Source organism: Rutidosis leptorrhynchoides, chromosome 7, assembly GCF_046630445.1.
Source record: "Rutidosis leptorrhynchoides isolate AG116_Rl617_1_P2 chromosome 7, CSIRO_AGI_Rlap_v1, whole genome shotgun sequence".
Taxonomy (NCBI): domain Eukaryota; kingdom Viridiplantae; phylum Streptophyta; class Magnoliopsida; order Asterales; family Asteraceae; genus Rutidosis; species Rutidosis leptorrhynchoides.
In genome coordinates, this window is record NC_092339.1 from 302,792,867 (window position 1) to 302,864,955 (window position 72,089).

A 72,089-nucleotide genomic window follows, 5' to 3' on the forward strand; every position below is an offset into this window, starting at 1 on the left:
ATTATTATTATTATTATTATTATTATTAACAAAAGTAATATTATTAAGAATATCATTAGTAATAAGATTGTTATAATAATTATTATTATTAAGTATTATGTAATATTATCAAAATTATTATTTTCATTATTGTTAATATTAAACTTTTCATTTTATTAAAACTACTATTATTATCATTATTATAAGAATTATCATTAAAACTATCATTAATATTATTAGTAATAAAATCATTAATATTATTATCGTTATTACTAACACTAGTATTATCATCTTTATCGTTACTAATATTATTTTAATATTAATATAATTACTATTTTAACAAACAAAAGAAATATATACGTATAAAATATTTGATACATATAACATAACAAAAGTTATATTTTATATAGTAATAATGAGATACATAAAATACTAATATAAAAATTATATCATTAATAATAATAATATATGTATATATATATATATATACATATATATATATATATATATATATATATATATATATATATATATATATATATATATATATATATATATATATATATATATATATATATATATATATATATATATATATATATAATTGTTCGATTACAAGAATATGCATTAATGAAAGTACAAATGATATAGGTTCGTGAATCCGAGGCCAACCCTGCGTTGTTCAGTTGTTTAATATCGTCATATGTATTTTTACTACAAAATACATTAGGTGAGTTTCATTTGCCCTTTTTACTCTTTACGTTTTTGGGCTGAGAATACATGCAAATGATTTATTAACTGTTTTACAATATTTACATGCGTGAGTTTCATTTGCCCTTTTTACTCTTTATGTTTTTGGGCTGAGAATACATGTAAATGCTTTATTAACTGTTTTACAATATTTACATGTGTGAGTTTCATTTGCTCCCTTTTTAATGCTTTTGCAATATATATTTTTGGGACTGAGAATACATGCGCTGCTTTTATAAATGTTTTACGAAATAGACACAAGTACGTGAAACTAAATTCTATGATTGAATTATTAAACCGAATATGCCCCTTATTAGTCTGGTAATCTAAGAATTAGGGAACAGACACCCTAATTGACGCGAATCCTAAAGATAGATCTATCGGGCCCAACAAGCCCCATCCAAAGTACCGGATGCTTTAGTACTTCGAAATTTATATCATGTCCGAAGGAGGATCCCGGAATGATGGGGATATTCTTATATGTATATTGTGAATGTCGGTTACCAGGTGTTCAATCCATACGAATGATATTTTGTCTCTATGCATGGGACGTATGTTTATGAGAAATGGAAATATGAAATCTTGTGGTCTATTAAAATTATGAAATGATTATTTATGTTAAATTAATGAACTCACCAACCTTTTGGTTGACACTTTAAAGCATGTTTATTCTCAGGTATGAAAGAAATCTTCCGCTGTGCATTTTCTCATCTTAGAGATATTACTTGGAGTCATTCATGACATATTTCAAAAGACGTTGCATTCGAGTCGTTGAGTTCATCAAGATTATTATTAAGTCAATGATAGTTAGTTATATTATGAAATGGTATGCATGCCGTCAACTTTCGATGTATTGAAGGATTGTCTTTTCAAAAACGAATGCAATGTTTGTAAAATGTATCATATAGAGGTCAAGTACCTTGTGATGTAATCAACTGTTGTGAATCGTTTATAATCGATATGGACTTCGTCCGGATGGATTAGGATGGGTTTTGACAAGTTATGTGTATCATGTTTTGTACACGGGTTACGTGTGCGGTTAAATATTTAAAATCTTGTGGTCTATTAAAATTATGGAAATGATTGATTATGATAAACTAATGAGCTCACCAACCTTTTGGTTGACACTTTTAAGCATGTTTATTCTTAGGTATTAAAGAAATCTTCCGCTGGGCATTTGCTCAATTTAAAGATATTACTTGGAGTCATTCATGACATATTTCAAAAGATGTTGCATTCAATTCGTTTGAGTTCAAAAAGACGTTTATTAAGTTAATGACAGATTAGTCACTCATATTATGGATATCGTATATCATTTGTATCAATAGGTTATATTTTGAAATGAGTTTGTCTTTTAAAAGAATGCAATGTTTGTAAAACATATCATATAGAGGTCAGTACCTCGCGATGGAACCAAATGTTGAAGACTTCGTCCAGGTGGATTAGGACAGGTCACTACATTGTCCACCTATATGAAATTAGCTACTTCATAGGATTAAGCCCCCTGGTTATACTGTATCTGAAGATTCTATGAACTCGGTATGGCCGGAGTTCCCGAGAGGCATTTAATGCGCTTTTAGGACACGGAACTTAGGAATTGAGATATGAATGACCTAGTATGCCTATTGAATGTTCCGAAGAGACTTTTTAGGAGCTGTTAAGATCTAGTTAGTGCCTTCACTGTGTGACCCAAGCCTATTGCATGTTCTTGTTTGATTGTTGCCTTAGGACTAAGTCATATCAACTGTTTAGGTATTTATTAGGTTTCTATCTACTTTACTTTCAGTATATCAACTGTAATGCTGTATAATGCTCGAGCTAAAATGATTTCATTAGTATGATGAAATGGTTAGTAGTTTCCACTTAAGGTTTTGCCAACTTAAATCGACAGAATCCTTCCGTTTGTGATCAGTGTTCAATCAACACGACACGTTGTTATTCAGTTAACCAAACTGATAACGAGGGTTAGGATTAGAGCTCAACTCACTAATAAACCTAGTACTTTACTAAGGATAACCTCCGAGGTATAGCTACCTTTCAATTATACAACCAAGTGACATACTTCTCACTGCTCAAAGAGAACTCCGAGAGTTCAGAGACAAGTAGGTCTGTGTAGTTGGCTCATCCAACCAGATCTACATCATTCCAAGCATAGTCTTAACATAAGCATAATTACCTTTCCCTAACCCAACGCTGATATCTTGGTCAACATTTCCTGATCTGCATACTCTGGATATCCTTCCACTTATTTACTTTTCCGCACTTAGGACTTTTAGCTCAAACCAACTACTATCCTTTATCTAGGTAATTTAAATAAAAGACAATTATCCACTTGATCTTCAATTCATTAATCCTTTCAAAAACAGGACACTAGGTTAACTTACAGCTTAGAAAGTAAAAGTAAATTTAGGCCCCCGCATAATATAAATAAACAAAATCACTGTATTTCTACCTTGATCAACTGAATCAGACGTCCTGCAGCCTAACGACACCGCGCGAATAAAACCGTCCATTTCAACCATACATTTGTAGTCACATCATTAACCTACACCCTGTGTAGGTTTTTTCCTTCGCCGAAGATCAGCCATAACCACCCTTTCGTAGATCATCATCTCAATAAGGGTTATCCACGGTAACCGATGATTGTCGGACACAAATGGCACCATCTGTGGGACGCAAACAACTTCTTTCGTGTTTTTACCGATAAAAGGCTGTAAGTTTTCTCTTATTTTATTACATTATGTTTCGATTAATCGTAATACACGTAGATATCATACAAGAATTAAATACTTCGTATAATACGATGATCTTGTTATGAGTTTTTTGTTGGAAATTGTAAACATACGAATCTCGTAAACGTGTTCACTAAGAGCGCTTCCAACGGCTCACCTTGGAGCTCACCCACAGCCACGCCCAGCTGGGCGCCGATGGAACGAAGGTCGCCCAGGTCCCGCCCAGGTGGTCGCCCAGGTGGTCCGTCTCTCTCTTCGTGCTTTTCAATCAGATTTGTGGACAGAGGATTGCTTGATTTTTGACCTTTTTCGATTTTTTTTAATTCTTTTTTTTTTTTCAAAGTTTGAGATGGAGATGGTGATGGTGATAAAAGAAATGAAGACATCTGGTTTATGTAGATGAGGAAGATAATAGAGATATTTGTAATTTAATATTATTTATTGTGGGTCCCAGAAATGTATGGCTAAAATTATTTACAAAGTTTGATTGAATGTAATTTAATAATTAATAATTCGAATAATAATTTTTTTACGGCATTCTTTTAATATTATTAATAAGGAAAGTTTTTTTTTTAATTTAATTAAGATAATTAAATGTAATTTACTCTTTTAGAATGTTATTTTTTAAAAATTTGTATGAAAAAATACCCGCGATTGCGCAGGTTATAAACTAGTTATATTTAATAATAAAGTATTTTTAATATAATAAGTTTTATGTATAGTTTTAATTATTTGATTTTTAGAAAAAAATAAAAAGTAATAAAAAATATGGAAGAAAGGTGTAAGTGTTGGTAGTGTTTAGTTCTGGGTTTAGTCCTGAAAAGGAAGTGCTGAAGTGGCGCTGAGGTGACGTCTAGTCCTCGAGGACTAAGGCGAAACCATTGGGAACACTCTAATATGATTCAAAATTTGAAAAGTGGTTTGTGACAGTTATATGTTTCTTCGTGAACTTTGCAAATCTCATCTTTCAAAATTTATATGAACATGCTTAATAATTTCAAGCCATGGTGTTTGACTTTAATAACTTGTGATTGAATTTCAGTCCAATTATACATCAACATTTTTCAATCAAAAGCTTGATTATAATCTTGTAGTACTAAAGGTTGCTTATAACCACGTAGATGTGATTCGTACCTATTTTTTGTAAATCGCATGTTAACTGTTTGTACAATAACCGGCGGTTAGTATGAATATGGGGACATACAAGTCACAGAGATTAGAATTGGGTGATTATGGTTTTGATTATGTTCGCTGGCGATTCCCCGAAGGTAACAGTCAGGAGACTGTTTTATGCCACCGAAGCAAATGGTATAACATGATTGTGTTATTATGTGTGTATGAATTGAATGTGGAATGTTTCCTGCATTCTATACCATTTATAAGTGAAATGGAACAGCTTTCCATACCAGTTCGCTAGTTCCCAATAATTTTGGATCACTAGTTGACTTTCTCTTTTGGTAAACCTGCAAAGGAAAGTGAGCTTGTCCCCTTTCCTTTGTGGTATAGGCGTGCACCGAGCTAGGAATAGTTTTACTAGTCTTTACATTGTAATTGACCGAGGTTTTATGGGCTCTAAGCTCACTGTTGTTGCTCTGATTTCATGACCTCGTTCACTGTAGCTGGAGTTTCCTTCGTTCCATATATTGTAGTCATATCCTCCGAAGCAAACTTTGAAGCTGATAATCGTGCCGGAGGTGGGGTACACTATCAAGCCCCCAGTTTAATTTTACGAAGCGTAATTATCAACATATGAGCTTCGTGAAGTTAAACTTAGTAATAATTACTTTTGTTGCATTGATTTGACAATTAACTGCGTCCTTTAATACCTTTGTCCCCGAAATTACCTTTTTACCCTTAATGAGAGAATCTTATCTGTTTTTGAGTTGAGGGAACGATCGTCCAATTACTCGCGGTTACCGAGGGTGTCCTGCAGTTTGATTTGACAACTGACTTTCTCTTTCCCTTTAGGATTTAACCCTTCCTCTTCTCCCTCTTATCTGTGTTTATCTTTCATTCAAATTTTTGCTTTTCTGGAAACCTTTCTTCTTCGCATACTTAGGTATTCTCCATTTCCTCTTACGCTTTTCTGCCGTTTTTTGTTTATTTTTACCATGTCTAAGCGTGGTATTAAAGCCTCTTTTAGCGATGTTAATCCCTCCTTGCTGTCGTTTCTGATTGAGATGCTCAGTTTGAAATCTGGTGATATTGTTATTCCTGCTAGCGATAGGCACATCTTGAATCCTCCTAAGGGTTACATTGGCGTGTATACCCAATTATTTACTGAGTGTAACGTTAGGGTTCCTGTTTCTCCTTTTCTTTTCAGTGTTTTGAATCACTTTAAAGTGAATATTTCTGTTTTTCATCCCTTGTCTGTGAAAAAGGTTATGGCTTTTGAGGTATTATGTAGGGCCTATGGTGGTGAACCTTCTATTGATCTTTTTCGCCGTTTCTTTCGCACTGGTGATACCGGTGATTGGGTTACCGTTCAAAAACGATAAAGTAGGAGAGGTGATCCTCCTCCTGTTTATTGCTTTGCTTCCCAATTTCCTGATATTCGTAATTAAAAATGTTCCTTTGTTTTTCTGAAAAAGTCATTTATGTGTCCGAAAGATTATCCTTTCGTTTCTGATCCTGAGAGGGCATTTGTTCCTAAGGAATACAAGGATCCTATCCCTTTTGTTCCTGAAGATGATGTTTTGTTTAGGAGGATTTGTAACCATCCCATCATACCTTCCACTTACCCCGATGCTATACTTTTTAAGTTGGAGATGGCACCTGATTGGGAGGAGGGTACTGCTACTCCTGTGTTCTTTTATAGGGAGCAGGGTATGTTTTGTTTTTGCTTTTGTGTATCATTGGTTGCCTCTCTAACTGCTTACATTTTTTTGTTGTTGTGATTTTGATAGAGATGTCTTTGAGGAACGTTGTTAAGGCTCAGGGTTTGAAGGAGTATACTGTTGCTGTCCAAGCTAGGTCGACTGTTGCCAAAGATGTTGGATCTCCTACATGTTCTGGCTTTATGGAGTTATCTAGTAAGCCAAAGGCTGACCATGTCGAATTGAGTTCATCAAAGTTTAGTACGAAGGAAAATTTGAAGCGAGTGGAGGCTCCTATTGATGTAGATACTTAGGATGACCAACCTCTTGCATCCCTTGCACCAGGAGTTGGAGCTAGGGTGGCACAGCGTCACAAAGCTAAAGGTGTGATGAAGCGAAAAGCTCATCCTGATGCTACTTCTGTGAAAAAGCAAAAGTTCAGCCAGCTTCAAGACGAAGCAAGTGATGACATTGTTGCTGCTAACCCTTTGTTCGGTATGTTTTACTTCAACCTTTGCTTCGTTGGTTATTGTTTGTTTTTATTTATTCTTTTTGTTCAACCTGTGTATTCTGAAGTTCCTGCTCCAAGCAACTGCTTTGATCTTATTGATAGTCTTGTTCCCAATAACTGGGGGAATTTTTTTGCTGATGATATGAGGAGCTTTCATGATGCTTACTCTGTTATCAACTATCAAGCTGCTTCCATGGGTCATATTGCTTCTTCTCTCCTACAGAAGCGTACTGCTGAGCTTGAAACTTTGAGGGAGAGTCGTGCTTCTATGGGTGAAAGGATGAAAAAGCTTGAGCAGCAGATATTGATGGCTCCTAGTTATGAAGAGGATTTGAAGGTTGCGCGTGATGAAATAGCAGGTTTACAGAGGCAGGTTAAGGTAGGCGAGGTTCAGAAAGTTGCCATTGCTGACGAGTTAAAAGACTACAAGAAGCGTTGTGAGGTGTTGAAGTCTGATTATTCTCAAGTTGTTTCTCAGGTTATTCCTCATGCTTATCAGCAATTACTGAAAAGTGCAGATTTTGGGCGACTTTTTGGTAATGTGGTGTTAGCTTCTAAAGTTCAGGCCAGGTCTGATCTGATAATGGATTTGGCATCTAAGGGGATCGTGCAGCTTGCCGACTTTGCGGATTATACTGATCAAGGACAGGCGATGGTTGACTCTGCTTTTGATGAGCTTGAGCAAAAAAGACCATTTCAGCCAAGATTGATGCCCAGCCTGGTGAGCTTTTGAAGACTGTCGCTACCGTTGTGCCTGTTGTTCAAGAAGATGATGAAGAAACTCTCCTTGATGCTCCTGAGGCTATGGGGAAATCTGGGAAAGTTGATGCCCCTGTTAATTAGTTGGTGTTTGTAATCGTTTGAAACAATTATCTTTTGTGTTTGGCCTAGGTGCTTGGGTTTTATTGCCCTTTCGAACAATGGTCATGTATGACATAACTCTTAGTTCGTTTAATTTTAGCATGCTTTTTATTATGTGTTACCATGGATTTTTATCCTGCTTGGATGGGTAAAAACTCTCTACCTTGCAGGATGGTGGTGCAGTGATCACTTTTAAGGAAAACTTGTTTCCTTACATCGAGTGTGTTGAAGTATAGTCTGCTTCGTTGCTCGGTATATTGTGGATTATGACAGGGTTATCTTTCCTGCTGTCATTTTTCTCACATAATGCTCCGTATGGAGTTTTAATTTCGTCAAGACATTAATTTTTCAAAAATAGTTGAGAAATTCATTAAGTCTCGTGTAGGAAGTTTATAGACTTCAACTACCAATAGTGCATCTTTCAACTACATGTTACAAAATAAAAAGTACAAGACTTCTAATGATAAAATTTTTTGAGGTTGGTTGCATTCCATGCCCTTGGTATTGGTTTACCACCCGTTGTTTCCAGCTTGTAGGAGCCTTTTCCCAACACTTGTGCAATCACATAGGGGCCTTCCCAATTTGGTCCCAATTTTCCTTCGTATTCTACCTTGCTTGCACTATTTAACCTTAGGACATATTCTCCTATTTTAAAGGTCGAGGGCTTTACTCTCTTGTTGTAGTAGCCTTCAATCATTCGTTTGTATGAGGCCTCCCGAATCACAGCTGCTTCTCTTCTTTCTTCAAGCAGATCCAAATTAACTCGAAGGTTTACTTCGTTATTTTCATTGTTTGCTGTTCTTTCTGTTAACACCTGTATTTCTGCGGGAAGGACGGCTTCTGTTCCATATGCAAGGCTGTATGGGGTTTCACCGTTGCTTCGTTTTGGAGTTGTTCTATGTGCCCACAGCACCAAGGGAAGTTCATCGACCCACCCCTTTCTGCATTTACCCAAGCGCTTCTCTATTCCTTTGAATATGTCTCGGTTTGTCACCTCTACCTGTCCATTACCTTAGGGATGATATACCGAGGTGAAGCTTTGCTGGATTTTCAATTGTTCGCAGAATTTTAGGAATATTCCTTCTGCGAATTGTTTTCCATTGTCCGAGACTATTTCCTGGGGGACTCCGAACCTACATACAATGTGTTCCCAGACAAATTTCTCTATCTACTTACCAGTGATTGTTGCTAACGGTTTTGCTTCGGCTCATTTGGTGAAGTAATTGATTGCTACCAGTAGGAATCTGGGGCTTCCTGGTGTATCACTGATGGGTCCGACTATGTCTATTCCCCATTTTACAAACGGCCACGCAGATGTGACAGAGATTAGCTCTTGCTTGGGTAGCCTTGGGACATTTGAGTGGATTTGACAAGACTCACAAGTTTGCAGTATCATCGTGGTGTCATGGTGCATCGTAGGCCAATACTATCCTAGTCTCATGATTTTAGCGACCACTGACCTTGGACCCGCGTGTAAACCACATATCCCTTCGTGCATCTCTTGGATGATGATAGTTGCCTGCTTTGGCTCCACACATCGAAGCCATGGGGTAAGAAAGGATCTTTGATATAATGCTCCGTTCATTATTTTGTACGAAGGTGCCTTTATCCTTATCTTCCTTGCTTCGTTTCTATCCTCTGGTAGTTTCCCTGATTCGAGATATTCCTGTAGCGGAGTCATCCATGTCACCTCATCTTCTTGTATGAGGTCATTAACTTCTTCCTCTAAGATTGATTTCTTTTCTAGCACCTCCACCAAGACTTCTTTTTCCAGGTGTTCAAATGCCAACGAAGCAAGTTTGCTCAGTGCGTCTGCCTTTTTGTTTTGACTTCTTCGAACATGCTCTATATCAAAACTTTTGAAGCTTTCGACCAGTTCTTTTGCTTTTGACAAGTATTGTTGAATGGTGGGTTGTTTTTCTTCAAAGGTGCCCTTGATCTAGTTGCACACTAGCTGTGAGTCGACGAAGGCTCGGAGGTGAAGAATTTTTAATTCGTTTTCCATTCTCAGCCCTGCTAGTAGAGCTTCGTACTCTGCTTCATTGTTGGTTGTGTCAAATTCGAAACGAAGTGCATAAGTGAACTCTTTTCCTTCCGGATTTACTAGAATTAAACCCGCACCTGATCCATCGGAACTTTATGCACCGTCGGTGTACAACTTTCATTCTTCATTTTCGATCTTTGGGTTGATGACTTGGGTTGAGTTCTTCGTGTCTTCTTCATTCACACTATCTGTTTCGGCGATGAAATCTGCTAGGACTTGTCCTTTGATTGCATGCCTGACTCGGAACTCGATGTCATGTTCTCCTAACTCAATGGCCCATTTGGCCATTCTCCCTGATTTTTTTGATTTCGAGAGCACTTGCCTGATTGGTTTGTTGGTAAGCACCACTATCTGATGTGCTTGGAAGTACCTTCGGAGTTTTCTAGCTGTGTGGACGAGTGCTAGGGTGAGATTTTCTAGCTCTGGATAGTTTAGTTCAGCTCCTTGAAGTACTCGGCTAACGAAGTATATTGGTACTTGTGTTCTTTCTCGGTCGGTAACCAATACTGTGCTGATGCACTCTTTCGAAGCTGCCAGGTATATGAAGAGTGTTTCACCTACTTCGGGTGAGGTTAAGGTAGGGAGTTTGGCGATGTATTCCTTCATTTCAACGAATGCCTTCTCCGTTTCTTCGTTCCAGACGATTTTCTTATTTCCTAAGCATTCCTTTAGAATTTTGAAAAAGGGGAGTTGTTGTAGTGACCCGAAATTTTCCATGTTTATATATATTAATTGAGATTGATATTTACATGATTAAATGTTTCCAACATGCTAAGCAATCAAACTTGTTAAGACTTGATTAATTGAAATATGTTTCATATAGACAATTGACCACCCAAGTTGACCGGCAATTCACGAACGTTAAAACTTGTAAAAACGACATGATGATATATATATATGGATATACATATGGTTAACATGAGATTATGATAAGTAAGTATCTCCATAAGTATATTAACAATGAGTTATATACATATAAACAAGACTACTAACTTAAGGATTTCAAAACGAGACATATATGTAACGATTATAGTTGTAACGACATTTAAATGTATATATATCATATTAAGATATATTAATATATCATAATATCATGATAATATAATAATTTAACATCTCATTAGATATAATAAACAATGGGTTAACAACATTAATTGAGATCGTTAACTTAAAGGTTTCAAAACAACACTTACATGTAACAACTAACGATGACTTAACGACTCAGTTAAAATGTATATACATGTAGTGTATTTAGATGTATTAAAATACTTTTGGAAGACTTTAAGACATATATCAAAACACTCATACTTAACGAAAATGGTTACAGTTACTTTCCCATTCTTTTCTTTCATCAAGAATTCTAGTCGTATTCTTACCCGTATTATACACAGCTTCAAAACGTACTTACTATGGGTATATACCAATAGGAACTAGCATGGGATTCCACTCTTGATTATGTCATGTATGACTAATCAATTTTAACTTCTACCATGAGCTAGTCAACTAACTAGAACTCCTTTTAACCCCACTCACCACTCACCAATTACCACTCATCATTCACTCCATTTCACTTACAATTCTCTTTCTAATTCTCTCTCAACACACAAACACTATTATGAACGTATTTTTCCAGTAGTTAATCATCATCTTCATCAAAAATCACTTCAAGAATCAAGCTATAATCATCATAGGAAGAACACTTCAAGAACACTTCAAAAATCCCTTCAAGTTTACTAATTTACTTCCAAGCTTTCTAATCCATTCCAAGTAATCATCTAAGATCAAGAAACCTTTGTTATATATAGTAGGTTATCTTTCTTATTCAAGGTAATATTCATATTCAAACTTTGATTCAATTTCTATAACTATAAACTATCTTAATTCGAGTAAAAATCTTACTTGAACTTGTTTTTGTGTCATGATCCTACTTCAAGAACTTTCAAGCCATCCAAGATCCTTTGAAGCTAGATCATTTCTTGTCACTTCCAGTAGGTTTACCTACTAAACTTGAGGTAGTAATGATGTTCGTAACATCATTCGATTCATATATATAAAACTATCTTATTCGAAGGTTTAAACTCGTAATCACTAGAACATAGTTTAGTTAATTCTAAACTTGTTCGCAAACAAAAGTTAATCCTTCTAACGTGACTTTTAAAATTAACTAAACACATGTTCTATATCTATATGATATGCTAACTTAATGATTTAAAACCTGGAAACACGAAAAACACCGTAAAACCGGATTTACGCCGTCGTAGTAACACCGCGGGCTATTTTGGGTTAGTTAATTAAAAACTATGATAAACTTTGATTTAAAAGTTGTTATTCTGAGAAAATGATTTTTATTATGAACATGAAACTATATCCAAAAATTATGGTTAAACTCAAAGTGGAAGTATGTTTTCTAAAATGGTCATCTAGACGTCGTTCTTTCGACTGAAATGACTACCTTTACAAAAACGACCTGTAACTTATTTTTCCGACTATAAACCTATACTTTTTCTGTTTAGATTCATAAAATAGAGTTCAATATGAAACCATAGCAATTTGATTCACTCAAAACGGATTTAAAATGAAGAAGTTATGGGTAAAACAATATTAGATAATTTTTCTCATTTTAGCTACGTGAAAATTGGCAACAAATCTATTCCAACCATAACTTAATCAACTTGTATTGTATATTATGTAATCTTGAGATACCATAGACACGTATACAATGTTTCGACCTATCATGTCGACACATCTATATATATTTCGGAACAACCATAGACACTCTATATGTGAATGTTGGAGTTAGCTATACAGGGTTGAGGTTGATTCCAAAAATATATATAGTTTGAGTTGTGATCAATACTGAGATACGTATACACTGGGTCGTGGATTGATTCAAGATAATATTTATCGATTTATTTCTGTACATCTAACTGTGGACAACTAGTCGTAGGTTACTAACGAGGACAACTGACTTAATAAACTTAAAACATCAAAATATATTAAAAGTGTTGTAAATATATTTTGAACATACTTTGATATATATGTATATATTGTTATAGGTTCGTGAATCAACCAGTGGCCAAGTCTTACTTCCCGACGAAGTAAAAATCTGTGAAAGTGAGTTATAGTCCCACTTTTAAAATCTAATATTTTGGGATGAGAATACATGCAGGTTTTATAAATGATTTACAAAATAGACACAGGTACGTGAAACTACATTCTATGGTTGAATTATCGAAATCGAATATGCCCCTTTTTATTAAGTCTGGTAATCTAAGAATTAGGGAACAGACACCCTAATTGACGCGAATCCTAAAGATAGATCTATTGGGCCTAACAAACCCCATCCAAAGTACCGGATGCTTTAGTACTTCGAAATTTATATCATATCCGAAGGGTGTCCCGGAATGATGGGGATATTCTTATATATGCATCTTGTTAATGTCGGTTACCAGGTGTTCACCATATGAATGATTTTTATCTCTATGTATGGGATGTGTATTGAAATATGAAATCTTGTGGTCTATTATTATGATTTGATATATATAGGTTAAACCTATAACTCACCAACATTTTTGTTGACGTTTTAAGCATGTTTATTCTCAGGTGATTATTAAGAGCTTCCGCTGTCGCATACTTAAATAAGGACGAGATTTGGAGTCCATGCTTGTATGATATTGTGTAAAAACTGCATTCAAGAAACTTATTTTGTTGTAACATAATTGTATTGTAAACCATTATGTAATGGTCGTGTGTAAACAGGATATTTTAGATTATCATTATTTGATAATCTACGTAAAGCTTTTTAAACCTTTATTGATGAAATAAAGGTTATGGTTTGTTTTAAAATGAATGCAGTCTTTGAAAAACGTCTCATATAGAGGTCAAAACCTCGCAACGAAATCAATTAATATGGAACGTTTTTAATCAATAAGAACGGGACCTTTCAGTTGGTATCCGAGCGTTGGTCTTAGAGAACCAGAATTTTGCATTAGTGTGTCTTATCGAGTTTGTTAGGATGCATTAGTGAGTCTGGACTTCGACCGTGGTTACTTGAAAAATGATTGCTTAACAAATTTTGTTGGAAACTATATATTTTTAACATGTGAATATTATGTAATATATTAATCTCTTAACGCGTTTGATATTATGTGATAGATGTCTACCTCTAAAACAAGTCCCATTGACTCACCTAATAATAATGAAGAGTCAAATGTAAATTAGAATGATTCATGGACTGATTCACAAGTTCCCGAAGAGGAACCGGAAGAAGAGTCGGAACCAGAAGAAGAATCGGAACCGGAAGAAGAATCGGAACCGGATGAAGAAATAGAACCGGTGGGGGAAATAATAAAACGGTTAAGTAAAAGAAAATCCTCAACCAACCGACCAAGGTTAATTATGGTCAATGGTGTTTCCGCTAAGGAAGCAAAATATTGGGAGGATTACCAATTCTCCGATGAATCGGATTCTGACGAGAATTCCGATGATGTTATAGAAATTATCCCAACTGAATTTAAAAAGGCAAAAGAAAATAATAAGGGAAATGGCATAAAAATAGAGAAATCTAATTCCAACCCCGATGAACTTTATATGTATCGTCAACCCCCGAAGTCCTTAAGTTGTAACAATGACCCGGGAACCTCTAAACCACCAGGTTTTTCTAAACCAATGTGGAAAACGACGGCTCGTATTAGGGGAACATCATATATCCCTAGAAACTTGGCAAAACGAACCAAAACCGAAGAAGAAGAAACAAGCGAGTCGGAATAAGACAGTTGTATTCGTGTGCTGTAATATATGTAATATAGTATGCTTATGCTTTATGATATATGTAAAAATTGCTTGTATTAATAAGTATTTTTTTTTTAATCTAACTCTTGTCTATTTTACAGTATAAAAACACAAAATGGATAGACAACCCAATATTTTAAGAGACCTACCCGGAGACATGATTGATGAAATCTTGTCTAGAGTCGGTCAGAATTCTTCGGCACAACTATTTAAGGCGAGATCAGTTTGTAAGACATTCGAAGAACGTTCCAAGAATGCCTTGGTTTATAAAAGGCTTTCGTTCGAAAGATGGGGGATATCACATTGGGAAATCCATAAGTTACGATGTGTTTACTTTGACGCATATATTGCGGGGAACCCAAATGCTATTTTACGCAATGGGTTAAGAAATTATTTTGACTCAATATATCCGAATATTGGACTTCGTGATTTAGAAAAAGCGGCTAACATGCAACATAAAGAAGCATGTTATGCTTACGGATTAGTAATGTTCGCTTCTCACCAAAGTGAGAACAAGAACATCGGCCTACAACTATTAAACAAAACGTTCCCACAAGTGACGGAGTCGGTAATTGGGGTAAGAAATGAGGTTTTTAGATTGTTACGGGACTGTTGGACATTACGTAACCCTCGTCCCTTTGACGACGTTACAACACGCTGTCTTATCAACGGCCATAACGGTTATGTTCCACAAGACCAAGGATGGGAAGTAGACCTAGTAAAACCAGAATGCATGACTTGTTTATGGACGTATGAATTACGTGTCTTTATTGCCTTTGCTGAACGACTTGTGTACTAGCTAGAATTATCTTCACAACTATCTTGTATCAAAGTTATTGTGTGCTATATTTCATGCTTTATGTAAAATAAGCGGTATTGTAAGTTTGTCAAATATTGTATAAAAGTTTGAACGTGAAATATTATTATAATCAGTTTTTCATATAGAATTGTAGTAGTTGAATTGTATATTAGCTACTAAGTATGAACTTAACGGGTAGGTACTACCCGAATTTAAACTTATAAAACGCTAATATGAAGAAAAAGCTTTTATAAATGAGTTCATATTATGCTACGAAATACTATTAACTACTCTTAATATTCTGTATGATTAACTTGTTCCATTTGACTATTTTGAAGGAAATGGCACCGACTACTCGACACACCGTGAATATGAATGAAGAGGAATTCCTTACTTTTCTAGCTTCAAACATAGCCGCAGTACAGGCTGCGCTACATACCAACAATAACCTTGGATCTAGCAGTACAGGAAATCGTGTAGGATGCACCTACAAAGAATTCACTGCCTGCAAACCATTGGAATTTGATGGAACCGAAGGACCGATCGGATTGAAACGGTGGACCGAGAAGGTCGAATCAGTGTTTGCCATAAGTAAGTGTACTGAAGAGGACAAAGTAAAGTACGCTACGCATACCTTCACAGGTTCTGCGTTAACATGGTGGAATACCTATCTAGAGCAAGTGGGACAAGACGATGCGTACGCACTACCATGGTCAGCATTCAAGCACTTGATGAACGAGAAGTACCGTCACATTACCGAGGTCAATAAGCTCAAGACAGAACTTAGAGGGTTACGAACCCAAGGATTTGATATTACCACGTACGAAAGACGATTCGCAGAATTGTGCCTATTGTGTCCGGGAGCATTCGAAGATGAGGAAGAGAAGATCGACGCATTTGTGAAAGGATTACCGGAAAGAATCCAAGAAGATATAAGTTCACACGAGCCAGCCTCCATACAACAGGCATGTAGAATGGCTCACAAACTAGTGAACCAGATTGAAGAAAGAATTAAAGAACAGACTGCTGAAGAGGCTAATGTGAAGCAAGTCAAAAGAAAGTGGGAGGAAAACGGTGATAAGAATCACCAATACAATAACAACAGCAATTACAACAATAATCGCAACAATTATCCCAACAATCGCAACTACAACAAACGGCCCAACAATAACAACAACAACAACAACAACAACAGCAACTACAACAATCATCCCAACAACAATAATAACCGCAACAACAACAACAATCAGAAGCAGCTATGCCAAAGGTGTGAAAAGTATCACTCGGGGTTCTGCACCAAATTTTGCAACAAGTGTAAAAGAAATGGTCATAGCGCGGCGAAGTGTGAGGTCTACGGACCAGGGGTTAATAGAACGAAAGGAACAAATGGTGTCGGAACGAGTAATGGCGGTGCAAGTAGTGTCGGAGCAAGTTATGCCAATGTAGTTTGTTATAAATGTGGAAAACCGGGCCACATTATTAGAAATTGCCCGAACCAGGAGAACACGAATTGACAAAGCCGCGGAAGAGTTTTCAATATTAATGCGGCAGAGGCACAGGAAGACCCGGAGCTTGTTACGGGTACGTTTCTTATTGACAATAAATCTGCTTACGTTTTATTTGATTCGGGTGCGGATAGAAGCTATATGAGTAGAGATTTTTGTGCTAAATTAAGTTGTCCATTGACGCCTTTGGATAGTAAATTTTTACTCGAATTAGCAAATGGTAAATTAATTTCAGCAGATAATATATGTCGGAATCGAGAAATTAAACTGGTTAGCGAAACATTTAAGATTGATTTGATACCAGTAGAGTTAGGGAGTTTTGATGTGATAATCGGTATGGACTGGTTGAAAGAAGTGAAAGCAGAGATCGTTTGTTACAAAAATGCAATTCGCATTATACGAGAAAAAGGAAAACCCTTAATGGTGTACGGAGAAAAGGGCAACACGAAGCTACATCTTATTAGTAATTTGAAGGCACAAAAACTAATAAGAAAAGTTGCTATGCTGTTCTAGCACACGTCGAGAAAGTACAAACTGAAGAAAAGAGCATCAATGATGTTCCCGTCGCAAAAGAATTTCCCGATGTATTTCCGAAAGAATTACCGGGATTACCCCCACATCGATCCGTTGAATTTCAAATAGATCTTGTACCAGGAGCTGCACCAATAGCTCGTGCTCCTTACAGACTCGCACCCAGCGAGATGAAAGAACTGCAAAGCCAATTATAAGAACTTTTAGAGCATGGTTTCATTCGACCAAGCACATCACCGTGGGGAGCTCCTGTTTTGTTTGTCAAGAAGAAAGATGGTACATTCAGGTTGTGTATCGACCACCGAGAGTTGAACAAACTTACCATCAAGAACCGCTACCCACTACCGAGAATCGACGACTTATTTGATCAACTACAAGGCTCGTCTGTTTATTCAAAGATTGACTTACGTTCCGGGTATCATCAAATGCGGGTGAAAGAAGATGATATTCCAAAGACTGCTTTCAGAACACGTTACGGTCATTACGAGTTTATGGTCATGCCATTTGGTTTAACTAATGCACCAGCTGTGTTCATGGACCTTATGAACCGAGTGTGTGGACCATACCTTGACAAGTTTGTCATTGTTTTCATTGATGACATACTTATTTACTCAAAGAATGACCAAGAACACGGTGAACATTTGAGAAAGGTGTTAGAAGTATTGAGGAAGGAAGAATTGTACGCTAAATTTTCAAAGTGTGCATTTTGGTTGGAAGAAGTTCAATTCCTAGGTCACATAGTGAACAAAAAAGGTATTAAGGTGGATCCGGCAAAGATAGAAACTGTTGAAAAGTGGGAAACCCTGAAAACTCCGAAACACATACGCCAGTTTTTAGGACTAGCTGGTTACTACAGAAGGTTCATCCAAGACTTTTCCAGAATAGCAAAACCCTTGACTGCATTAACGCATAAAGGGAAGAAATTTGAATGGAAGGATGAATAAAAGAAAGCGTTTCAGTTATTGAAGAAAAAGCTAACTACGGCACCTATATTGTCATTGCCTGAAGGGAATGATGATTTTGTGATTTATTGTGACGCATCAAAGCAAGGTCTCGGTTGTGTATTAATGCAACGAACGAAGGTGATTGCTTATGCGTCTAGACAATTGAAGATTCACGAGCAAAATTATACGACGCATGATTTGGAATTAGGCGCGGTTGTTTTTGCATTAAAGACTTGGAGGCACTACTTATATGGGGTCAAAAGTATTATATATACTGACCACAAAAGTCTTCAACACATATTTAATCAGAAACAACTGAATATGAGGCAGCGTAGGTGGATTGAATTGTTGAATGATTACGACTTTGAGATTCGTTACCACCCAGGAAAGGCAAATGTGGTAGCCGATGCCTTGAGCAGGAAGGACAGAGAACCCATTCGAGTAAAATCTATGAATATAATGATTCATAATAACCTTACAACTCAAATAAAGGAGGCGCAACAAGGAGTTTTAAAAGAAGGAAATTTAAAGGATGAAATACCCAAAGGATCGGAGCAGCATCTTAATATTCGGGAAGACGGAACCCGGTATAGGGCTGAAAGGATTTGGGTACCAAAATTTGGAGATATGAGAGAAATGGTACTTAGAGAAGCTCATAAAACCAGATACTCAATACATCCTGGAACGGGGAAGATGTACAAGGATCTCAAGAAACATTTTTGGTGGCCGGGTATGAAAGCCGATGTTGCTAAATACGTAGGAGAATGTTTGACGTGTTCTAAGGTCAAAGCTGAGCATCAGAAACCATCAGGTCTACTTCAACAACCCGAAATCCCAGAATGGAAATGGGAAAACATTACTATGGATTTCATCACTAAATTGCCAAGGACTGCAAGTGGTTTTGATACTATTTGGGTAATAGTTGATCGTCTCACCAAATCAGCACACTTCCTGCCAATAAGAGAAGATGACAAGATGGAGAAGTTAGCACGACTGTATTTGAAGGAAGTCATCTCCAGACATGGAATACCAATCTCTATTATCTCTGATAGGGATGGCAGATTTATTTCAAGATTCTGGTAGACATTACAGCAAGCATTAGGAACTCGTCTAGACATGAGTACTGCCTATCATCCACAAACTGATGGGCAGAGCGAAAGGACGATACAAACGCTTGAAGACATGCTACGAGCATGTGTTATTGATTTCGGAAACAGTTGGGATCGACATCTACCGTTAGCAGAATTTTCCTACAACAACAGCTACCATTCAAGCATTGAGATGGTGCCATTTGAAGCACTTTATGGTAGAAAGTGCAGGTCTCCGATTTGTTGGAGTGAAGTGGGGGATAGACAGATTACGGGTCCAGAGATTATACAAGAAACTACCGAGAAGATCATCCAAATTCAACAACGGTTGAAAACCGCCCAAAGTCGACAAAAGAGCTACGCTGACATTAAAAGAAAAGATATAGAATTTGAAATTGGAGAGATGGTCATGCTTAAAGTTGCACCTTGGAAAGGCGTTGTTCGATTTGGTAAACGAGGGAAATTAAATCCAAGGTATATTGGACCATTCAAGATTATTGATCGTGTCGGACCAGTAGCTTACCGACTTGAGTTACCTCAACAACTCGCGGCTGTACATAACACTTTCCACGTCTCAAATTTGAAGAAATGTTTTGCTAAAGAAGATCTCACTATTCCGTTAGATGAAATCCAAATCAACGAAAAACTCCAATTCATCGAAGAACCCGTCGAAATAATGGATCGTGAGGTTAAAAGACTTAAGCAAAACAAGATACCAATTGTTAAGGTTCGATGGAATGCTCGTAGAGGACCCGAGTTCACCTGGGAGCGTGAAGATCAGATGAAGAAGAAATACCCGCATCTATTTCCAGAAGATTCGTCAACACCTTCAACAGCTTAAAATTTCGGGACGAAATTTATTTAACGGGTAGGTACTGTAGTGACCCGAACTTTTCCATGTTTATATATATTAATTGAGATTGATATTTACATGATTAAATGTTTCCAACATGCTAAGCAATCAAACTTGTTAAGACTTGATTAATTGAAATATGTTTCATATAGACAATTGACCACCCAAGTTGACCGGCGATTCACGAACGTTAAAACTTGTAAAAACGACATGACGATATATATATGGATATACATATGGTTAACATGAGATTATGATAAGTAAGTATCTCCATAAGTATATTAACAATGAGTTATATACATATAAACAAGACTACTAACTTAAGGATTTCGAAACGAGACATATATGTAACGATTATAGTTGTAACGACATTTAAATGTATATTTATCATATTAAGATATATTAATATATCATAATATCATGATAATATAATAATTTAACATCTCATTAGATATAATAAACAATGGGTTAACAACATTAATTGAGATCGTTAACTTAAAGGTTTCAAAACAACACTTACATGTAACGACTAACGATGACTTAATGACTCAGTTAAAATGTATATACATGTAGTGTATTTAGATGTATTAAAATACTTTTGGAAGACTTCAAGACATATATCAAAACACTCATACTTAACGAAAATGGTTACAGTTACTTTCCCATTCTTTTCTTTCATCAAGAATTCTAGTCGTATTCTTACCCGTATTATACACAGCTTCAAAACGTACTTACTATGGGTATATACCAATAGGAACTAGCATGGGATTCCACTCTTGATTATGTCATGTATGACTAATCAATTTTAACTTCTACCATGAGCTAGTCAACTAACTAGAACTCCTTTTAACCCCACTCACCACTCACCAATTACCACTCATCATTCACTCCATTTCACTTCCAATTCTCTTTCAATTCTCTCTCAACACACACACACTATTATGAACGTATTTTTCCAGTAGTTAATCATCATCTTCATCAAAAATCACTTCAAGAATCAAGCTATAATCATCATAGGAAGAACACTTCAAGAACACTTCAAAAATCCCTTCAAGTTTACTAATTTACTTCCAAGCTTTCTAATCCATTCCAAGTAATCATCTAAGATCAAGAAACCTTTGTTATATATAGTAGGTTATATTTCTTATTCAAGGTAATATTCATATTCAAACTTTGATTCAATTTCTATAACTATAAACTATCTTAATTCGAGTAAAAATCTTACTTGAACTTGTTTTTGTGTCATGATCCTACTTCAAGAACTTTCAAGCCATCCAAGATCCTTTGAAGCTAGATCATTTCTTGTTACTTCCAGTAGGTTTACCTACTAAACTTGAGGTAGTAATGATGTTCGTAACATCATTCGATTCATATATATAAATATAAAACTATCTTATTCGAAGGTTTAAACTCGTAATTACTAGAACATAGTTTAGTTAATTCTAAACTTTTTCGCAAACAAAAGTTAATCCTTCTAACTTGACTCTTAAAATTAACTAAACACATGTTCTATATCTATATGATATGCTAACTTAATGATTTAAAACCCGGAAACACGAAAAACACCGTAAAACCGGATTTACGCCGTCGTAGTAACACCGCGAGCTATTTTGGGTTAGTTAATTAAAAACTATGATAAACTTTGATTTAAAAGTTGTTATTTTGAGAAAATGATTTTTATTATGAACATGAAACTATATCCAAAAATTATGGTTAAACTCAAAGTGGAAGTATGTTTTCAAAAATGGTCATCTAGACGTCGTTCTTTCGACTGAAATGACTACCTTTACAAAAACGACTTGTAACTTATTTTTCCGTCTATAAACCTATACTTTTTCTGTTTAGATTCATAAAATAGAGTTCAATATGAAACCATAGCAATTTGATTCACTCAAAACGGATTTAAAATGAAGAAGTTATGGGTAAAACAAGATTGGATAATTTTTCTCATTTTAGCTACGTGAAAATTGGTAACAAATCTATTCCAACCATAACTTAATCAACTTGTATTGTATATTATGTAATCTTGAGATACCATAGACACGTATACAATGTTTCGACCTATCATGTCGACACATCTATATATATTTCGGAACAACCATAGACACTCTATATGTGAATGTTGGAGTTAGCTATACAGGGTTGAGGTTGATTCCAAAATATATATAGTTTGAGTTGTGATCAATACTGAGATACGTATACACTGGGTCGTGGATTGATTCAAGATAATATTTATCGATTTATTTCTGTACATCTAACTGTAGACAACTAGTCGTAGGTTACTAACGAGGACAGCTGACTTAATAAACTTAAAACATCAAAATATATTAAAAGTGTTGTAAATATATTTTGAACATACTTTGATATATATGTATATATTGTTATAGGTTCCCGACGAAGTAAAAATCTGTGAAAGTGAGTTATAGTCCCACTTTTAAAATCTAATATTTTGGGATGAGAATACATGCAGGTTTTATAAATGATTTACAAAATAGACACAAGTACGTGAAACTACATTCTATGGTTGAATTATCGAAATCGAATATGCCCCTTTTTATTAAGTCTGGTAATCTAAGAATTAGGGAACAGACACCCTAATTGACGCGAATCCTAAAGATAGATCTATTGGGCCTAACAAACCCCATCCAAAGTACCGGATGCTTTAGTACTTCGAAATTTATATCAAATCCGAAGGGTGTCCCGGAATGATGGGGATATTCTTATATATGCATCTTGTTAATGTCGGTTACCAGGTGTTCACCATATGAATGATTTTTATCTCTATGTATGGGATGTGTATTGAAATATGAAATCTTGTGGTCTATTATTATGATTTGATATATATAGGTTAAACCTATAACTCACCAACATTTTTGTTGACGTTTTAAGCATGTTTATTCTCAGGTGATTATTAAGAGCTTCCGCTGTCGCATACTTAAATAAGGACGAGATTTGGAGTCCATGCTTGTATGATATTGTGTAAAAACTGCATTCAAGAAACTTATTTTGTTGTAACATAATTGTATTGTAAACCATTATGTAATGGTCGTGTGTAAACAGGATATTTTAGATTATCATTATTTGATAATCTACGTAAAGCTTTTTAAATCGTTATTGATGAAATAAAGGTTATGGTTTGTTTTAAAATAAATGCAGTCTTTGAAAAACGTCTCATATAGAGGTCAAAACCTCGCAACGAAATCAATGAATATGGAACGTTTTTAATCAATAAGAACGGGACATTTCAGTTGTTTCTCTGCTCCTCTTGATACGAATCTGCTGAGCGACGCTAGCTTCCCATTTAGGCTCTGCATGTCTTTGATGGTTGCTGGAGTCTGAAGCTGCTTTAATTTGTCCACCTTTTCTGGATTCGCCTGGATCCCCTTTCTGGTGATATAATACCCGAGGAATTTTCCTTCTTCTACGCCGAAGGAACATTTCTTCGGGTTAAGCTTCATGTTTATGGCTCGGAGCTTATCAAAAGTTTCTTGGATATCCTCTATTAAATTTTTCTCCTTCCGACTTTTGATTACCATGTCATCTACATAGGCCTCCAGATTTCTTCCCAGCTGATTATGAAAGGCTTTGTCAACCAACCTTTGATAAGTTGCCCCTGCGTTTTTTAGACCAAAGGGCATCTTTTGATAACAATAGATTCCCTTGCTTGTGAAGAAAGATGTTTTTTCTTCGTACTCTTTAGCCATTTTGATTTGATGGTATCCTTTGTAAGCGTCCAGGAAGCTTTTGTACCGGTATCCGGTGAGGGATTCGATTTTCCAGTCGATTTCGGGCAGAGGGTAGCAATCCTTGGGACAGGCTTTGTTGATGTTGGTGAAATCAATGCACATTCTCCATCCTCCATCTGATTTTTTCACCATCACAGGATTAGCAACCCATGAAGGGTATTTTGCTTCGCGAATTATTCCTGCTCTTAACAAACCTTCTACTTCTTCACAAGCTACTTCGTCCCTCTCTGGTGCTAAATTTCGCTTTTTCTGATGCACTGGTCCGAGGTGTTTATATTCATTGAGTCGATGCTCCGTTACGAAGGGCGACCCTTGTACGTTGATGGTTCGTGGTATCCTAGTCATGTCACTATTCTCCCAAGCAAATACATCCACATTGGCTTGAAGTAACTTCCGGAGCTTTTGCTTGGTGGAGGCTGGCAAGTTTTTCCATATGCTGATCTGTTGATCTTGAAACATCGGGTTTACTGATATTTTTTCTACTTGGGGATCTTCCTTCGAGTCTTCCAGGATACACTCGGTTGGCTCCTTCATTGTTTCCTTTATGGCTAAGATTACCTTGTTTCTGTCATATGTTGATGTGAGGGTTTCGATTCCTTCGTGGGTATGGAATTTGACCATTTGATGGATCGTGGATACAATTACGCCCATCTTTTTCATAGCTACCCTCCCAAGCAGGATGTTGTGTGGGGAGTTTGCTCGAACTACCACGAAATCAAGGGTTTCTGTTCTTGTCAGTGGTGGTTCCCCTATTGTGAAGTCAAGATCAATTTCTCCGATGGGCCAACATCTTTCTCCGGAGAACCCAACCAAGGGTACTCTTGGGGAACCTAACAGTGTTCTGATAGCGGGACTTAACCTTTCGAAGCAATGTTCGTACATTACGTCACAAGCACTTCCACTGTCGAGGTATATCCTTCGTACCTCTCTGTTAAAGATCCTTCCGTTTATGGTGACCGGTAGGTCCGAAGGACATATGGTATCGAGGGATGGGAATGACACTTCGCTCCATTCTCTGGTGATACGACATCTCTTTCTTTTCTTGTAGGGCTGGTATGAATCTATGTCTAGGATTGCATTTTCTGCTTCTTGCCTCGTATCCTCCATTTTCTTTTCCTGTATCCTCTCTTTCTTAGGTTCCTGAATTCCCTTTATGAGATGGGACAGTTTGCCCGACCTTACAGCCTCCTCGATGGCTGTTTTGAGATTGAAACATTCGTCTGTATCATGCCCAAAATTGTTGTGGAAGTTACAAAATTTGGTCATGTCTCTATTTCTTCCTCTGTTGGACATTTTTCCCGGGGCTTTGAACTTGTTGGCAGCTTTTTCTGTTGCTAGGATTTCCTTAGGAGTTTTCATTAACGCTCCCAAGATCTCAGCTCCGTTTTCCCTTCGATAAGGGTGGAACCTCCCCTATCCTCTTTCCTACCGTGTCTGTCTTCCCTTTTTTCCGACTTCTCCTTTCGTTTACTCATGGAGGTGTCATTTAGGACGAAGTTACCGGCTATCTCCTTAGCATCCAACCATACATATGCCTTTTCTAACAAAGCTTCATAAGTGTTCGGTAGGTCCCGACTAAGATGTTCAATGAGAGGCCTGACCCTAGATCCGTAGAGTAACCCCGAAATTCTTTGGGATTCTGGTAGGTTGGGAATTTGCTGTGTTTCATTGGTATACCTAGCGAGAAAGGCCCTAGATCCTTCGCTATCCTTTTGCTTTATCCCAAGGGCAGGCACATGATTCTTCTTGTGTCATTTTTGCTGACTAAACTTAGACCTAAATTGTCGTTTTAGGTCGTCGAAGCTAGCTACAGAGTCTTTTGGTAGGGAGTCAAACCAAACCCTAGCATCTCCCTTTAACATGTAAGAGAATGCATGGCATGCTACGGGTATGTCCCATTTGGCCATTCGTGCTGCCCCCTCGAATATATTAAGGAAATCATCCAGATCATCTTTTCCTTCGTAATAAGTTAGATGCGAAGGTATCTTCATCCCATCGAGGAATGCACAGTTTTGGATGTAGGGTACGAACGGAGTTTTTTGGTTTATCCAGAAGTTGCTGTTGGATGTGTCGGAGGGTGGTACTTGGTGGCCTTGGGTGTAACATATTCCCCCTGGGTTAGAAGGATATATCCAGGTGGTGGTCAGCTGTTGCGGTGGTTGGATCCAACTTTGGAAATAGGCGTGGTTGGTCACTGGTGGTACTGAAGCATTTGATTGGCTGCCTGCAGGGGTTATCTCTACACATGGTATGTTTGGGGTGACATGGGGATTTCCTTGGCCCCACATATATTGGTTGGGTTGTCCGAAGCTACCCAACTTGGGTGAGGTGGTGGTATATGTATATTTGGCGCTTGGGGTGTTAGGGACACAGTCGGAGCTATTGTGTTACAAGTGTAGAGGGGTGCTATAGGTATAGTTAGGGTTACCTGAGAAATATTGGGAGTTTCCCCAGAACGAGTCACAGTTTCGGCCGACGAGTTTGCTGTGGGATCCTAGGTTGTGAAGTTTGATTCGGATGCTCCATCTCTATCTCCTCATCATACTCCTCACTATCGTACGTTAGCATCCTTCTACTATGTAAGACTCCCGTGTCCCTTAGGTTCTTTATCACCGATCTGATATGATCATAATTATTCAAGACAAAGTTTTTGTCTATTAACGGTGGTGGCTCTGCAGAATGGGAGCCATGGAGGTTCGTTGAGACGAGTATAGCCGGAGTGGCGGGTGACCTGGTTAAGGTTCCCACAGTTGAGAACTCTAGTTGTGTTGAATCTGAGGCTTGTGTAATTCTGGGTGGCGTGAAGCCTGGAGGTATGTGACTGGAGTCTGCCATTGCTTCGGTTCTTGCACAACAAAATGAATAAGATGTGAGTCCCACGGATGGCGCCAATTGTTTGTACAATAACCGGCGGTTAGTATGAGTATGGGGACATACAAGTCACAGAGATTGGAATTGGGTGATTATGGTTTTGATTATGTTCGCTGGCGATTCCCCGAAGGTAACAGTCAGGAGACTGTTTTACGCCACCGAAGCAAATGGTATAACATGATTGTGTTATTATGTGTGTATGGATTGAATGTGGAATGCTTCCTGCATTCACTACAAGAAATTCGTTCTTTTGCCACGAATCCATTTGTGGCGACAGAGATTTCGCCGCAAACAACCCGCTAAACGACAAAAATTCCTCACTTCTTGACTTCTTGAGTCAAAGTTAACTTTTGTGGCGACATGTCGCCAAAAATGTCGCCGCAAACTTGATTTTCCATTTACTTTTCCTTTTTCTCAATAATAAACTGGTCAAAGTTTGAAAATATTGAATTGTGGCGACATGTCGCCACTAAAAGTCGCCGCAATTATTATATTTTTATTTATATTTCAATTAATTTTTTCTCTCCAAATTGTAAAAATTATCAAGTGGAGGGAAGGTTTCCCGCCATCCTTATTATGGCGACCAATCGCCACATTGTCGTCGTGATAAAAAAAAATTCGATTTACTTCCAATTAAATTTTTCCCATCAAACTGAAAAAGTTTACCTTGTAGCAGGAATGTTTCGCGCTAGTTCAATTGGGGCGACATGTCGCCCTGAATGTCGCCGCAATTGGTTCATATTGATTTAAGATAACAAAATGTGACGATGCTGTAACAATGGGAATGTAGTGGTGATGTAAGTCGGTGAAATGAGGAGGTGATGTAAGACGACATAATGTGATGATTATGTAAGACGGTGGAATATATTGGAATGTGGTGATGTAAGACGGTGGAATGAGAAGTTAATGTAAGTTGGTGGAATGCGGTGATGATATGCGACATTGGAATTTGGTGGTGATGTAAGGTGATGTAATGTGGTTGTTATATATGACGATTGAATGTGGTAGTATGATGTGGTAATCTAAAACGGTAAATTGTGGTGGTGATATAAGTCGGTGGAATGTGGTGGCCATGTACGACGGTGGAATGAGGTAGTGATGTAAGACGATGTAATGTGGTGAAAATGTAAGATGGTGAAATGTGATGGTTATATATGACAATGAAATATGGTGGTGATGTATGATGGTGGAATGTGGTGGTGTATGATGGTGGAATGGAGTGTTGATCTGAGACGGTGGAATAAGGTGGTGACGTAAGACGATGAAATGTGGTGGAAATGCAAGACAATAAATTGTGATGATTATGTATGACAATGAAACGTGGTGGTGTTGTGTGGCGCTGGAATGTGGTAGTGTATGACGGTGGAATGAGGTGATGATCTGAGACGGTGGAATGAGGTGATGATCTGCGATGGTGGAATGAGGTGGTTATGTATGACGATGTAATGTGGTGGTTATGAATGACAATATAATGCAGTGGTGATCTAAAAAACGGTGGATTGCGGTGGTGATGTATGACTGTGGAATTAGAGGGCGAAATGTGGTGGTGATGTAAGAAGGTGGAATTTGGTTGTAATGTATGACGTTGGAGTGAGGTGGTGATGTATGATTGTGAACGGAGGCAGTGTTGTAAGACGGTGATGTAATACGTTAGAATGTGGCGGTGATGTAAGACAATTGAATGAGGCGTTGATGTAAGACAATTGAATGAGGCGGTGATGTATGACAGTGGAATTTGGCGGCGATGTATGACAATGGAATTTGGCGGTGATGTATGATGGCGGAATGAGACAGTGATGTAAGACGGCAGAGTGTGGTGGTGATGTAAGACGATGAAATGTGATTATTATGTAAGCAGGCGGAGTTTGGCGGTGATGTATGACAGTGGAATGTGGTGGTTATATACGATAACAACCAATAGAATGATAAGAAGGACGACGACAATATATATATATATATATATATATATATATATATATATATATATATATATATATATATATATATATATTGTTGAAACACTGAATATAACCACGTTAAATTCTCGTGTTTTTATCATTCTTGCTAGCTTTACGATTTTTCACTATGTTTTCGTTTATTAGAAGTGAGTTGATAACTTGGGTTATCTAGTCTTGTTTAGGCTCACCTAGACGGGTTTCCTAACACACACACACACACACATATATGTAAATGTATATGTACATACATATATATATATATATATATATATATATATATATATATATATATATATATATATATATATATATATATATATATATATATAAGAGGGGTCAAATGAGAACTATTAAGAAATGAGAACTCTGAGAACTAAGGTAGTCGAGCAACGCCGAACAAAAATTCTTGTAGTCGAACAATTTTTATTTTTGGTCTTTTTGCTTGGTTCTACATTTTATGTAGAACACGATGTAGAACAACATGTAGAACATGATGTTCTACACATGTTCTACATCAATTTTCATCAAATTAAGTTAGGGTTTAGATTTAGGGTGGAGATTTTAGGGTTTTAGGGTTTAGATTTTAGGGTCTAGGGTTTAGATTTTAGGGTTTAGGGTTTAGATTTAGGGTTTAGAATGAGTTTTTTACACGAACGGTTTAGAGTTTAGGGTTTAGGGTTTATGGTTGAGTGTTTACTCCATAAACTCGAAACCCGAAACCCTAAACTCTAAATCAGGCTAAATAAAAAGAAAATTGATTTTGATGTAGAACGTGTGAAACTTGAACAAAAATGGTGAAATTCGAACTAATTTGAACTTGTTTATGTTTTACAAAATTATAATTAGAAGAAAATCAGGTCCAATTTGAAAAAAATTTGAAAATTCGAACGTGTTTTGCATTCTTCTGTTCTACCTTATGTGTTCTACATTGCATGTTCTACATTTTCACCAGCTCAAAAATTGCTCGACCATAAAAATTGTTCGGCCGCGTTTTCGACCAGCTCCATTTTTTGTTCATCTGTGTGTAATTTTGCTCGAATTTCAGTGTATTTGGAGTGTATTTTGAGTTTTCAGAGTTCTCACTGGATCAAGAGGTATTTGGAGTGTATATATGTATATATATATATATATATATATATATAGAGGTAGGATCAAGAGAGAAGTAACCAATCGTGGGGAAGCGGGGAGAAGATATTAGGATTTAGAAAAAAAAAGGGCTAAATTTTACTTCACAAAACATGAAGAAAAAAAACGTTAACATTTTTCATGAACAATATTATCTTGAATGTTATTTTTGTCGATCGTTTTCCCGCCAAAATAATAACATTCATCACGAAGTGTTTTTTCTAAATGTTCATATTTTCATCCAATCAATAATGTTCGTGAACAAAGTTTTTTCAAAAAGCGAATTTTTTTTTTTTGCTTCCCCCGCTTGGTTACTTTCCCATTGATCCTGCCCATATATATATATATATATATATATAGTGGTAGGATCAAGAGGGAAGTAACCATTCGGGGGGAAGCGGGGGGAAGCAAAAACTTTTTTTTTCGTTTTTTGAAAAAACTTTGTTCACGAACATTATAGATGAGATGAAAATATGAACATTTAGTAGAGACACTTTGTGATAAATGTTTTTATTTTGGCGGGAAAACGCTCGAAGAAGTAATATATAAAAATTATCGTGTTTTTCGAGCGTATTTTGAGGTTTTAGCTATTGGGGTTTAGATATTAGGGTTTAGATATTAGGGTTTATAGGGTTTAGATATTAGGGTTTAGAAATTTAGGGTTTAGGGTTTAGATTTAGGGTTTAGATTTAGGATTTAGATCGAGTTTTTAACACGAACGGTTTATAGTTTAGGGTTTAGGGTTTGGTGTTTTGGGTTTATAGAATAAACCCAAAATACCAAACCCTAAACCCTAAACCCTAAACCCTAAACTCTAAATCGGGCTAAATTTTACTTCACAAAACATGAAAAAAAACGTTCATATTCTTCACGAACAATATTATCTTGAATGTTATTTTTGTCGATTGTTTTCCCGCCTAAATAATAACATTCATCACGAAGTGTCTCTTCTAAATGTTCATATTTTCGTGTGATCTTGATGCCGGAAAAAATAAAATTTCAAAAAAAAACGAAAAAAAAAATTTCTTCCCCCCGCTTCCCCCAGATTGGTTACTTCCCCATTGATCCTGCCCCTATATATATATATATATATATATATATATATATATATATATATATATATATATATATATATATATATATATATATATATATATATGGGCAGGATCAATGGGGAAGTAACCAATCGGGGGGAAGCGGGGGGAAGCAAAAACTTTTTTTTTCGTTTTTTGAAAAAACTTTGTTCACGAACATTATAGATGAGATGAAAATATGAACATTTAGTAGAGACACTTTGTGATAAATGTTTTTATTTTGGCGGGAAAACGTTCGAAGAAGTAATATATAACAATTATCGTGTTTTTTGAGCGTATTTTGAGGTTTTAGCTATTGGGGTTTAAATATTAGGGTTTAGATATTAGGGTTTAGATATTAGGGTTTAGAAATTTAGGGTTTAGGGTTTAGATTTAGGGTTTAGATTTAGGATTTAGATTGAGTTTTTAACCCTAAACCCTAAACTCTAAATCGGGCTAAATTTTACTTCACAAAACATGAAAAAAAAACCTTCATATTTTTCACGAACAATATTATCTTGAATGTTATTTTTGTCGATCGTTTTCCCGCCTAAATAATAACATTCATCACGAAGTGTCTCTTCTAAATGTTCATATTTTCGTGTGATCTTGATGCCGGAAAATTTTTTTTTCAAAAAAAAACGAAATTTTTTTTTTTGCTTCCCCCCGCCCCCACTTCCCCCCGATTGGTTACTTCCCCATTGATCCTGCCCCTATATATATATATATATATATATATATATATATATATATATATATATATATATATATATATATATATATATATATAACTAAAAAAATAAGAAAGACTTGAGAAAACTTTTCATCAATTTTCCTTGAAAATTTTCATTTGCCGCTGGAGGGAAAATAAATTAAAATTTTGAGCAGACCCCAAACCCTTTTTCTTTCATTTTTGTAACCCCAATTCTTCTTCTCTCAAAACCCTTGTTTCTTTCATCATCTTTAACCCCAATTCTTCTTCTTCTCGAGTTACAACTTAAAAGCGAATCTAACCAAGATTTCACCTCACAATCTTGTATAAGGTAAACATCTAACCTCCAATTTCTCAAAACTTCTAATTTCTAAAGATTATTGCTAAAAAATTCGGATTTGAGCAAAATCATATGAAATTTTAGATTTTTCGTTTTCAATTGTATGATTTTAGCAAAACCATGATATTATATATGTTATATTTTCATTTATTTGCAAGTTTGTTGATTTTTGAACTTAGAAATTATTATATTTGGTAATTTTGGATTATTGAGCACTTAGAATGAAAAATGCTGAATGAATGAAAAAGGGTACAACAACGGAAACTACTAACTAGCCTACTGCATTTATGTTGCTATGTTGAACTTAATTTATATTATATCATGTATGTTTTGGATATGCAGTATATGTTTTGTTAGTTGTAAATTTATAAAGTTATAGTTATAGTTATACCTTGCCACACATCTGGCTAAAGGCCTTGTAAAAAGATTCTTGAAAATTAAGCACATTTTAGGATGGCCACTAAAATTATGTAATAATGAAGTGACTAATGTTCCTTCTATTAGCAATATACATATGTTACTTACTAAACTATTATTATCAATACTACTTAAAGCACAAGTAGTATAACTGTGCAATATACCCTGGTATAGGTATCACCTCTGCATCACATAAATTATTATAAAATGGTATCAATAGCTTATGGGTCAATACCTCATGTACTTGTTCTAGTTGTTAAGTCACATTTATCGTATAATTTCAACATGCATGAGTGTAAATTCGTTGTAATACTCTTTAAGGCCATTCCCGTGTTGAAATGCAGGGAAATGGTAGCATATATCGCTAATACACTTATCTTCATCTTGAGGTATGCATTCTCGGAATAAAAACTTCATGTATAACATTATTTTAATATGAAAAATAAGGGATAAATGCCATAGTTCTTATTATTCTTTGTGTGTAGTGCTTGAACTTTGAAAAATAAATAAATTATATATAATTTTTTTGTGCGTCTGTGGAGTAGTCATAGCTGAAGGTATACTTGGAGGTGACAGCATTCTCAAAATGAAGGTAACCACTTCTTACATGTTCTTCTCATTTCTTTATCTTCTTTTTCAGTTTACGTGTCCACCTTTGTTATATGTGCAGCATATTACATATATTGCATTGGCCTGAAAATAAATGATTATGTTTGACACAGAAAGTGCTTGGGGCTACCGCATCCTACTCTACGTTTTGCTACAACTTTCGCGGGCCATAGTAGTTGGATCATTATATCCTTTTCTGCGTTATTTTGGTTATGGCTTGGATTGGAAAGAAGCTACTGTACTTATCTGGTCTGATCTAAGAGGTGCTGTTGCATTGTCACTTTCTCTGTCGGTTAAGGCAAGTTATCCTTTTATAAATGTAGAAGTTTAAGAAATGCTTATTTCTGAACCCTGAAATTGCTCCTTAATTTATTTTGGAATGGTCTTAATGCATTTATCGAGAGTTGTAAAGCGTTTGCTAATAAGCTAATAAATGTAGATGTCCATGCTACAAATCCATGTGAAGCACACACTTATCTTAGTGATGACTCCGAATGATATCAGTTTGTAATTTGTAAAAACAAGCTAAATAAAGTTATAAACGGCACAAATAGAATTGTGAACCATTTGTTGCATATTAAGTGAACAAATAGGTAACTTTACTTCAAAATAAATAAAAACAAAATTTGTAAAACACAAATAGAATCGTGAACCATTTGTTTGAACTAATATGTTAATTTGAAATTGTGTTATAATTTCCAGCAATGTTTCGAGGGTTCGGATATGGAGTTACGTGAATGGAGAAAGTATTACGATTTTTATATGGCTCCCAAGAACATCTCCCGAGGACAATGAGGACGATTGTGGTGATAATGATGAAGACGACGGATGTGGTGATAGTGATGAAGACGATGGATGTGGTGATAGTGGCGATGGTGCATAGGGATCTTTGATGTTTAGACTTTAGTTTGTAATTCGGATGTTGAAGAATTTGATATTTTGAACAATTTGGTTTGTAATTCGTATATTAAACGATTGTAATTTGTGTTATTAGAAATCGTTTAGTTTGTACTAGATTTGTTTGTTGATTCGCATGTTATAAAACGAGCAATAACAAGTTTTGTATGCGGGAAGAAAACCCAGCATTTTCGCGTGGGAAGCAGAAAAAGCAGCTGCGACTTGTGCAGATTTTCGCATTAGTGGCCGCTAATAATAGATGACGTCATAATAGATTTTAATTTTCTTTTTATTTGAAAAATAAATGTCGCCGCAATTTGTCGCCAAAAACTATATTTTAGAATTTCTTTTTCCTTTTCTTTTACTGTGTGTGGGCCCCACATGTGTCGCCACAAAAGACGCCGCATAATATCAAAGGTGACGCATCTATTGCGGCGACCGTTTTGTGACGTATTTGTCGCCGCAAATCAGTCTATTGTGGCGACATGTGTGCCTAATGTAGCGACATAGTGTTGCCGTATTAGACCAGAATTGTGGTAGTGAGTCTATACCATTTATAAGTGAAATGGAACGGCTTTTCATACCAGTTCGCTAGTTCCCAATGATTTTGGATCACTAGTTGACTTTTTCTTTTGGTAAACCTGCAAAGGAAAGTGAGCTTGTCCCCTTTCCTTTGTGGTATAGGCGTGCACCGAGCTAAGAATAGTTTTACTAGTCTTGACATTGTAATTGACCGAGGTTTTATGGGCTCTAAGCTCACTGTTGTTACTCTGATTTCATGACCTCGTTCACTGTAGCTGAAGTTTCCTTCGTTCCATATATTGTAGTCATATCCTCCGAAGCAAACTTTGAAGTTGATAATCGTGCCGAAGGTGGGGTACACTATCATTAACCTTTTCGATTAGCTGATAAATATTAAAGAAAAATAGATTATGAACGAATCGTTCGAGATATTTATCCACCGCCGATATGTTTCGTAATAAGTGGGGCTGTCAGTCATTGTTATCAAACCAACCTAATGGTTATCTTATCCCTTGAAACACCATAACGATGTGGGTATAAATTATGTTTAATTATAATATACGTGAAAGATACGAAACGATATGAATATCTTTGATCTTGCTACGTGAATGATTTGGTATCCATTGGTATGGATCCGGTTTAGTTCTTTCTCAAAATATGGAATGTCTGGTAACTTTCATATACGAGTATTATTTTTTCTTGCCATAATAATATTTCATCGAGGTAGTTATTATCAGATATATTAACTTTGCATGTGAACCAGTAATATTAATATTTGAGGTGCAATTTTCTTGTGTGTTGATTTAAATAGAATCACAGAATTGTAAAATTGAGATTTGAATACATGAGCATTAAGCAACGTGGGTTGTTTTCTTCGTACGATAATCAATTGAGGTTTATATGCGGGTACACTTACGCACTAGACACATACGTCGACTGAAAGTCCAATAAACGGTAACTAAATAATATGTGGATTTTATTGATATCCCATATCAATTATTGTAATAGAAAAATCATCGAGTGATTTTCGTTTTCATTAAACGATGATTCGATTTCCTTAAGCAAGTATTTTTTCCTTTATTGGTGATAACGTTAGTCCCAAGTTCATTATAAGAGTTATATCATGATTAATATGCGGTGTGTAATAGTTTACGAGTTAATCTACATTTAATGTGAAGTTACACACTGGTTGTGCAACGGCACAGATGCAGAATGCATCCATACGGGTTCAATGAACAACCGCACGGTTGCATGTGCTGGTAGTATTTAATGTTAATCTCGGGTTCATTGTTAGGGTTGCGAACTCTAAACCCTTTCAACTATTGTATCCGACATTCAGAGGTACTATCACTCTTGTGCTTCGATCTAACACGTTCTAAAGTCATAATAACGAGTTTAGATCTTTGTTTTAAGTGTTTGTTTGATATAAAATCCAATATCGAGTTATTCCGCACTCGATATTGAAGTATTAGTCGTTTAATCATGTTTACACGATCCTACAAGTGGTATCAGAGCGTAGGTGTGATTATTCGATCGGATTTTGTGTCAAAATTGTGTTTAAAAGTTTGGGTTTGATGTTTTTGTGAAGAAATCATCAAATCTTAAATAATCGACGTGTCAATCTGTGTTTTTGTTATTCAATTGTGTTATTCTGGTCAAAAGGGTTGTTTTGAACGTAAAACATTCATTAAATTTGATCCAGATCGAGTGCTAGATCCAATCAAACCCAAAACCCTAATTTTGGTGTAGTTTTCTGCCCAGAATTCGTCAAGAACACAACCGTACGGCTACACACTGCAACCGTATGAATACACCACCCGGATACAGCAACTGTACGGATACACCCTTGCATCCATGTAATACTCCATCCGTTAGCCTTCAACCGTGAACCTCTGCAACCGTACAAATACACCTTGTAACCGTACGGATACACTATGCAACCGTATAGTACTTACCCGGTTACACCTGCATCCGTGTAACCTATAACCATGTTTCTGTAACTGTGTTAAACCTGCATCCGTGTACGGTTACAATGTCAGACCATATTGAAACTTTCGAAACACAATCCTCTTTAGTTGGTGCCTCTTCATCTGGTCTTCATAAATTGCTCCAAACTGAAAATGAGATAGAGAGTTCTTATAGAGTACCTAGGCTTGAATCTCTTGACGACTACGCTGAATGGAAATCTAGGTTCTTAATTGGAATTGATTCTCGACTGTACAACAGTTTAAAGATCGTATACAAGTTCCCTCTCAAGGATCATGGTGAACCAAAAACTTCTATGGAACTTTCAGTTCAAGAAAGAGAGGACTATAATTTGGAATGTAAGGCTTATAGTCATCTTACACAAGGTCTTTCAAAGGAGATTTTTCATCAGTTTGAGACGCATAAGACCACGTATGGAGTTTGGAATGAGATAAAGAGTGGCGTTGAGGGTAGTGCTGAATACAGAAAGACTAAAAGTAAGATGTTAAAGAAAGAATGGAAACAATTCACGGTTCGCCAGATGAGACCTTAGAGGCGGCTGTTGCAAGGTTTCATCATTTAATGATAGAGTTTAAAAGGTGTGACATTACCTTCACGAACAAGAAGATTGTGCAATGCTTCCGTGAGGGTTTGCTGGTCAAGTGGGATCCAATCGTACAACAAATTGAACAATCTTGTGTTATTTTGGATAATTCCTTCAGTTGTTTCGTCACAAAGCTGCAGGCTAAGGAACTTGAATTGAAGGAACGTTTAAAGAGATTGGAGTTAGTTCAAAATCCACCCCGCTTACAAAGCTCCAGCTATTGGTTTAAACAAGAAACATGCACCTCTTCAGACTGCTTTCACTTCCAACAATTAGAAATTGACGTCTAGTTATGTTTCTCCTGTTCCTTAAAGCGTTCTTCATCATACAACCTCAAACAAAGACGAGAGTTATGAGATTCTCAAAACTGATAACATTCGTTTTTGAACTATTCAAGGGGTTGAGGAGGATATGGCGTTAGTTTCAATGGTTGTGAACTCATACAATGATTTGTTAAATGGGCATATCGGGAACAGTCACTTGGAACAAGAGGATTATGATCAGATTGATGAGAATGAGATGGAGAAGATGGATATCCTCTAGGATATGGGTAGTGTTATTCGTAGAGGTAAGAGGTACTTACAGAAGATCGGTGAGAAGACTTTGGGTGTCAACAACAACACAAAGTTTGGCTTCAATATGAATAAAGTGAGATGTCACAATTGTAATGAGTTTGGTCATTTCAAGAGAAACTGTAGCAAGCCAAAGCAGCCAGGTTTTCTTAATCCCTTTCACAATCAAAATCGTGAACATAGACGAGTCATCCAAAGCCTTGGCTACAACATATGAGGATGAAGTATATGACAGGTCAGTCGATGTGACCGATACTTATTATTGGCATGCTAATATTGTGAGAGTTCGGATGGCAGAGGAAGAAGTTGAGAAAGAGAAAGCTGAGAGAGAAAAGATGGGATGTGTTGGTAGAGTTAAGTTTTGCAAATGCCTTGGATGCAAAATGGAACACCGAATTGAGCAAGCATGGTACTGGGAAAATTACTTACTTCGAGGGATTGTGAACAAAAGAGTGATTGAGAAGTTTAAATGGGCTATGCACATTGATGGAGATGTATGGACTGACAGTGAGTCTTCATCCTCAGACGATGAATCCTGGAAATTTTGTGAGAATGGAGGTCAGTCATCAGGTAGTAATTCCGGTAATGATGAGGTTAAGACTGATAATGTTGCAGATACGGTAAATGTGGAAAAGATGGGTAGCATGGAAATTGGGTCAGATAGCTCGAGTTCGGAATCCGAATCGAGTCCGAATCAGAATCTGGTCTAGCTGATGAAAAGTCACGCGTCTCTATGCTTTCATGGCAGATTCTTCTAACAAATCAAAGGTACAATATGAAACTAATGATGTTTGTGAAAATTGTGCTAGTTTAGAATTGAAACTTAAAGAACTTAGAGAATATGTTACGGCATGTCCTAAATGTGTTAAATTGGAACAACATGTTAAGAAGTTGACTGAGATTTGCCTAAACTGTAATAATTGTACTACCTTAGAATAGGAAATTGAAGTGCTTAGGAAAGGCAATGAGACACTTAAGAGATAGAATGAGGACAACATGTTCTATAGAAGTAGAGAGAAAGAGTTTAGGGAAATCATTAAAACTCTAGAGAACTAGGTGACAGACTTGATGTCTAATGTGATGCTCAATACTCAAACCATAATGAAGTATACTGCTGAGATAGATGCCCTTAAGAGAGAAAAATAATCTTTAAGGATTAGTTTTAAAACTAAAAGAGATAAGGCATATATCTTTAAGAGGTCTGCGCTTGTGTTAGAATATTGTCAGACGGTAGGAGGTAAGGAATCTAGTGTTGACTATAAGCAGCGTCCTCCACCATTTGAGCATGATTATAGTTTTTCACTACCTGAGAAATAGTTTGGAGAGGACTATGTTCCGATTCAACCCATTGTGACTGAACAGGATAGGGAAAATGGTTAGATAGTTCTGAGACTCCTAATGTAGTTGTAGGAGAGACCATTAAGGAAGTAAACACAAAGATAGATAGTACTGGAAAACCAAATTTCAAGCCAGTGACTATTCTGAAAAACACTGCTAATCAGAGACTAATCAAAATTAAGAACCGATCCCCGATTAAGTTTGTTAAAGGTCTTAGTTTTAAAGAGGAGGACTTCTTGAGACCAGTATGTAATTTACCACCCAAGTATGTTCCTCCACCTAAAAGGTCTCCGGTTAGGACTCCAGAAAGATCGCCAGTAAATGGTAGGACCCCATCCACACCTCAAAGACCTAGATCCCCAAATCGACATAACCCTACGTTTGATTCTTACTATAGGGGAGATAATTTGGAAACTCGTTCATGTTTTCATTGTGGGTTGGGAGGTCACAGGGCCATTAATTATCCTAAAAGGTTTATTGCACCTAGGAGGAGAATTAAGCTGAGCCCTCCCAAGCGATTTCATAACTACAGATCAGCTTCTCCTCTGAAGAATCATATGTCTTCCAGTCCTACCTCGGGAAAGTCTAAAAAACATGTGATTCCTGCACATCCGTACAAATCTGTAAATGATTCAAAGGTGGATCAAAACAACGTCTATTTTAAGAAACCTTTACATAAATATCAAATGTGGAAAACAAATGAGGGATTAAATGGGGCTAGCAGTTCGGGTACTGCTAATAGCAGGGAAAATGAAAAGGCTGTTACTGTCAACGGGAAACCTGTTGCTGATAAAGCATGGGTATCCCCTATAAACTAATTATTTTTCTCTTATCATGCAGGTCCCCTAAAATCCTAACAAAAATACATGGATTGTTGATAGCGAGGCATCCCGACACATGACAGGAAACATATCCCTGCTTCAAGATCTTACATCTATCAAAGGAGGACCTGTTTCTTTTGCAGGTGATCAAGGAGGTTTTATTACTGCTCAAGGAATGATTTCTAATTCCTCGGTCAGTTTTGATAAAGTGAGCTATGTTAAAGAGATGTCGAATAACCTGCTGTCAGTTTCTCAAGTTTGTGATAAAAGGCATAAAGTTCTATTTGATGAGCAGTGGTGTAATATTATGAGAAAAGAGTATAAAGTCCCTCAGAACATGATTCTTATGATGGAACCAAGAAGTAAAGACTTGTATATTCTGGATATGTTGAAGGCTTATGTCAAAGCAGCTACGGGACAACAAGCTTTCGTGTCCAAAGCTACTGAACAAGAGTCCATAATATGGAATAAACAGATGCGTCATTTAAGCTTCTGGAAGATGAACCATTTAGTTCACAACAATTTGGTTGAAGGGGTTAATATTAAAGGGTTCCATGTTCCTGAAGGGTGTGTGTCGTGTAAGAAAGGGAAGCAAACTAAGAAGCTACATCAAGTTAAGAAACATCATTCCATTGATACTCCTCTTGAGCTTCTTCATATGGATCTTTTTGGTCCAATCAACAAGAAGAGCATCACTGGTCACTCATATTTTTTTGGGTGGTTACTGACGAGTACTCGCGTTTTACGGGTAGTAATACTGAAGAATAAAGCTGAGACTTTTGATCAAATCAAGTTGTTGATCACGAGACTTGAAACATTATATAAGTTGAAGGTAAGAAGGATCCAGACATATAATGGGATCGAATTTAAGAATCAGAAGATGGAAGAGTTCTGTAATGAGAAAGGTATTCAACAGTTAAGTTCACCTTATACCCTACAGATAATTGGTGTAGCTGAAAGGAAGAATAGAACTCTAATTGAGACTACCAGAACAATGTTGCCTGACTCAGAATTACCTGTTACCTTTTAGAGTGAAGCAGTTTCAAATGTGTGATATACGATGAATAGGGTACTTGTTGTTAAACGATACGAAAAGACATGTTATGAACTGCTACTAAAAAGAAAACTGAATATCAAACATCTTGAACCGTTTGGTGTTCTTTGTACAATTATAGTTCGGGATACAAGTGGAAAATTCAATCCGAAAGCAGTCACAGGAAGGTTCTTGGTTATGGGAATGCATGTAAAAGGGTATATAATTTGGATTCTTGGTGTGTTGAAGAACATATTGTAATCGATATTCAAAGACATGCTTCTGTTCCAGCTGGTAAAGGGTATTCATGGCAATTTGATTATGATGATCTGTTTGAGTCATTCCATCTTCCTGAAGAAAACTCTGAGGATAAGGAGATTTCTACACAAATGATGTATAACATGCGTATCTCCGCTGAACACATTTCTAATGTACGAGTGAAAACTAATATTCCATTTGCTGCCGAGGAAAGTGCTCTTGAAATTGAGACAAATAATGATGAATCAGATTCTGATGATTCTATCCCACAATTGGAGGAGACTATGTTACAATCTGTGGGAGAGGAAGTAACTGATGAAGTGGTAGATGGGGAACCAATTCAGACCATGACTGAGGAACCAATTCAGACCACAACGGAGGAACCTACTGAGATCGAAGGACTTTGACGGTCAAGTAGAACGGTATCTCTCCTTAAACATTTTGATGATTATGTATTTGACCCTGCAGGTGTTTCAGTTCCTAAAGCAGACAGAACTTCTACTTCAGATGAGCGTGTCACACCCTCTACAATTGTTGTTACTGCTTTTTATACTCATTTAAATCAGATTGGAAGAATCTTCAGGAATGCGCACTCTAGCTTTGTGTCGCAAGTTGAACATGATGATGTCAAAGAGGCATTATAGTATGATGAATGGATTACAGCTACGTAGGAAGAACTTCTACATTCAATCATTTGGGTGTTTGACGATTAGTTATTCCACCAAAAGGCTATAAATCATATGGCCTGAAGTGGGTATTGAAGAATAAGAAAGATGACCAAGGTATTGTGATCCCAAACAAAGCAAGATTGGTTGTCAAGGGTTATCAAAAAATTCCAGAGATTGATTATGATGAGGTTTATGCTTCGTTTGCTAGACTAGAGGCTATTCGTATGTTTTTGGCGTTTGCTTCATTTAAAGGATTTAAGGTTTATCAGATAGATGTTAAGAGTGCATTCTTGTATGGCACTCTTCAAGAAACAGTGTATGTGACTCAGCCACCGGGTTTCATTGATCTGCATCAACCGAAAAAGGTGTATCTCTTAGAAAAAGCACTATATGGTCTTCACAAGGCCCCGAGAGCTTGGTATGCAACTCTGTCAAACTATATGATAAAGAAAGGTTTTAGAAGAGGAGTCATCAATCAGACTCTGTTTATCAAGGAAAAGGGCGACGACATTATGCTGGTACAGGTTTATGTGGACGATATCATCTTTGGGTCTACAGATCAGAAAATGGTGGATGAATTTCAAGATGTTATGCAGAAATGATTCAAGATGAGTTCACTGGGTACAATTAGTTTCTTTTTGAAGCTGCAGGTTGATCAAACGGAAAAAGGCATCTTTCTACATTAAACGAAGTATGTAGCTGACATCTTGAGCCGGTTCATGATGGAAGATGAAAGAGTTACTAAGAATCCTCTATCGGTGAATCACGAGATTTCAATGGAAAATACAGTGGAAAAAGTTAACCAAACCTTATATAGAGCGATTATTGGTTCATTGATCTATCTTACAGCATCACGACCTGATATCATGTTCGTGATGTGTTTATGTACTCGTTATCAAGCACATCCAAATGTAAATCATATATTAGCTGCAAAGAAGATCATGCGTTATCTTAAGGGGACTCCTAGTTTGGGCTTATGGTATCCACAGAAGGATGGGTTCGAGTTGACAGCTTACAGTGATTCTGACTATGGGGGATGCAAAAGAGATTTCAAATCTACCTCTGGTGGTTATCAGTTTCTAGGTAGCAGGTTAGTGAGTTGGCAGTGTAAGAAGCAAACAGCTGCTGCACAATCAACGTGTGAAGCTGAATATATTACTGCTGCAAGTTGTACATCTCAGGTTGTATGGATTCAACAACAAATGCGGGATTACGATTTGCATATTTATAACACTCCTATATATGTTGACAATACTGCTGCTATTGTTGTAAATAAAAAACATTTTAACCATTCAAAGACCAAACACATAGGGATTAAGTACCATTTTATTAGGGACTGCTATGAAAAGAAATTAATAGATTACCTACAAATAGGTACCACAACCTAACGTGCTGATTTGTTTACTAAGGCTTTTGACAGACCGCGCTTCCTATTTTTGTTACATGTGCTTGGAGTGAAAGATATGGCGGAGGTTGTGTCTGATATGGCGGAGGTTGTGTCTGATAAGGAGTTGCTGAAATAACCATCCATTCTGTAACATTTGTACATTTGCTTCTGCATGTTGCATCATTTTGCATGTTTAGTTAGCTAATTTTCTGTTTTGCATGATCATTTTATTTTCCGTTATGCATTTTATTATAAAAAAACCAAAACGATTGTGTTAGTTAGCTTTGTGTTTTATTAGATTAGTGGAGAAAATGGCATCACCAGAAAATACAAAAAAGAAAATTGATAAAATGAAAAACCATAAAAATCATAAAAACGAGAAAATGAGAAGTTGTTATGTTAAAATAGAAAATGATTGTATTACCGAACTTCAATGTTATCATTCTGCGTATAAAGTAAGTAATGCATGATTAGTTGATTATAAATTGATAAACTTTGATGATTGAATTTTGGAATGAGATGATCACACCAACATAAAGTAGATAATCTGGACATGGAAATCATGGAAAGATTTACAGCGGTTGATGGTAGTCACCTAACTATCACTGAGAATGTACTGAGAAATAATCATTCAGGAACTCAACAGACGGTTGAGGTCTCCCCTACTACAATTTATACCCTAGTGAAGGATCTCTGTCTAGAATGCATACCAGTTTCTATTACCTTTAATGCTTGGGCCGAAATGCTTCTAGTAGGTCAGTCAGGTATCCAAAGGGGGTGTTCTCACTTTAATAGGGTTGAAAAGTGAAATTCCGTATCACAGACAATTATTGATTTGAGAAGGTGTCCACAAAGGAAGGAGACTACTTCAACACCAAAGATTAAGGCGGTAGTGTGATTAATCTTCAATTGAAATAAATGGTGCATCATCATCGTTGTAATTTTATTTCATTTTGTGTTTTTTTTCATTTTATTTGCAAAAGTTAAAGAGAAACATCAGAAAATCCAAAAAAAAAAAAAAAATAAGGAATCAGGGATCGAATAAAGATGATATTGGATTCATGTATATCTGTTATTATGTATTCGAATAAAGATGGTGCACCACATCAACAACAAGGAATCGGGGATCTCAATTGGAAATCAATGTCTATTCATCCAATAAATTCAAAGTTTGAACGAGAGAGGTGATCACCCAATGTGCTGATCAGAATGACTTAAGTTATCTACATCCGATGGGGAGAATTGACCGAGTTTCAGATCTAGAGAACTCAAATCATTCTGTCCATGAAGCTATCATTAGCAGGACTTTGTTTCTATTGCCTGTGGTATGGGTTATGTCAATTGACCTAGATAGATGGGGACATTTTATGGAGGGTATTCTGACTTAGAATTTCATCACTCCCAAATACATCATATCATTCAATCATTATACGCTTTCTGCTCAAGCATGGGGTTTATAACCGCTGGTACCTAAATGCGTTCTTTCAAAGTATGCAATAAAATTGAGACAAGCAAAGCTTTCTGAATCGAAAGGTATGAGTTTAAGATAGAAGCTCATGGCTGCTAGTGTTGCTAGAAACACCGTGAGAACATTCATGTTCGATTAAATTGAAAGGAAATCGAGGTGATAGCGGACAACGTCAATAATTTGTGCTCAATTGACTACCTAATAATTTGTGCAATCTCAAATGAGGAATGAGTCTATGATTTAAGCAGACATAGAAATATGTTCAAGTAATTAAATGCTAAACTGATCTTCAAAAAGTCTGGAAGGAAAATCAGACGAGTTTATGGATTTTCAAAGACGAAAAGTGTAGGTACTTAAATGAGAAATAAAAGGTTCGTAATAAAAGGAATTAACGATGTTAAAACTGCTAATTAAGGTTCAGTTCAGATCCCTGGAAAATTGATTAATTCACCTTCTCACAAAAATATGTGTTTATATTGAATAGTTGCTAAATCTGTTCTTGGGTGTGTAATATTGATAGCGTGTTGATTAGTTCTTATCTTATGCCTGTCATGTTCACTATGCGGATAGTTTTATCAATTTGTTTCACCATACTTTATATGTTCGCATTTGCATATAGATAGAATGCATCTTAATATAAAAAATACAAAAAGATTTTAGTGTGTTTTAGCAATTTTGCATGTTACATATTGTAAAGTATTGCATGACAGTTGGTGGCTACTTCTTAAACTCCGTATGTGTGGACCAGGGGGAGTCATTAAGTTTGATAGATCCGAATTTAACATAAAAGTCAATGATCGGGTATTAGGTTACTTAATTCATTTATAAATTGTAACGGGATCTCGAGAAGTTGATGAGACTGAGAATTTAGTAATTAGTTGACGTGGATTAGAAGTTTGAGTTACAATTGGTGATTAACAACAGCGAGAAACCTTGGACTTAAATTTTAAAATTTTAATTTTGATTTGTGCATCCGTACGGTTACACAATGCAACCGCACGGATACACCATGTAACGGCACATTTAAAGTTAGATTAAGGGTCTTTGAACATAAAGTGCATTCGTACGGGTACAACTTGCACCTGCACGGTTGCAGATTTTGTGGCCGGTTACACCCTTGCAACCGCACGGTTGCAGGGTGAGTATAAATACCCAAAAGTAGATCTGGGTTAGACTCATGCTTTCATATTATCAAGTGCAAAATTCCTCAAAAATTGTCAAGTGCTAGAATGAGTTGTCAATTTCTTGATCTAAATCTCTATGTATGATTAGTTTTAGGTTTTCAAAGACTTTGAATCAATACAAGTATAATAAGGAGGTTTTAAATGAAATTGTTTATTTAAATAAGTTAGTCGGAGGTCTTAGGACCTTAAACAACCTGTTATTCGATGATCAACACTCTTTTGTGTGGATTTGGGTTTAATACCCTAAACAGCTGTAAAGAACACAATCGTACGATTGCACCCTGCAACCGAACGGTTGTACGTGCATATGGGTTACTATTTTGTGCAACTGCACGGTTACACACCACTTTCTAATTTTTAAATTTTAATGTGTATCCGTGTAGTTTGGCTATGCATCCGTACGGTTACAACTGCAACCATGTATGATCTTCATGCAACCGTACGGATGCACATCAGAAACCCTAATTTTGAATTTGTGTTGATTAATGTTTGTGTTTGCGTTATTTTACATATTTTCCAGTTTAAAGATGCCTAGAACTCCTGCTTCAACTGTTCCTATTGCTAAGGTTACTGGATCTAGTTTCGGTAGACACCGAGCTGAGAAAAGATCGAAACCCAAACATGTTACCAAATCTAGATCTAAGAAAGCTGCTGAGCATAACAACGAGTTTCAGGTTGGTAGCAACAACAATATGCTGGCTACTCTTAACAATTCTGATTACTTGGCCGACCATCACGGCATTATGGACTTTCTGACGAGGTCCCGAATATACAAGGCTATTTCATATGATGTGCCTGCTTACATCTCTCACCAGCGTAAATTCTGGAAGTACGCTACTCTTTCAAAGACGATGGAAGGTGATCATCAGGTTGATGTGATTACTAGCAAGGTGCAAGGGAAGCCTATTGTTGTTACTGAGGGGCATATCCGAAGGTTGTGGAACTTTAATGACTCAACTGAGATGCGTAGTAGGTTGAATATGGGTCGTGTCAAGGGTTGTCTCCAACGGCGCAAGTATACGGGAGACATTACCAAGTCTAAAGTGCTGAAGTCGGGATTCTATCCGACATTTAGATATCTGGCACATGTTATCATGCATTGTTTGAGCTCCAGGAGGGAGGGACATGACAAGCTGAATACTGTCATGCAATCTCTGATGGTTGCTCTGGTTTTTAATCTGCCGTTCAACTTTCAATCTCTGAGGGACATGATGAGCTGATTACTGTCATGCAATCACTGAATACTGGCATGATCTTTAACTACATGGTAGAGAATATGAAGTTCAAATCTGATCTTTATCTATTTTCTCTTCGCTTCCTTCAGCTTATCATCGACTCTCAACACAATGAGCTTGTTAAGGATGATCAGGATCTTATCAAGTTGAACAAAATGACCGATGAAGTCGTGAGACGCATGATGTTCTATAAGGGAAAGTCCACTCCTCCGAACCATCCGTTGTTTGGACATCTGCTGAAAGCCGATTATGTGGCTAGAAACCCGAGGATGTGGAGAAATGAGGATAGTGATTCTGGTATAGAGGATGTTTTTGACTGAGTTTGAAGATGAAGTGTGACAACCCGGATTTTTCCGACTAGGTTTTCTTAACCTAACTTGAATGATTTAAGGTTCAACATGATAAGCAATTTGATGTCTTGAGTCTTTTAGTGATTTATAAGATTTATAGGTATTTTGGTAAGCATTTAAGAAACTACTACATTCATCTTAACTTTAATTCACAATGTGATAGTAAATAAAAGACTATAACATTTAATATATGCCCATTACATAAGTGTATGTAAATGAATTCCCTAAGTACCTTAATATACTAAATGGAAGACCTTATTGTCAAGTAACATGTTAAGTACATCTTTTAATATCAAAGTGATACTTAAACATATACATTAAAATGATACTTGCATCATTTAAACAAACTAGTAACCATTACATTCTAAACATAAGATTAGGTGACTAGTTACACTTAATTAAACTTAATCAAGATTAAGCTTCCATGAATGTCATTATCCAACCTTAATTACATGCAAACTAGATCACATCACTACATTAAATGTTGCATGGACTTTTGACCAACTTGCCTCCCATTTTCTTTCCCCTTTTGCACCACCACCACCATCCACTCTCATCATTTTCAAGTCTTGTTACTTACACTTTCTCTCTAACCTTCATATTCATCTTCATCCACCTTCATCCATCTTCAAGCAATTCTTCAAGTCTTCTTCATCTTCATCCATCATTCTTAAACATCTAGGTATAAAACTTTAACTATTTTCTTCATCAATTTCTTTTACAAGCCCTATAACAAGATCAAACTTGGTAGAAATACTTGAACTAGTGTTTTAAACACAAGGATGTTCATGTGCCTAGCCATGATCTTGTCAAGTTGTGGCTATATATATGTACTTATATATATATATATATATATATATATATATATATATATATATATATATCACTAATAAAAGTTATTTTAAAGATTTGAACACTTAAAAACAAGAAGAAGTAACTAAAACACTTAGAAACTTCATAACCATGAATATGTCCAAATCAGCCTTTGTAAGTTGATAACCTAAAAACTAACTTAGACTTTAGATCTGGACTTTATAAATTTAATCCATGTTCATATATATGTTCTTGACTCTCTATAAAATTTTCATGATTGTTTTCATAGAAAAAGGTATTTTTCATTTTTCTTTTCTCACTACATGTCAGATTTTGGACAGATCTGACCAAGGTCTAAAAGATGGGGTAAAAATCAAAAACTAAAATAGTTATGGAAATATAAACTTTTTTTTTATGTAAATGGAACACATAGAGGAGTAAATCACAATTTGAACCACTTAAAACCCAATAGTATTCATGGAGAAATGGCCTTTGCAAGTTGACCTATGAAATTGTTGTAGTCTAATGAAGGTCTAGAACACCACTTGTAAAAACCAAGTTAATGAAGACCTGGAGTTAAATCCTTTTAAATATATGTTTATTTATATCTTCTAAACCCTCTGTAAAAAGCTCAAGTCAAACAAATGTGTTTTACTATTTTTAAGCTTACATGGAAGCTTATAGTGTAAATCTGGACAGTTTGGCACACCTGTAGAAACATGCAATTTTGAGCAACTTTTATTTTGTGTCTCAAACAGAACCTTACATATTTGAAAAGTAAACTCAAAGACCTTTCCATAGGTGGTAATCTCATTCTAAATGGATGTGTATTTTGGAGGAAACACTAGGGCCAAAGTGTTGGTTCAAAACAGTAAAAATCTGAAAACAAAGTTAGGAAACTAAGTATTAAACAAAATCGAAAACCAAAATGGACATGTAAAACTTACCAAATCAGATCATAAACCTAACTAAATACTATATTTTACATAGTATCACCTCTGACCTAAATCATTTATCTAGGTCCTTGATCTCGGAGTTGTTTAATCACTTAACCGCATTTACGACATCTAACCGTTACGCATCATTGTGAGTATCATAGTCCCATTTTTACTTGATTTTAGCAAACTTATTATTTTGGAATGAGAAACATGCTACTTTTATTTTTACATTATGGACATAAGTCCTTAAAACTATATTCTATTGTGTTGAGTTTATGACTTAGCTTAAACCCCGATTTTGATATCGTTAATTACTTGTTTATGGTAAACAGGAATAATGTGGATAGATCTATTTGAGGGTGACTTCTCACATCTGGCATAGTCTTCAGGCTAGCGGATACATAACCTTCGACTTTGTAGCTCTAGCTAAGTGAGACTACATGATTTCGGGTTCTTGATTGTTAAGTTCGATATCGGGAGCTCATGTTTATATAGAGTATATTTAAAACTGTTTGTACTTGAAAATCTTATGGTCCATACATTTATATTTATTAAACCTATGATCTCACCAACATTATTGTTGACATTTTAAGCATGTGTTTTCTCAGGTCCATAAGCGGGAGTCCGCATACTTTCAGGTTGGCTTTTGGGATCTCGTCAGGATGTCAGGACGTCATTTTAAAAATAAATCATCATGCACTATGTTTAAGTGTTGTACTTTGTCATAATTTGGTTGTATTTGTTGTACTTTATTTTTAAGTCCCGACATGTAACTCAAACCTTGTACTTATATGTCTTAATAAAAATGTTTGCGCTGTAGTCTTTAGAAATAGTTAACTATAACTTGGACACCTATCACGTCACATTTCGAGATCGAAATGGGTCATGACAGACATGGTATCAGAGCCCACGTTATAGGGAACTAGGACTGCATTAGTGTGTCTAAGATAATAGGATGCATTAGTGAGTCGAGTCTATAACCGAGTCATTTTTGGTCTTTCACGTATTTTGTTGGTCATATTGCTTGTCGAAACTTCTATATGTTAACTTGTGTGTTTTTCTATGATGACTTAAGATGGCCGCTTCACAAAGCTCGATGTCTTCCAACTACTTTTCCGACCTGATGGTGAACTCAAGCTCGAGTAGTGATGATAGCTCCGACGAAGACGCGAATGTTTACCAGCCATTTTGGAGACATTGGGTTTGGGTTAGAACCATGATTTCCTCTTGGGTACATGAAGAAGGTACACCTTATCATGAGGTACACGTTCCACCTTCCCGAGGAGGTGTTGATGTTTTGACTGGCCAAACCATTAGGGACACTCTTTTACTATTATTGCTCGAATTCGTCATCTCGATAACCGTATCTCTGGGCTATTTTATTCTGTTCAAACGTTGTTTGATTCCGATAAGCAAGAGGCTTTAGAGGCTTCTGTTAAAGATCTTAGGGATGACTATGATAACCTTTATGCTAAGGTAGAGCTCATTAGGCAGTGGATGGAGCGATATGCGGGTAGTGTTGATATAATGGAGCGTACCATGATTGATTTTGATTCAAGGTTGGTGCTATGGAGGCGATGCGTTCAGCGGACTTACAAATGTTCGCTCAAGATCACCAGTGGAGATCTTAGATTACTTTGGGAGATTGTGGTGATCCCTACTAGTGTTGTATGACATTAGTAAATTTTGACTATCTACCACTTAATCAAATATATATAGGAATAGTAGTAGTAACTTAACTTGTACTAGCAAATTATCCAAGTGAACTGTAATGGGTGGATATTACCCAAATTTTGTAATTATAAAATGTTAATGGAAAAGGATTTTATTATAATGAAGTTTAGTTCATTTTCTTAATTGTGCCATCATGTACAATAACTACTATTTACTTTGTATATATTATTCTAAGTAATTGATGGTCTCTTTTGATTATCATGAAGGATAATGCAAACACGAAGGACTTTTACCGACACCCAAATTGATGAGATGATAAGTCAAAGGGTTAATGAAGCTTTAGCCTCTGCTGAGGCACGAAGAGTGCAAGCTAATGTGTATCAGGCTGGAGGATCCGGTGGGAATAATGCTACCCAAAGATGTACTTACAAAGAGTTCAACAGCTGCAAACCTCAAACTTTTACTGGAGTGGAAGGACCGGTTGGTTTGATGAGGTGGTTTGAGAAGCTCGAGTCAGTTTTCAAGATCAACAACTGTGCAGATATTGATAGAGTGAAATTTGCCACCTGTACTCTTTAAGACAGTGCTCTAATATGGTGGAAATCTTTTGCTCAGTCCGCAGGCATGGATGAAGCTTTTGCAACACCATGGGAAGAATTTAAGTGAATGATGATCAGTGAGTATTGTCCAAGGAACGAGATTCAGAAACTTGAGATAGAATTATGGAATTTGGAGATTCAAGGGACTGACATCACAGGATATACGAAGAGATTCCTAGAACTTTCTTTGATGTGTCCTGAGTTTGTCACTACTGAAGAAAAGAAGATCGAGAAGTATGTGTGGGGACTCTGGAAGGACATCCAAGGTGATGTAATGTATTTTAAACAAGAAACTCTTCAAGGTGCTATCCGAATGGCACACAATTTGATGGATCAGATTACGCATCGTCAAACACCAGAAGAAACGACAGTTGTGAAAACTCAAGGCAACAAGCGCAAGTGGAACGAGAATCAATGAAATAGTTCTCAACAGAAAAAGCAGGATAATCCCAAGTCTGAGAATATTAGTGCCAACAAGAACTACATTGGAACAAAACCTTATTGTAATCGATGCTATAAGCATCATTATGGAGCTTGCACTATTTTTTGTGATAGGTGCAAAAAGGTAGGACATATGTCCAAAGATTGTAGAGTCAATCTCGTGCAGCCAACTGGAAACAAACCCAAGACTTGTTATGGATGTGGACAAGTGGGACACATGAAGAATCAGTGTCCGAATGCCAAGAAGGATGGAAATGCAAAAGGAAGAGCATTTAATATCTCGACAAAAGGAGCTCGTGAAGATCCTGATTTGGTCACGGGTACATTTCTTCTTACAAACTGCATTGCTTATGTAGTATTTGATAGTGGTGCTGATAGAAGTTTTATTTCTAAGGACTTTAGTACAGTGATTAATGTACCTCCAACTACTCTAGACACTAAGTATATCATAGAATTAGCTAATGGAAAATTTTGAAAGTAGATAAGATCTTTCGAGGTTGTGCTCTAACGTTAGCTGATAAACTATTTGAAGTCGATCTTATGCCTATTGAGTTAGGTATTTTTGATGTTATTATAGGTATGGATTGGTTATCTAAGAACCATACGGATATTGCTTGCGCGGAGAAAGCCATTCATATTCCTCTGGTGAATGGTGAAACTTTGGTAGTTCAAGGAGACAAGAGTGGCGCGAATCTCAACATCATTTCTTACATGAAGGCTCGAAAATATTTCAGGAAAGGATGTCAAGCCATCCTCATGCACGTAAAGGAGATAGAGTCGGAGAAGAAGTGACTTGAGGATGTACCGGTAGTAAAGGATTTTTCTAGAGTTTTTCCTGAAGATTTACATGGTCTTCCTCCGCATAGACAAGTTGAATTTCAAATTGACTTAATTTCGGGAGGACGATAAGAGGCGGAAGTATCCACATCTTCTCACTAATATCACACAGAAGTCAGGTACTACCTAAAATTTCAGGACGAAATTTTCTTTAACGGGTGGGTACTATGACAACCCGGATTTTTCCGACTAGGTTTTCTTAACCTAACTTGAATGATTTAAGTTTCGACATAAACAATTTGATGTCTTGAGTCTTTTAGTCATTTATAAGATTTATAGGTATTTTGGTAAGCATTTAAGAAACTACTACCTTCATCTTAACTTTAATTCACAATGTGATAGTAATAAAAGACTGTAACATTTAATATATGCCCGTTACATAAGTGTATGTAAATGAATTCCCTAAGTACCTTAATATAGTAAATGGAAGACTTTATTGTCAAGTAACATGTAAAATACATCTTTTAAGATCAAAATGATACTTGAACATGTACATTAAAATGATACTTGCATCATTTAAACAAACTAGTAACCATTAACTTCTAAACATAAGATCAGGTGACTAGTTACACTTAATTAAACTTAATCAAGATTAAGCATCCATGCATGTCATTAGCCAACCTTAATTACATGCAAACTAGATCACATCACTACATTAAATGTTGCATGGACTTTTGGCCAACGTGCCTCCCCTTTTCTTTCCCCTTTCACGCCACCACCACCATCCACTCATCATTTTTAAGTCTTGTTACTTACACTTTCTCTCTAACATTCATATTCATCTTCATCCACCTTCATCCATCTTCAAACAATTCTTCAAGTCTTCTTCATCTTCATCGATCATTCTTAAACATCTAGGTATAAAACTTTAACTATTTTCTTCATCAATTTCTTTTACAAGCCCTCTAACAAGATCAAATTTGGTAGAAATACTTGAACTAGTGTTTTAAACACAAGGATGTTCATGTTCCTAGCCATGATCTTGTCATGTTTTGGCTATATATATATATATATATATATATATATATATATATATATATATATATATATATATATATATATATATATATATATATATATATATATATATATATATATATATATATATATATATATATATATATATATGTACTTATATATATGTTATATATCAATAATAAAAGTTATTTTAAAGATTTGAACACTTAAAAACAAGAAAAAGTAACCAAAACACTTAGAAACTTCATAACCATGAATCTGTTTAAATCAGCCTTTGTAAGTTCATAACCTACAAACTAACTTAGACTTTAGATCTGGACTTTATAAATTTAATCCATGTTCATATATATGTTCTTGACTCTCTGTCAAATTTCCATGATTTTTCTCAAAGAAAAAGGTATTTTTCATTTTTCTTTTCTCACTACATGTCAGATTTTGGACAGATCTGACCAAGGTCTAAAAGATAGGGTAAAAATCAAAAACTAAAATAGTTATGGAAATATAAACTTTTGTTCTGTAAATGGAACACATAGAGGAGTAAATCACAATCTGAACCACTTAAAACCATGTAGTATTCATGGAGAAATGGCCTTTGTAAGTTGACCTATGAAATTGTTGTAGTCTAATGAAGGTCTAGAACACCACTTGTAAAAACCAAGTTAATGAAGACCTGGAGTTAAATTCTTTTACAAATATGTTTATTTATATCTTCTAAACACTCTATAAAAATCTCAAGTCAAACAAATGTGTTTTACTATATTTAAGCTTACATGGGAGCTTATAGTGTAAATCTAGACAGTTTTGCACACATGTAGAAACATGCAATTTTGACCAACTTTTATTTTGAGTCTCAAATAGAACCTTACATATTTGAAAAGTAGACTCAAAGACCTTTCCAGAGGTGGTAATCTCATTCTAAATTCATGTGTATTTTGGGGGAAACACTAAGGCTAAAATGTTGGTTCAAAACAGTAAAAATCTGAAAACACTAAGTTAGGAAACTAAGTACTAAATGAAACCAAAATCCGACACGGACATGTAAAACTTACCAACTCATATTATAAACTTAACTAAATACTATATTTTACATAGTATCACCTCTGACCTATATCATTTATCTAGGTTCTTGATCTCGGAGTTGTTCAATCACTTAACCGCATTTACGACATCTAACCGTTACGCATCATTGTTAGTATCATAGTCCCATTTTTACTTGCTTTTAGCAAACTTATTATTTTGGGATGAGAAAAAAGCTACTTTTATGTTTTACATTATGGACATAAGTGCTTAAAACTATATTCTATTGTGTTGAGTTTATGACTTAGCTTAAACCCCGATTCTGATATCGTTAATTACTTGTTTATGGTAAACACGAATAATGTGGACAGATCTATTTGAGGGTGACTCCTCACATTCGGCATAGTCTTCAGGCTAGCGGATGCATAACCTTCGACTTTGTAGCTCTAGCTAAGTGAGACTACATGATTTCGGGTTCTTGATTGTTAATTTCGATATCGGGAGCTCATGTTTATATATAATATATTTACAACTGTTTGTACTTGAAAATCTTATGGTCATACATTTATATATATTAAACCTATGATCTCACCAACATTATTGTTGACGTTTTAAGCATGTGTTTTCTCAGGTCCATAAGCAGGAGTCCGCATACTTTCAGGTTGGCTTTTGGGATGTCGTCAGGATGTTAGGACGTCGTTTTAAAAATAAATCATCATGCACTATGTTTAAGTGTTGTACTTTGTCATAATTTGGTTGTATTTGTTGTACTTTACTTTTAAGTCCCGACATGTAACTCAAAACTTGTACTTGTATGTCATAATAAAAACGTATCTGCTGTCGTCTTTAGAAATCGTTAACTATGACTGGGACACCTATCATGTCACATTTCGAGATCGAAATGGGGTCTTGACATGAAGAGGATGATCAAGGAGCTGGTTCTCACTCAACTCGGACTGTTGATGATATGGACAACTTTAGCTCTGAAGATGAAGTTGAGGTTAACGAAAGTGGAGATATTTTGTTGTCTTTGAAACGGTGAGAGGTTGCCGATGATGAACCGATAAGGGGTAGAATGAAGAAGACAATATTCAATGTTAAGAAAAGGACCGTTGTGTCTTCGTCTGGTGCTGCTGCTACTAACACTCAATCATGTACACCGGGACCTGAGGTTCAGCCTACTCAAACCTCACAAGCACTTTCGGTTCCACCAACAGAACCACAGACACGACAAGTACCACCACCACGGGTTGTTCTAACTCAGGCTGGTAGCTCGACATCTTTTTTTGTTCCGCAACTGAGTAATCCAGATTTGGTGAGCCTTCAGGTTACTGTGCTGAATCTGGTAAATAAGTATGATAAGATAAAGTCTCATAACAAAGAGAAAAACAAGGTGGTTGGTGAGTTGGAAGCTAAAGTGAACTCTTTAACCACTCAACTTGAGAAGTCAAGAAAGGAGGCTGCTGAGTTGAAAGCTCTCATCGAGAAACAAGAAAAAGGGATTAGACGTGATATCGGATAAAAAGTCACATTTTCACCCCGGTATTGAGGGCCAAAAACAATAAAGTTCCAAGCTTTATCGCCAAAATACTCGCTTTGTCGGTCAAATATGGAGATCAAGTGATTACGAAGCAAGTGAAAAAGGAACCAAGAGAATTGGAGCTAAAACGAAGATTCTAGAACGAAAATAATGAAAGACAAGTTACGACCCTGGAGAACAAGTTACGATCCAAGGAACAAGCAAAACGATCCAGCAAAAACAACAAACCAGGGCAGCCATACGGCCTGCCATTCGGCTTGCCATACGGCTTGCTACATGGGAAACTGCCTGCCATGCATCTGGTCAGGCCAAATGGTTTGCCAGGCCATACGTGCAGGCAATTCGGCTTGCCATACAGCTTGTCATACGGACTGCCAGCCGTATGACAACAAAAATCTTTTCTATTTAAAGGGTATTTGGCATCCAATTTTACACACACTTTAATTCACTTCTCTCTCTCTCTCTCTCTCTTTCTAAAATATTAGTCATACTTTCAAGGTCTTCGACTCCGTGTGGGAAACCTAGTACCCGGAGAAGAACGCCGAAGATTGTATTAGGAGCGGCCTGAGTTTGAAGTTGTCACTTTCGTATTCGGAACTCGTTTAATCAACTAGTACTTCTATCCTTTGTCTTTACATAATGTCTTTCATTATTATGCTTTGTGATATTGTTGCCATGATTAGCAAGTAGTTATCTTTAATATATGCTATGATGTAGTCAGTTATAATGCCAAAATAATATTACAGTTTGTGTATGTTGTCAAGATGCTTTCCGATTATGCTTTAAACTCAATCGCTTTTCCAACTAATAGAACGTAGTTGTCGGCTCTGTTATTGGGAAGTCGCTAACCCCGATTCAGAATACACTATCTGTGTCACCCCTTGGTAAGAGAAGTTTATCGGATACAACGTAAGTTTGACTGAGGCACACCGGTTGTTGTAAGTCCACCAAGCCTTGGATTCTGACTGAGGACTCTTTTGTACTGAAACATCTAACTAGGCCCATAGTACTTTGTAGGTCCTAGACTATGCTAGTGTAGTCACCAAGCATATAAACTTCATACGTGCACGATGTAGTACAAAGGTTGTTGTAAGATGTACCTCTGCTAAGTAAGGCCATGGAACCCGGTGAGTGCTGATTAGTAGACCTCACCATAACGTGGTCTCAAGCATTGCACCCCACTTGAGGGATTTGTAGTTAATTAAGGAACTGTTTGTTTAAACACATAAATGATTGGACCTTTAGGATAACCGAACGTGTTCATGGAAGTCAAACCAACTTGGCCATCATGTTCTTTATGGTTGAACTCTTTTCAAGGGCCTAACTATCTTAAAAAACCCACTCATTAATGAAAGAATCGGAAAACATCACTTCTATCGGATATGGCATACGTTATACTTCGTTGTGCTTAAGAAAGTTTAGACCTTTGTGGAATGTGAATACGTCACCCAACAAAGTCGCTTAATTGGATGAGCCATTTGAACGTGTATGCCTATAGTCAGACTGCACGGGAGTTGGGGGTAAGGGAGGTTGCTGTCTATTCAGAATCTTCAAGCCTAATTCATTACCCAGTGACATGTCTTATTACAGGGGCGTTAGGACCAGTGTAGTGAATACAATGAAATGTCCCGTTCATATTGATTATAAATGTTCCATATTAATTGATTTCGTCGCGAGGTTTTGACCTCTATATGAGACGTTTTTCAAAGACTGCATTCATTTTTAAAACAACTATAACCTTTATTTTATCGATAAAGGTTTAAAAGCATTATGTAGATTATCAAATAATGATAATCTAAAATATACCGTTTACACACGACCATTACATAATGGTTTACAATAAGAATATATTACATTAAAAATAAGTTTCTTGAATGCAGTTTTTACATAATATCATACAAGCATAGACTCCAAATCTTGTCCTTATTTTAGTATGCAATGGCGGAAGCTCTTAATAATCACCTGAGAATAAACATGCTTAAAACGTCAACAAAAATGTTGGTGAGTTATAGGTTTAACCTATATATTATCAAATCATAATAATAGACCACAAGATTTCATATTTCAATATACATCCCATACATAGAGATAAAAATCATTCATATGGTGAACACCTTGTAACCGACATTAACAAGATGCATATATAAGAATATCCCCATCATTCCGGGACACCCTTCGGATATGATATAAATTTGGAAGTACTAAAGCATCCAGTACTTTGGATGGGGTTTGTTAGGCCCAATAGATCTATCTTTAGGTTTCGCGTCAATTAGGGTGTCTGTTCCCTAATTCTTAGATTACCAGACTTAATAAAAAGGGGCATATTCGATTTCGATCATTCAACCATAGAATGTAGTTTCACGTACTTGTGTCTATTTTGTAAATCATTTATAAAACCTGCATGTATTCTCATCCCAAAAATATTAGATTTTAAAAGTGGGACTATAACTCACTTTCACAGATTTTTACTTCGTCGGGAAGTAAGACTTGGCCACTAGTTGATTCACGAACCTATAACAAATATGTACATATATATCAAAGTATGTTCAAAATATATTTATAACATTTTTAATACGTTTTACTGTTTTAAGTGTATTAAGTCAGTTGTCCTTGTTAGTAACCTACAACTAGTTGTCCATAATTAGATGTACAGAAATAAATTGATTTATATTATCTTGAATCAATCCACGACCCAGTGTATACACGTCTCAGGCTAGATCACAACTCAAACTATATATATTTTTGGAATCAACCTCAACCCTGTATAGCTAACTCTAACATTACCGCATATAGAGTGTCTATGGTTGTTCCAAATAATATATATAGATAGGTCGATATGATATGTCAAAACATTTGCATACGTGTCTATGGTATCCCAAGATTACATAATATATTAGAATACATGTATAATACAATATAAGTTAGCTAGGATATGATTAATATAGATTTGTTACCAATTTTCACGTAGTTACAACAAGCAAAAATAACCAATCTTGTTTTACCCATAACTTCTTCATTTTAAATCCGTTTTGAGTGAATCAAATTGCTATGGTTTCATATTGAACTTAACTTTATGAATCTATACAGAAAAAGTATAAGTTTATAGTCGGAATTACAGGTTACAAGTCATTTTTGTGAAGGTAGTCATTTAAGTCGAAAGAACGACGTCTAGATGACCATTTTGGAAAACATACTTCCACTTTGAGTTTAACCATGATTTTTGGATATAGTTTCATGTTCATAAGAAAAATCATTTTCCCAGAAGAACAACTTTTAAATCAAAGTTTATCATAGTTTTTAATTATCCAAACCAAAATAGCCCCCGGTTTAACTACGACGGCGTATATCCGATTTCATGGTGTTCATCGTGTTTCCAGGTTTTAAATCATTAAGTTAGAATATCATATAGATATAGAACATGTGTTTAGTTGATTTTAAAAGTCAAGTTAGAAGGATTAACTTTTTTTTGCGAACAAGTTTAGAATTAACTAAACTATGTTCTAGTGATTACAAGTTTAAACCTTCGAATAAGATAGCTTTATATGTATGAATCGAATGATGTTATGAACATCATTACTACCTCAAGTTTTCTGGATAAAACCACTGGAAATGAGAAAAATGGATCTAGCTTCAAAGGATCCTTGGATGGCTTGAAAGTTATTGAAACAGAATCATGACACGAAAACAGTTCAAGTAAGATTTTCATTCGAAATAAGATTGTTATAGTTCTAGAAATTGAATCAAAGTTTGAATATGAATATTACCTTGAATTAGAAAGATAACCTACTGTAAATAACAAAGGTTCCTTGATCTTAGATGATTACTTGGAATGGATTAGAAAGCTTGGAAGTAGACTTGCAAACTTGGAAGTATTCTTGATTTTTATGAAACTATACTTATGGAATTTATGAAGAACACTTAGAACTTGAAGATAGAACTTGAGAGAGATCACTTAGATGAATAAAATTAAAGAATGAAAGTGTTTCTAGGTGTTTTTGGTCATTGGTATATGGATTAGATATAAAGGATGTGTAATTTTGTTTTCATGTAAATAAGTCATGAATGATTACTCATATTTTTGTAATTTTATGAGATATTTCATGCTAGTTGCCAAATGATGGTTCCCACGTATGTTAGGTGACTCACATAGGCTGCTAAGAGCTGATCATTGGAGTGTATATACCAATAGTACATACATCTAAAAGCTGTGTATTGTACGAGTACGAATACGGGTGCATACGAGTAGAATTGTTGATGAAACTGAACGAGGATGTAATTGTAAGCATTTTTGTTAAGTAGAAGTATTTTGATATATGTCTTGAAGTCTTTAAAAAGTGTAAGAATACATATCAAAACACAACATGTATATACATTCTAATGGAGTCGTTAAGTCTTCGTTAGTCGTTACATGTAAGTGTTGTTTTGAAACCTTTAAGTTAACGATCTCAATTAATGTTGTTAACCCAATGTTTATTATATCAAATGAGATGTTAAATTATTATATTATCATGATATTATGATGTATGAATATCTCTTAATATGATATATACATTAAAATATCGTTACAACGATCATCGTTACATATAAGTCTCGTTTCGTAATTGTTGGGTTAGTAGTCTTGTTTTTACATATGTAGTTCATTGTTAACACACTTAATGATATATTTAAATATCATTTTATCATGTTAAATATAGTGTATCAATATCTTAATATGATACATATGTATTTAGTAGACGTTATCATAACGATAATCGTTATATATATCATTTCGAGTTTCTTAACTTAGTAATCTCATTTCTTATGTATATCACACATTGTTAATATAATTAGTGCGATACTTACTCATCATAATCTTATGTTAACCATATATATATATGTCTATATATATACTACAACATGTAGTTTTTACAATTTTGTAACGTTCGTGAATCGCCGGTCAACATGAGTGATCAATTGTCTATATGAAACTTATTTCATTTAATCAAGTCTTAACAAGTTTGATTGCTTAACACGTTGAAAACATTTAGTCATGTAAATATCAATCTCAATTAATATATATAAACATGGAAAAGTTTGGGTCACTACATACAAGGTCACTACCTATTCATGAGCCAGCATTCCATAATCTTGGTAAAGTAACTGACAAAACCATAGTATGCACTTGCTTTAACCTTATCTGGATTAAAATTTTTATCGCATTTACTTTATTTTATCTTATAAACGAGAAAACCCAAAATTAGGTGATAAACTACTACTCCTTCACTTTAGGATTATCTTAAGCTTTAGTTATAGGTTCGATTGTACTGATATCTTAAAAATTCGACCCTAGGTCATACTTCCCTTACTCACCATAATAAGGAGTAATACGAGTTAGGCCCCACTAAATATAAATTTAAAACTATTGCTCTCACCTCCCGATAGCTGATTCTGACGCCCTTCTGGCCTAACGACACTGCATAAATAAAACCGTACATTTCGACCATATCAAGACGCATGGATCATCGTGATCGTAATTTTAAGAATAAGCTGGAGGGAGATCCTCAAGACGGTACTATTCGTCAAAAGCCTGAGCACATTGGGGATGATCTGGTCTCCACTGAAAGTGAATTCTCCTCGGACTCGTCTTCTGATGGTCCTGAGAAAGCAAGTCAAATTTAGGAGGTACATTTCCCTAAGCCACTATCTATTGATATTCATAAGTTAACTTATTTTCTGGACAATCAAGGTACAGTGATTGAAATCGCTCAAAAAGTCACATTTTTACCCCCGATATTAAGCCCAAAAATCATAAAGGTTCAAACTATATCGCTAAAAGTGGCAAGTATTTTCTTCATTTTGTAGGTTTAGTAATTACGAAGGTAATGCAAAAAGAATCGAAAAAAACAGACTTAAAATGAAGAATCTAGACGAAAACGGCAAAATATCAGAAGTCACCAGAAAAACGGCCTGCCAAAGATCAAGAAAAACGGCCTGCCAATGTATGTGGATGGCCTACCACTATTAAAAATGGCATGCCAATAAACGGGCTAATTAAATAGGCTGTCAGCAAAATAAACGGCCCAACAGATAATTGGACGGGCTAATTAAATAGCCTGCCACATAATTGGATGGCCTGCTAAGAATATGGACGGCCTGCCAGGCCAGAAGGCCCTATAAATAGGAGCCAATTCTCTCCATTTAGACACAATTCAACTTCCACACATTGAAGACACACTCAATTTTACTTTTCAATTGTAGTTTAGTTAGAAGTTAGATAATTAATTAGTTTTTATGGAGGAACTTTCGGAGTTGTAGCGATCTCGGGCGAATCTGTAAGCACTTTTCAGGTTTTAATCTAAATGCTGTTCTTTTATATTTAAATATGTATTATTATTATTCATGTTTGAAAATGAGTTATCATATTACCATGATAGCTTAGAGTATTCGTATATTGCCATGATAGAAACTTAGGCTAGAGTAGTTATGACTTTTTAGTGCATTTACTGTTGTTATGCTGAACCTCTGACTATAATAAGGCTTGTATGCTAGTATCTTAGGAATTGACCAACGTAGGTTATGAATGAGACTTGTCCACCCATATGGAATTAGCTACTTCATAGGACTATGACCCTCATTTATTCTGTACCTGAAACATCTATGAAATCGGTATGGCCGGTGTTCCTGAGAGGCCCGACTTTATGGGATACGCAACCTAGGAATTGAGACATGAATGACCAAGTATGCCCGATAACTTACCAAAGGAGACCTCTTAGAACCTTTTATGATATACTTAGCTGTACCTATTTGTATGTTCCATCTCTCATTGCATGTTCTTGTTTGATTGTTGCTTTAGGACTGGTCTAACTATACATTCAGTGCATCTGGTAGATTTCTATCAGTATCATTGTTAGCATAACAGTGTCACACTATACAATAAGTAGTATAGTAGGATCTTTCTAGAATTATGATAGGTTAGTTAGTTTCTATTGTTGTGACAACTTAGCCCGGTAGGTTCCCTCCTATTGTGACTGCGTCTACTTGACATGACATGTCGTTATTCTGTTTCCTAACAGATAACTAGGGTTAGGATTAGAGCTCCACTTCTGACACGACCTAGTACTTAACTAAGGATAACCCCCTAAGTTTAGACACATTCTGATAGTGCAACCCTAGTGACATGGCAGCCTTCACTCAAATAGAACTCTGATAGTTCGAAGACTGGTTGGACTGTACGATTTGCTCATCCGATCAGATCCATACTATCCTATTTAGAGGCTCATCCTCATGACTACCTTTCCCTAGCCTAGACGTATATCATGGACAGCATTTCCTTGATCTGCACACTTCGGTATTCTTCCACCTTTTTACTTTTCCAGTATTTAGGAACCTGTTAGATAAAAACTTGACTACTCTTTTATCCAGACAGTTTAACCAAGAACAGTTATCCCTTTGAAATTCAATTCATTAAACCATTCAAAAACATGACCCTAGATCAACTTACTCTTTCTACCTTAGAATGTGTGAATAAGATTTAGGCTACGCACTTAAAAATAAAAAATTTAGAACCCTGCTGGGACCTGCTTGTCTACCTCGTTCCACTACAAACGTAACCAACTTTTTAAGTGATATCAGTAGCTATCTAATTTCTTGGTGCCGCTTCCGGGGATCGAATATTTTAATCACAACCGAAGAATACTGTAGGGTGGTGTCTTAGGAAGATGATATATACAGACTTGACTGTTGAATTTTTTGAACAGTCTCCAATTATATTGGAACCAAAAGGATCCTGCCTCTCCGTTGTCATTCTGGCCACAAAGGTAAGAAGTTGTTTGAAAAAAACTGGATTGATTATTATATCGATAAGGTTAGTGCCCGAATTTCAAATATAACCGTTTTAATTAAATTATCGATCCTTTCAAATTAATATCTGAAAGTTACATTTTACATTTTCATAAAACAGAAAATAAAAAAAAATGAACCGCTTTACTCTCGCTTCTATGCAAAGGCCGTCTATAGAAAATCGAGGAGGACTAATCGTTTTAACAACTGAAGAAACCCCAGAAATTGATTCACACATTATCAAATTAGTCAAAACTTTCTGTCAATTTCAAGGACTTTCGAATGATGACGCGAACTCTCACCTGAGTAAATTCATCAGTCTGGTCAACTCTTATAAGCAAGGGATAACTGATTCAAATTTTTTAAACCTCCATCTTTTTCAATATTCTTTATCTGCACATGCTTTATTGTGGTTTTATGTACTCGATTTCAATTCGATCCATTCATGGGAAGAATTAGCAACAAAGTTCCTGGCAAAGTTCTATCCACCTTCTCTTCAAACCAGTCTAAAGAATGAAATCATTAATTTCCACCAACGAAATGACGAACTATTAAGCTCAGCATGGAAAAGATTCAAGGAGATGCTTAGGAGATGTCTAAATCATTCAATAGGTTAACTGGATCTACTTTGCACATTTTACAATGGTTTGACCCAAAACGATAGATCCACCCTCAACATGGCTTCGCAAGGAAACTTCATGCTACGCACAGCAACGGAAGCATGGGATCTCCTAGAAACGATTCCAACACGAGAGGAATACTGGAGTAATGAAGCTATTAAGCCAGATACTTCTACACAAACTTTAAAAATGATAGAATCAAGGTTAGAAGATCTTCTTAATCTTACACTTCAGAACCTTTCAATTCCTACTACAATAAATGCCGATGCTACCAAAACCAATCTAAGGTATCCTTACCCTAGATGGGCATATAAATAGCAAAATAGCTCAGATATCAATATAATATTTCCAGTGCACAAACCCTCTGTAACTCTTAGAGGATCTTAGCTGATTTTATGACAAAACAACAAAGTATAAATCTTCAAGTCATAGAATGTCAAAATAAATGTGATAACCTGATCTTCACTTTTGAAAAATTGATAGAAAGTTTTCAACTTACTATACAACAATTATCAGCTAAACTCAAGACAGAGCACAAAGAGTTTGATGTCCTAGTTTTAACTGGGGGAGGGAAAGAAACAAAAGTAGATAATCCCGCAAATGTAGAGGAACCCCCTACTCAAAGCCTTTCCGAAACAGAACCCATAACGCTTAATCAGCTTATAAATCCCCCGAATTCTGTTAACCTTGTCACCCCAGAGATTATTTCGAGAGCTCGAATACCTTTCCCGGTTAGACCAAGGAAGAAAAGGCAGGAAACTCAATTTGCTAGATATTGGGATATAATTAAAAACTTCCACTTGAATATACGCTTACTAGATAAATTAGTCAAAATACCTAACTATGCTAAATTTTACAAAGAATTACTTTCGAATAAAGAGCGATTAAGAGAGATAATTAGTTTACCTTTAAGTGAGGAGTGTTCGTTAGTTCTACAACATGGAATTCCACCTAAGTTAGGAGATACAGGAAGATTTACGGTACCTTACTACCTGCAAGATGTCCAAATTAGTAATGCATTAGCAGACTTAGGAGCCAGCGTAAACCTAATGCCCTACTCCCTCTTTAAGAAGCTAGGACTTAATGAATTAAGACCTACACGAATGACTATCCAACTCGCAGATAGATCAGTTAAAATCCCTCGAGGAATTGCTGAGGAGATTCTAGTAAGATTGGATAAGTTCGCATTCCTCATTGATTTCGTAATCATGGATATTGAAGAAGATACAAAAGTTATGCTCATCCTTAGTAGACCGTTCTTAAACACCGCCAAGGCTGTGATCGATGTACATGAGAAATCTTTAAAACTAAGGGTTGGTAAGGAAGAAGTTACGTTCAATGTCGACCAACTTACCCAGGGAAGAAGATGTTAGTCTAACCGACTCTCTTCAAGAGCTCATTGACAAACATCTGGAGGAATCCATGGCGATATGCAATCAAGATCAGATTTTTAAAGAATTATTCCCCACACCATACAAGGAAAATCTTGACACATGCTCGACCATAGGAAATGGTCAACCACAATCTCTCACCACCCCAAGTAATTCTACGAGCACGACTATAGCACCATTGGGAGAAAAATCCCATTACCTCTATTAAGGAGAAGACTGAATGAAAAAACGGATTTCATTCAGGTAGATCAGGAACCACAACAATTCAAGGACTGTGAGGATATTCATGAGCCATCATACGAACAAAGGAAGAAGTTTCAGAAGACGAGACATTAAGAAGGACAATTTCAAGAATAAAAGAGCAGATAGCTTCAGTTACTGCTATCCAAGAACCTGAAGAATCTGAGTACCAAGAAGGGTATGATACTTTAGATAGAGAGAAAATTTCCAGGATGAAATTATCTATCGAGGAACCACCTGAATTGGAACTCAAGAAGTTACCTGAGCACCTGAAATATGCTTTCTTGGAAGGAGATTCGCAATTACCAGTTATCATCTCTAAGGAACTTATGCCTAAGGATAAGGCGAAGTTGATCAAAGTCTTAAAGTCACACAAGAGAGTGATTGCTTGGAAGATTTCCAATATCAATGGAATGAGTCCAAATTAATGTAGTCACAAGATCTTCATGGAAGAGGACTTTAAGCCATCAGTTCAGAGACATCGAAGGGTGAACCCGAGGATTCAAGAGGTCATCAAGAAAGAAGTAATCAAACTTCTGGACGCCAGTTTGATCTATTCAATTTCTGATTCACCATGGGTCAGTCCTGTACAAGTTGTACCGAAGAAAGGAAGGATGAGCGTTATCAAAAATGACAATAATGAACTGATACCAACTCGGGAAGTCACCGATTGGAGGGTTTGCATAGATTCTCATAAATTAAATGATGCAACCCGGAAAGATCATTTCCCACTCCTGTTCATTGATCAAATGTTGGAACGATTATCAGGAAACGAATTCTATTGTTTCCTCGATGGTTTTTCTGGCTATTTTCAAATTCCCCTCGATCCTAAGGACCAAGAAAAGACAACCTTCACTTGTCCTTACGGAAAGTTTGCTTCTCGACGTATGCCCTTCGGGCTATGTAATTCGCCAGCAATATTTCAGAGGTTCATGGTAGCAATATTCCATGACATGATCGAATGTTGTATGGAAGTATCCATGGATGACTTCTCTATTTTTGGAAGTACCTTCGATTCGTGCCTTTCTAACATGGACAAAATGCTAACCCAGTGTGAAGAATCAAACCTAGTGCTAAACTGGGAGAAATGTTACTTCATGGTAAAAGAAGGGATAGTTTTAGGACACAAGATATCAAAATCAGGAATAGAGGTTGATAAAGCCAAAGTAGAAAACATAGCCAAGTTACCAGAACCAACTACAATCAAAGTAGTTCAGAGTTTTCTGGGGCACGCTGGATTCTACTGCCAGTTCATCAAAGACTTTTCAAAGGTCACTCGACCTATCCCTCACCTCCTTGGAAAGGATGTTCCATTCAACTTCACTGAAGAGTGCACTCAAGCGTTCAATGATCTGAAAGAGCAGCTCACACACGCACCTATCATGATTGCACTTGATTGGAGTTTACCATTCGAGATCATGTGTGACGCTAGCGATTTCGTAGTTGGAGCCGTCCTTGGCCAACGAAAAGATAAACATTTTCATCTGATATATTACGCTAGCAAAACCTTGACCGGAGCTCAAGAGAACTATACAACCACGAAAAAAGAATTAGTAGCTGTAGTATTCGCCTTCGATAAATTCCGATCATATCTTGTCCTATCCAAAACTATAGTCTATACAGACCATTCAGCACTTAAATATCTGTTTAAAAAGCAAGACGCAAACCCGAGACTTCTATGATGGATCTTGCTCTTACAAGAATTTGATATCGAGATTAAAGACAAAAAAGGAGTAGAGAACATCGCAGCAAATCATCTTAGTTGATTGGAGAATCCATCGATGGGACCGCTTGTGGAACAAGATATCAGATAAAAATTTCTGGAAGAACAACTTATGAGCTTAGGACAAGCTGAAGTATCATCACAATTTACTAATACCCCTTGGTACGGAGACATAGCCAACTTTTTAGTGGCTAGAGCAGTTCTAAAAGGAATGAGCACCTCCCGTAGATGCAAATTCTTTAGAGATGTGAAATCTTACTACTGGGAAGATCCATACTTGTTTAAAGTTTGTCCAGACCAAGTAATTAGGCGGTGTGTAGATGAAAAGAAATCTATCAGGATTCTTCATCAATGTCATCATGGGCCAACTGGAGGTCATCATGGAGCTAATTTAACAGCAAGAAAGGTCTATGATTCGGTTTTTACTGGCCATCTATATTTAAAGATGCGCAAGAGCTTGTGAAGAGATGTGACACATGACAACGTTAGGGATGATTTCCGCAAGGAATGAAATGCCACGCACTAACATCCAAGCTTGCGAGATTTTTGATATATGGGGTTTAGACTTTATGGGGCCATTCCCTAAGTCTAATGGCAAACAATACGTCCTAGTAGAAGTAGATTACGTATCATGATAATGGAAGCACAAGCCTTCCCAACAAACGATGCCAAAGTTGTCACCAATTTCCAGAAGAGACTATTCAGCAGATTCGGAGCTCCCCGCGCTATTATCAGTGATAGAGGCAAACACTTCTGTAACACTCAGTTCATGAAGATGATGCAACAATACGGAGTTACCCACAAGATGTCCACTGCATATCATCCGCAGACTAACCACAGAGCCTTAAACAGTATATTGGAACGCACCGTCGGTAATCATGGGAATATATGGGCTGAGAAGCTAGACGATGCTTTATGGGCATTTTGCACTGCTTACAAAAATCCACTCGGCACTACACCATATCGGATGATCTACAGCAAAACTTGTCACCTTTTGCTAGAATTAGAGTACAAAGCTCTCTGAGCGCTGAAGACCTGCAACCATGATCCTTCTGAAACCAGCAGACATAGAAAGATGCAGTTACATGAATTAGCTGAATTAAGAGATCAAGCGTACGAGACGTCATATATATACAAGGAGAATACGAAGCTTTTACACGATGCAAAATTAATTCCTATTAAGTTCGCTCCCGGAGATAAAGTTCTACTCTTTAATTCGAGACTAAAAAAGTTTTCTGGTATGTTTAAATCCAGATGGAGTGGACCATTTAAAGTGTTGCATATCTTTCCACATGGAGCCGTAGAATTAGAAGGACCAACTAGGAACTTTAAAGTAAACGGGCACCGTTTAAAGGCTTATATGGAAGATTACCAAAGGGAGGAAGATTCTTTCGCCTTTAATCTACCTTAAATTTAAACTGGCCAGGTATTTTAAAAGTCGAGCTTGAAACACTTTTTAAACAAAGCGCTCTTGGGAAGTACCCCAAACGTATCCTAGTTAGTATTTTTCTTCACTCTCTTTATTTTGTGTTTATTATATTTCCATATTTATTTTCATTAATGATTTATTACCTACTTACTAACCCTAAGTGTTTAAATTACACCATGTTTAAGAAATTACTTAGTTGTTGAATGTGAAAAAAATATGAGTACATGTTCTACTATTGGCATTCAGGTCAAACGGAAGAGGACTGATGTCGTTTACAGTGCAGGATCAGAATAGCCTAGGCCTTCTACCGGCCAAATTCAACCTCGAAGGATTATGCCGAGATTAGAGGAGGAAGCACCGATCACACCATAGCGACCTTTGAGACGATCCACACGGCTCGCCTTACGGTCACTACATCAGGCAGAGCCATCAGAGCCACACCTGCCAGTCACCGTGTTCCACTATGGGGTACGCTCCACAGACAGAGACTTGACTTGGTGTATGGCACATGACTATCAGACACTATTTGCAGCAGATATGGCACAATTCGAGAAAGCTGGTGTGCCACACAGATATTTGAGACCTTCTTCGTTTAGGTTGGATCTTACTTCCCATCCTTCTCAGAGAGATGTCCCACCTATCACCGCACCCCTTGTGTCTACAGCATCTACCGCCACTCCACCCTCTACATCCCCTATCATCACACCACCGCCTAGAGTTGAGACTGTTGGTGTAATTGAGCATTCATTCTCCGCACTACCTGCTGACGGTCACCTCATCATTGTCCTGATTACTTCAGAGCCATCATCCGTACCTCAGCCACCGTTTGAGCAGCTTTTTGGGCTTACAGATACCATACCCGCTCCGGTGCCTTATGATCATTTCAATTTGGAGGGCTTACCGTTACCTTCAAGCCTTGTTCTTGATGATCTTCGGAGGGAAATTTGTGATGGTTTATTGGATGACATAGCTGGGCTCGAGGACTTTGATCCAGCTACTATTTCAAACCCTGACTTCACAACAGCTCTGATATCGGCTAAAAAGTCACGTTTTCACCCCGGTATTAAGGCCCAAAAACAAGAAATATTCGAACTTTGTCGACAAAATACCCACTTCATCAGTTAGAATTGAAGAACAAGTAATTACGAAGACGGTGCAAAAAGAATCAATAGAATCGGAGCTAAAACGATGATTCTAGAGCGGAAACGGTGAAAGATAAGAAATTAACTTACGATCCAGGGAATCAATAAGCCAAACGGCTTTCCAAATGGCTTGCCAAACGGGCTGCCAAACGACCTGCCAGTGCGTCAAACGGATTGCCAAATGCCCAGATCAAACGACCTCGTTAAACGGCTTGCCTTAGCAAACGGGCCCTGTAAACGGCTTGCCAAACGGCCTGCCAAACGGCCTGCCAGCCATTTGCAGGCAAATTTTTGCTTATTTAAAGGTTCTTTATCATTCATTCCAACACACACTTCAATTCACTTCTTTCTCTCTCTTGTACAATATTAGTCATACTCTCAAGGCCTTCGACTCCGTGCGGGAAACCTAGTACCCGAAGAAGAACGCCGAAGATTGTATTAGGAGCGGTCTGGAGTCTTGAAGTTATCACTTTTGTATTCGGAACTCATTTAATCTACTGGTACTTCTATCCCTTATCTTTATATAATGTCTTCTATCATTATGTTCTATGATATTGTTGCCATGATTAGCGAATAGTTATCTTTAGTGTACGCTATGATGTAAGCATTTATAATGCCGAAATAATGTTATGATTTGTGTATGCTGTTGAAATGCTTTTTGATTATGCTTTAAACTCAATCACTTTTTAAACTAATAGAACGTAGTTATTGGCTCTGTTATTGGGAAGTCGCGAACCCCGATTCAGAGTACACTATCTGTGTCACCCATTGGTAAGAGAAGTCTATCGGATACAATGAAAGATTGACTGAGGCACACCGGTTGTAGTAAGTCTATCAAGCTTTGGATTCCGACTGAGGACTCTTTCGTAGTGAAACATCTTACTAGACCCTTAGTACATTGTCAGTCCCAGACCATGCTAGTGTAGTCACCAAGCATATAAACTTCGTACGTGCATGCTGAAGCACAGCGGTTGTTGTAAGTTGTACCTCTGCTAAGTAAGGCCATGGAACCCAGTCAATGTTGATTAGTACACTGCACCATAATGCGGTCTCAAGCATTGCACCCCGCTTGAGGGATTCTTAGTTAATTAAGGAACTGTTTGTTTAGACACATAAAGGATTGGACGTTAGGATAACCGAACGTGTTCATCGAAGTCAGCTTGACTTGGCCATGGCGTTCTTTATGGTTGAACTCTTTTTAAGGGCCTACCTATCTTTTAAAACCAATCATTAACGAAAGCATTGAAACACATCACGTCTCTCGGATATGGTAAACCATGTATTCTATTATGCTTAAGAAAGTTTAGACCATTGTGGAATGTGAATACGCCACCCAATCGAGTCGCTCAATTGGATGAGCCATCTGAACGTGTATGCCTGTAGTCAGACTGCACAGGCGTCGGGGGTAAGGGACGTTGCTGTCTATTCAGAATCTTCAAGCCTAACGCAGTACCCAGTGACATATCTTATGACAGGGGCGTTTAGGACCACTGTAATGAATACAAGGCCTCTGCCTATTCATGAGCCAGCAT

The 72,089-nt window shown here is 36.4% G+C and overlaps 3 protein-coding genes across 3 annotated transcripts; 2 read left to right on the plus strand and 1 right to left on the minus strand.

Moving 5' to 3' along the window:
- Nucleotides 1-8,106: 8,106 nt before the first annotated feature.
- On the minus strand, nucleotides 8,107-25,309 carry LOC139860118 (uncharacterized). Its single transcript, XM_071848893.1, has 5 exons — nucleotides 23,441-25,309; nucleotides 9,110-9,465; nucleotides 8,884-8,995; nucleotides 8,661-8,782; nucleotides 8,107-8,590 (listed from the first exon to the last, which is right to left on the minus strand). Exons 1-5 carry the CDS (start codon nucleotides 25,307-25,309, stop codon nucleotides 8,107-8,109), a joined length of 2,943 nt encoding a protein of 980 aa, XP_071704994.1.
- Nucleotides 25,310-42,455: 17,146 nt separating this feature from the next.
- On the plus strand, nucleotides 42,456-43,256 carry LOC139860119 (secreted RxLR effector protein 161-like). Its single transcript, XM_071848894.1, has 2 exons — nucleotides 42,456-43,001; nucleotides 43,143-43,256. The coding sequence occupies exons 1-2, from the start codon at nucleotides 42,456-42,458 to the stop codon at nucleotides 43,254-43,256; spliced, it is 660 nt and encodes a 219-aa protein (XP_071704995.1).
- An 8,195-nt stretch (nucleotides 43,257-51,451) lies between these two features.
- Nucleotides 51,452-52,614, plus strand: LOC139860120 (uncharacterized). The gene is made up of 3 exons (XM_071848896.1): nucleotides 51,452-51,780; nucleotides 51,937-52,202; nucleotides 52,304-52,614. Exons 1-3 carry the CDS (start codon nucleotides 51,452-51,454, stop codon nucleotides 52,612-52,614), a joined length of 906 nt encoding a protein of 301 aa, XP_071704997.1.
- Nucleotides 52,615-72,089: the final 19,475 nt, after the last annotated feature.

Coding starts and splice junctions, on each gene's coding strand:
- LOC139860118 (XM_071848893.1), bottom strand. CDS start 25,309: ATGAAAACTCCTAAGGAAATCCTAGCAACAGAAAAAGCTGCCAACAAG. Junction 9,466..23,440: donor AGAAACAACTGAAATGTCCC/GTTCTTATTGAT, acceptor CAAAACAAAAAG/GCAGACGCACTGAGCAAACT. Junction 8,996..9,109: donor GGTTTACACGCGGGTCCAAG/GTCAGTGGTCGC, acceptor AAATGTCCCAAG/GCTACCCAAGCAAGAGCTAA.
- LOC139860119 (XM_071848894.1), top strand. CDS start 42,456: ATGGAAGATGAAAGAGTTACTAAGAATCCTCTATCGGTGAATCACGAG. Junction 43,002..43,142: donor ACAATACTGCTGCTATTGTT/GTAAATAAAAAA, acceptor TTGTTTACTAAG/GCTTTTGACAGACCGCGCTT.
- LOC139860120 (XM_071848896.1), top strand. CDS start 51,452: ATGATCAGTGAGTATTGTCCAAGGAACGAGATTCAGAAACTTGAGATA. Junction 51,781..51,936: donor ACTCAAGGCAACAAGCGCAA/GTGGAACGAGAA, acceptor TTTTTGTGATAG/GTGCAAAAAGGTAGGACATA. Junction 52,203..52,303: donor TGATAGTGGTGCTGATAGAA/GTTTTATTTCTA, acceptor TTTTGAAAGTAG/ATAAGATCTTTCGAGGTTGT.